Raw genomic sequence first — 70,644 nt, 5'->3', positions numbered from 1 at the left:
TGTGGTCGTGTTGAACCTTACAACATGGTTCCACTTTTCAGATGAGAAAACTGAGTGTCTGAGATATGTGGCATGCCTGTCACCAGCTGTTTGATGACAAGGCTCTGGTTCTACTCAGGCCTGCCCAGCTCCTGATGGTCCTTGAGCCTCAGTAACCACAGACAGGAAATGACCAGCAGCTACTAGCCCCATTAGACAGAACGGTGGGACGGGGACAGGACTGAGAATGGAGGAACTGGGGCTCAGGCCATGACATTGCCCTCCTGAGGTGTGTGGCCTGTCAGCCCCTGCTTACTTATCTTTATGTGAAGAATGCCACTCCTCCTACCAGGCAATATGAGAGTTCAGATGACACCTGTGTGCCTGCATATCACCATCCAGCGACAGATGAGTCTGGGATGAGGCTGACCAAGCCGGGCCTCCCACTGTGACACCTGCCTACTTGGAATCTCTTGGCTCCTGGTTCTTTCGTGTATCGTTCCCTCCCTCTACCCATCTCTGCCTTTACCCCTTCATTCATCCCTCCATTTACCCCTCCATCCCTTCCCCATCCACCCTTCCCCATCATTTCCTCCTCCCTTCAGTCCCTCCATCCCTCCCCAGACCTTCAGTCTCCCCCTCCTTCCTTCCATGCCTCCCATCCCTCATTCCATCCATTCCTCCATCCATCCACCCATCCATCCAGTCTGTCACCGACATAGTCCTTGTAAACCCAGAACTGCTCCGTGCCCAGCACTGAGCAGAGCACAGCCAGGAAGACGGTTCTGCCGCTGACCAAAGGCCTTTCCAGCACAGCCAGAGCAGCTGCAGGCAGGGGGATGACTGAAGATGGAGACCTTCACAGCTGTCACCCTCTCTCTTCCCCCTTCTGGTGGAGTCCTGAGAAGGCGCCAGGAGAGAGCAGGCCCTAGGTAGACTGAGAGAACAGCCGTGGTTGCCGCTAAGTCCACAGACTGAGGGGCGGCCATCAGAATGGAGGCCAGTATGCTGAATGGGGATGCAGACTTTGGGCTTGTCTGAGGATGAGCAAACTGCCCAGTATGTTTAGACAGTTTCAGGATCTCTCCTTGTCCTGAGGTCCCCTCACTATCCTTCCTAGGAGGTGACTTCATTTCCTAGTATGCAGACAGAATCATCAAAACAAGCCACTACCCAAAACTCCAGACACTCCCAGATTTCTCCATATCACAGCCGCAGCCGCACACCACATCCCCTTAAACATGCTTCTCTATACAGGGACACTGACGGAGGCCCCGGTTATCACATGAGTCAGAATTCCTGGCTGCCCACCTCCAAGGACCCTCCTGCCCATTCTACAGCTCACTCACTCTTCGCTGCACTAAGACTGAGATCCAGGTTCACGGGGACCTCCAAACCCACCCGTCACTCTAAGTCAACACTCACATGGTAGCCAAGAGACCTTTAGCACAAACCTAGTTCATGTCCCTCCTTAGCTCACACCCTGCACAGTCCACGCAACTTTCAATTCTCCAGCACTTCCATCACAATGCAGATCCAGGGACCACAGTTTTGATCTTCCAGCCACGAAGCCACAGTGAGGCTGAACCATCCCCACTCTCTTCCACTTCTTCATTTCTGGACTACTCCTGGTCCTGCAGGCCCTGGTCCAGGTGTCTCTTCTCCCGGGCAGACTTTTATGCTCCCCACCCACAGCCTCAGCACACTTTACAGGACATATGCACAACACGAGCTTCTCTGCACCACCAAAGCACCACAAAGCCACCAACTGTAGGTTATATTGCTCAGCTCGTGCCTGGCACACAGCAAGAAGCTTGGTGAAGGATAGAAGATGAAGGACAGATGGATGGATATGATGGAATGACAGTGTATGAAGAGGTGATTGGGGAGAGAGCTAGTAGGTGTTAAACGGATAGTGGATGGATGGAGAGAGAGAGAGAGAGAGAGAGAGAGGTAGAGAGATAGACAGACAGATAGATAGATAGATAGATAGATAGATAGATAGATAGATAGATAGACAGACAGACAGACAGACAGATAGATAGATAGATAGATAGATAGATAGATAGATAGATAGATAGATGCTGTGGGATGTTCTGTATGGCAAATGTGTTGCTCTGATTGGTCAATAAATAAAACACTGATTGGCCATTGGCTAGGCAGGAAGTATAGGCGGGACAAGGGGGGAGGAGGAGAATAAAGCTGGGAAGTGGAAGAGAGACACTGCCAGCCACCACGATGACAAACAGCATGTGAAGATGCCGGTAAGCCACAAGCCATGTGGCAAGGTATAGATTAATGGAAATGGATTAATTTAAGCTGTAAGAACAGCTAGCAAGAAGCCTGCCACGGCCATACAGTTTGTAACCTATATAAGTCTCTGTGTTTACTTGGTCGGGTCTGAGCGGCTGTGGGACTGGCAGGTGAGAGAGATTTGCCCTGACCGTGGGCCAGGCAGGAAAACTCTAGCTATAGATAGATAGATAGATAGATAGATAGATAGATAGATAGATAGATAGATAGATAGATAGATAGATGGTGGGTGGATATGTGGATGAAGGATGGACAGATGAACGGTGGATAGATGATAAGTGGGTGGAGGAACGGAACAGAATAGATGATGGATGGATCATGGGTAGGTGGTAGATGAGTGGATAGATAGTGAGTAGGTGGTGAATAGTGGGTGGATGGGTGGATAAATTATGGGTGGATGTATGCGTGAGTGAATTATGGATGGTTGGATGACAGGTAGATTGTAGATGGATGGATGGTAGATGGTGAATGAGTGGGTGGGTGGATAGAATGTGGATGAATGGATGGATGGATAGATGGATGGATAAATGGATGGATAGATGGTAGGTGGATGGTGGGGACTCAGAGCTGGTTCACAGACCCAGAGATATCCATCACAGCCACACCCACAAACCAACAAATCTTCACAAGAAGACAAGCTCCTCCCACCGGCCAAAGGCCGCCTGCGTTCTACAGAGCTGATCTACCCTTTCTGATTGCTCCTCACGGTCCTGTCCCTGTGTAGTGAGCCTTGTGGCCTCAGCCTACTGTGTCACCACCCAGTAGATGACAAGTGGATCCTGCACCCAGCGTATGAGGTACAAAGAGGCCTCTGCTGAGGACGGCTCTTTAATGCTCTGCAGAGGATGAGTGTGGAGCTCCACATCCCTTCCTCAAAGGAAGCCATGGGTCACCTCACCAGAGCAGGCCAATAAGCTACTGCTGCCACCTCAGGTCAAGCTCCATGAGCACTCCCCCTTCACACGTGACCCCTGCCACATCCACAAGCTGCTACTGCTCATGTGACAGAGGGGGGAAACTGAGGCTCACAGGGACCTGGCCATGGCCCCCAGTCATGGACAGAACCAGGCTGAATTCAAGGTATTTGTCTTGAGAACACACAGACATCTCCAGCAGGATTCCCCCAAGCTCTCTTGATCTGCCCCACCCCCACCCCCACTGTATACATCACTTCCTGTTCCCTTTAAGCAGACCAGAAATGGGCTCATTTTCCAATTGGCCTCACCCTGAGCAATAATGTCCGTGAAATAAAGCCTTGATGTGCTAATTGCTTATGGGGTTTTTCTCTGATGCCCATTAAAATAAATACGTGACTAGTAAAATAGGAAGTAGGAAATGTTTGCCTATGCCCGACCCAGAGTCCCTCTCCTATCCCCAGTGAGCAGCTTAGGAGGCTCTGGAGGAGGGAGAAAGTGTAGAGAGGGAGAAGAAATTGGGAGGAGTAGGGGAGGGAGAGGAGCTGGGAAGGAGGAATGGAGATGAGGAGGGAGAGGATGGGGGATGGTGACGAGGGAGGCGGGAGCCCATGGCAGGTAGGCAGGCCTAGCCTCTCCTACCCAGCACACCCCAGGGCGGCCAGGTGCCTCTTTCTCCTGGGAGGGCTCCACCTCGGCTGCTGCTCCTGGCTTGTGCCAGCTGAGCACAGGCCACATGAATTAAGGCCTGATGGGTAGGGAGTAAGGATGACCACGGTGGCACGTGATAATGGGATACAAGGACCTCAACACTTCCGGTTCCTGAAAGTCAGAGCCCCTGTTCACATCACCCACAGGACAGAGATGTGGGGAGCGCTGCTCTCCCTAGAATCCTGTCTGGAATGAACACAGGAAACCACGTGGAGTAATCTAATACTAAAGAACAAGAAAATCCTCCAGGAGGCCGGGCTGTGGTCCCAGCACTCAGGAGACAGAGCCAGGCGGATCTCTGTGAGTTCGAGGCCAGCCTGGTCTACAGAGTGAGTTCCAGGACAGGCACCAAAACTACACAGAGAAACCCTGTCTCAAGAAAAAAGAAAAGAAAATCCTCCGGGGGTGGCCACCGGCCTCTCTTCCAGATATGGTGCCAGCATATCGGGAGAAGGAGGCAGTCAGGGAGGCCAGAGGAAGGGGTGAGGCTGTGAACAGCAAGGGGCCTGTTCTGGTCATGGCCAAGCTGGAGCAGGCCCGGGAGCAGAGCCAACACGGGTAGGGCAACAAAACAGGAAAGCTGAAAGGCACGGGTTCAAATCCCAGCACCTCTACTTTGTTCCTTCCACCCCCCCCCCGAACCCCACTCACCCTCCTGTGAGACAGGGACACCCCACTCAGAGGGTCTCAGGAACCAATGAGATCAGTGTTTCCTAGAGAAACATTCAGCGAGCAGGAAGTATGAACAGCTATTCGTCAGTTTACACTCACTAATTACTATTTATGGAAATGCAGCCTGGGCTGGCTGTTCTGTAACACTGAACATTATATTTATTTCTGTTTTATATTTGTCTGTGTGTTTCTGCTACATTTATACTGTGTATGACTGCATCTGGCTATATAAATACAGTATAGCTTTTACTATATAGTGGGTTTTATAATCTACTACCAATTGCCATTCACAAACCACTTCCTGTTACCACTACTGAAGGGCCAGGAAACAGAGTGGGCCGGCTCCTCTGTCTGTCGGTCACACCAGGACTTAGGACTGAGGTCAGTGATCCTCCGTGCCACCTAATGTGGGGTCCCTCAGACATCTCTGTTCGCCTCAGCATGAAGGTACCCTGGAGACACAACCATTGGCCCGAGGAACAAGGGAAGACAGAAGATGTGAGGTACACCTTTGGGGTGCTGTTTCTTGGACTCACGTCACCACAGCATTTGGGGATAAGCCATTAAACTTGCAGTGGTGTGGGGAAGACCCAGGGACATAGAGATACCAGATGGGGTACCAGATACCCGTGCTTCAGGGCCCTCTGAGATCAGGAGAGAGATGTAGAGGGCTGGATGGAGACCCACAGCCACCATACCTTGAGAAATGGCACTGTCCCCAGGAGTCTTTGCAGGAGTAAAGGGTTAGATGAGATGTTACAGGTGCCTATCTGCCTCCCTGTGTCAGGACAGAGCTCAACTCAAAGACCACACTGAAGGTGCCTCCCAATGCTGGGTGACAGCCTCATTCCTGAGCTGATGGTGCCACCTGGTGGCCAGATCCTCGATAGCTGCTCCAGAGTCAGCAATTTTAAGATCACATCTCGGTGGCTTCTTGCTGTGCCATTTGGAGGCTATTACTTGACCTCTCTGAGCCTGGGGTCGGAGGAACCTCAGTGAGAGAGAGCAACAATGCCCACCACACCCTGCAGGCTGATTTACTCCCTTCTCTGCTTCGTGGGTCGAGTTCCACCCACAGCCTCAAAGTTGCTATGTAGCCAAGGATGACCTTGAACTCCAAATCCTCCTGCCTCCGCCTCCCAACTACTAGAATTGCACACACTTGTCATCACACTCGGATTGTATTCGGTGCTAGAGATGAACCCAGGGCTTGGTGTGCAGCTAGGAAAGCCATCCACCAACTGCACTCTGTCTGACCCAAGGCTCCTATTTTGTGTGTGTGTTAATCTCACGAGCATCTGAAACAGATGTGGGACTGGGACCCTGCACCCACTCCTTTCATTTCAAAAGTTGTTGGTCCAGGAGGAAACCATGTAATTAAAAAGAGGAGACACACAAAAGAGTCCTCCTCCCTGCCAAATCCTGGGACCAGTTGTATTTGTGAAAACAAGACTCCTCGCCGAACCCCGGTGTGTCACGTGCTCCAGGGCCAGGAGATCCCACTGTAGCTAGAACCCAAGGAGAGAAAGAGTTTTTTTTAAAAAAAAAAAATGCTGATTAGTTTAGTCCTGTGTGTCTATGTGAAATTCAGGAAAACAGAATTAGAGGGAATGTGCTTCCCTTAGATAAAGCCTGCAAGTCGCTTTGGGGTCTGTATTTCTGAGGTTTGTGTATAGCCTTAGATTAATCAAATGTAGATTGAAGAGAGACAAGGAAAAGGTGGGTGTTATGGACATATGGCAGACTTGGGGAGAAGGGAGATGAGTCAGTGCCGGGCTTTAGAGAACGAAAGCCCCAAAAAGCTGCCCCTCTACTCCTCAGAACCTGAGGTGGGAAGATGGGTGCTAGAAAAGCCACACAGGGTCCCCGTCCCCATCCCCACCCAGCAGGGACATCCGTGGTTTCTGCCCTCCAAGTCCCCAGCCTTGGCAAGTGGTGACGGCCCTCTTTCTGGTGGAACCACTGCCTAGCTCCTCAGTCCTGAGGTGACCTTGTGCCCCTGACCTCCAACTTCTTCTCCCCACTCTGTGGATGAACAGAGTCCCAAGCCTGGTTGGCTTGTCAGAGCATGGAGTTCCCGGCCACAGCGATAGGTCAAGGACAGGCCGAGTGCCCAGTCAGAGCCAATGAAGCCAAAGCCTGTGAACTTGGAGCTTGAAGGACGTGAGCTGCAGAACCTGTCTGCATCTTGGGGAGAGGCCTGCCCGTGCAGGAGGTGGCCAGTCAGGGTGGAGACCAGAGCCAAGGACAGAGAGAAATGGGGCCCAATAACATCACCGAACATAGGGCCTTCGGGCATGGACACACACACCTCCCAGGTACTTCCTTAGCTGAAGTCCTTGTCACCAGCAATCCAGGGCCTTGGTTATCTGTTCAATCCTCTAGTGCCTGAGGCTGTCTCCTGAGAAACTAGCCAGCTGCTTCCCCCATCTGCATCCCATACTCTCCTGATGCAGAACTGTTCCTCCTGGAGCAGCCCATTACCAGTACACACACACACACACACACACACACACACACACACACACACACACACACACACGCAGGTATGCATGCACTCACACACACTCCGTTTGCTGTGTCTGTAACAAGGGCTGACTGGGTGGGGGCAGCTGAAGCCTCCTCACACCAGGGGAAGCCCCTTCCTCATGCCTCTACTGCCCCTGCTCTGTGGTCACTCCCTGGCACTGGGCCTTGTCAGTTTCCCTGAGTGTGTCTTCTTCTCTACCCCGCAGCCTGCTTGGTGGGGTCCTCACCCACTGCCAGCACCCTGGCCCTCAGGCATGGGACCCTGCTCCTCAAAGGACTGCCTAGCCCGGCTGTGAGCCTGCTGGCTTCCAGAATGATGATGGGTGAACAGTGGCCCCTAAGTCTGCTAAGCGCATCCTGTGTGCCGCGGGGTGATGTCATTGGGGGGGGCAGTGGGGCAAAGCCGATTCCTATGTTGGCATCGGGTAAACCAGCAGGATTTCCAACTGCTGCACTTACCCATGTGTCCCAGAGTGAGAACACAAACACTGCCTCCTGGGGTCGAGGGAAGACCTGTGAGCAGCTTCCCAGAAAGCAAAGGTCCAAACCCAGCCCAAAGGTCTCAATGCCTTCTGCCAACAATCTGCCTGGGATCCAGCAGGGCCAGCTTCAAAGTCACTGCCCTTCCCTGGAGATGTGACATGGATGCTGGTCCCTTCCACCTCCAACCCCATCTAGTGTTTGGGGGAGACATACCAACTCATACTTGTACAAGGGGGACCTGGAGGTGTCTCCCCTTCACCTAAAAGTCTTCAAGGCTTCCCACTGCCCTCTAGATTAAGCCCAAAGTTCAAGACCAGTTCATGGACCCTACACAATCTCTCATGCTTCTTCCCTGGCCCTAGCTACTCCCTGGAGCTGTGGCATTTACTCAGGGCTTCTTCCCAGCCCCTGGCTACTCCCTGGTACTGTGGTGTTTACTCAGGGCTTCTTCCCTGTCCCTGACTACTCCCTGGTACTGTGGCGTTTACTCAGGACTTCTTCCCAGTCCCTGGCTACTCCCTGGTACTGTGGCATTTACTCGGGGCTTCTTCCCAGCCCCTAGCTACTCCCTGGTACTGTGGTGTTTACTGCAGGCCTGCCTTCCCACCCCAGGACTCCCCACATGCCTCTCTCTGCCCCTCAGCATCTTCTTCCCACGTCCCCTGCCCCTCTATGTCCATGCTGAGCCCGGCCTTTGCCAGGATGCCTTCCCCAGCCCCAGGTTTCACCAGCCACTGGAGCCACTGACCCCTACCACAGCCGGCTCCCCCGCTCTACAGTGCTGGCTGGAATCTCCACGTGGTCCTTTCTGCTGCCTGTGGTCATTCCCTGCACAGTAAGTGCAGACTAGCAGAGGCCATGGGGCATTTTCCATTTTATCCCCAGTACCTGGTGTGCACTCTGCCTTCTTTAATGCGAAATGAACTCAGGCGTGCATGAATGAGCCGAGCACTAAAGAATAGACTATTGAACCTGACTACTCAGCTCTCCTTCCCCCAAAGCCCTGTACCCCTGCTGACCTCTACCCTTCCCCTCGTGTGCCTCATATCCTGTGTCCTCAAAGGTCTCTGCCTGGCCTCCAAGGCTTTCTCACCCAATCCCTATAAACCCACGTGTGCCCAGCAGATCCTGCCCCATGTTTACCCAGCCCTTGACTCTCTGGAAGCCCTGGACATAGGCCTCTTGTGAGATGGCATGGGACCTCAGTGGACAGTCAAGGATGCTAGAGTCTCTTTGAGCCAGGGACCTGGGAGGGAGGGCAGTGGTTCACACCCTGGGACCCTAAACTCTCCATCCTCACCTCCCTGGAAGACAGCTCGTGGACACTTGGAGCCTGGTAGCCACTCCGTGCCAGGCACAGGCAGTGTTCATGTGAGAGGGCACAGGGCTCTGTCAGAACGACCCCAGTGGACTGAGTTCCTTATGAAGAACAGACATGGGGCAAGCCAATAGTCCAGGCTGGTGTAGGTTCCTGGCTCATACCAGAGGCCCAGGTAGCCCAGCCTGTGCAGACCAGTGAGCCACAGAAGCAAGCTCAGCAGTGTTGCTGAGCCTGGAGAATGTCCCCCCACATTGTCGGGAGGCCAGGCTACAGGGCTCAGATTTCCTTTCCACGGCTGGAGACTCAAAGCAGTGATGGGTCTTATTGAGTCACCGGGGAGCTGAGTGGTACGGGAGCCAGGAACCGGGGTCTAAAGGAGGAACCCTCCAGGTCAGAGAGGAGAGGACTGAGCTCAGAGTGCAGCTGGCAGAGCTCAGGAGGGGCCGACAGGAAGCACAAAGGATCGGGAGTGGTTGTCTGTTCAGGGGCTGCTGCTGTCATTGCAGAGCAGTGGGGACACACAAGAAGATGGAGCTTCCAAAGCAGCAGAAAACATAAAGGGGCCCAGGCCAACCCAGGCTCAGTGGACCTCCCCATCTCCCCACTCAAATGGACCCAACCCAGGGTTCCCAGATACCCCGGAGAGACACAAACCCTGGCACCACCTAAAGCCACACTCTTCTCCAGGTAGGGCCAAGGTGATGGGAAGACTCTGCCTCACTGAGTCCCTCTCAAGGCCACCCTCTCCCTCCCGCCTGACGTGGAGGCTGTGTACACACTTGATACCTGAAAAATGAATGCCTGAACAGATGATTCCTAACTGGTACCACTTCCCACCCCTGTGGCACCGTGTTCTTTTGCTGTCTTGCGGTCCTGATCCAAGAACCGGCCCACAGACAAAAATCTCATCATCACTCAGCCTTCCCCTCCATTAAGGGGGAACCAGCCTTCTCTGGCTGGTTGCTGGGGGTATAGACTGAGACCACGGGGAGGATTGTGAAGATGAGCAGGCAGGGCATGAGCTGATCTGGTCTTGGTGTGCTCACTGTCAGCTTCACCAGCACCGTGCCACTGTCCCCACAACCGCCTCACCCCAGCAACCTCAGCACGTGCACCTGCATCATCCTCCCTCCTGGTCCCCAGTCACCACCTCTAATCCCATCCAGGGTATACAGTGAACCACATTGAATTGTTTCTCCTCAAGGAACAGAAAAATCACTCAGAGTCAAGAAAGGCTAAAGAAGTAACTGGAGGAAAAACAGGAATATATTAAGCTTTTGGTTGGGAAAAAATGCACACACAGTCTCGCACACACCCATTCTCTACATTTTCACCTGTGCACACACGTCCCTGCTCCCAGGCACACACATACTCACAGACATCGTCATGCACTCCCAGCAGGTACAAGCATGTGTCCCCTCCTGCTCCCAGCCCCAGGACACCAGAGGCTGGGGAGACCTACAGCCATTCTCCCCAGGCTACCTCACTAAGGCATTAAAGCCAGACTAACTCCAGCTACAGAGGACATTCCCAGGATTGTGAGCCATGTGATGGGTGGGAGGTGGCAAGACCACAGGAGCTGTTAGATGATTCTGTTCTCCAGGACAGCCAGGCGCTTGCTCACTGCTTCCAGTGGACTTGGAGTTAAGGGCAGGCGCAGGGAGTCGGAGCTGGGAGTAATGACCTAACCCCTCTTCTGGCTTCCCCCAGGAGCTACATCCAGGACTTTCTCTCCCTCCCTCCCTCTCCACCAAAGCCCAGGAGTACTCAGCTGTGATGACTTTCAGGCTTAGTCCTGGGGAATTCCTACCATGCACTGGTTGAGACTGGCCAGCTGTCGGGGCTGGCTCTGCCTCTGAGTAAAGGCTGGGGTTTACCATGTCACCAGGTACCTGAGATGTGAGCCCATGAGCTCCATATTTGAGGAGTAGGTCCAGAATTCTGTGTCCCATCCCTAGAACTTGGCTTCTGCCTCAGTTTCCCTGCCATACGGGAGCCTCTGAGTTTGACAAGGCCCATTACCAGGCAGGTGCCAACCTTTCTAGCCAGAATCCAGGCCTTAGCAGGAGGAGGCTGCCCCAAGCCTCTATCTAGAACCAGACTGTCTGTGGTCATGCCCCCAGCATCCTGGCCCTCTATGCTTCTCCGGCCCTCCCCACCCCTGCCCTCCACAGCCTGAGCAAGGATATGCTTCCTGGTCAGCGCCTGCAGCAGATCCTCCACCTTGGCCTCAAATCTCACTATGGACTCACAAGCACATGGGTCTTCCTCTGCAGCGGAAAGAAGAGGGAGGGTGAACACTGCTGAGTGGTGGGAGGGAGAGCGGCCAGTCACTGCTGGGGCTGACACATGGGAGACTTGGGGGTGTGAGGGGGGCCAGAATAGCAGGAGGACATCGGGGTCCCTAGATGGTACCCCCAAGAGTGATGAAGAGTGAGCTGTAGTTGTCCTCAGAGCCCTGATAGGGGACTGGGTTGAGTACCTGCTATGTGGGGATAATCAAGTCATCTTAACTGAAGGCACATCTGGGTCTGACATCTGGAGAGTGTGTGTGTGTGTGTGTGTGTGTGTGTGTGTGTGTGTGTGTGTGTGTTCCTATGTGCATGCATGTACATATGTCAGGTATTACCATCTGTCTAATTTTTTGAGACCAAGTCTTACTCTGGTTTGAAGCTCACCACAAAGGTTAGGCTGGCTAGCCAGCAAGTCCCAGGGACCTGCCTGGCTCTGTCTCCTTAGATGTGGATTACAAGCATGCCATACCCAGCTTTTTTAATGTATTCTTTGTGTATGTGGGTGCTTTGCCTGCATGTATGTGTATGTACTACATCCATGTGATGTCCTCCGAGGCCAGAAGAAGGCATCAGATCCCCTGGAACTGTAGTTACAGACAGTTGTGAGCCACCGTGTGGGTGCTGGGAGTCCAAGCCAGGTCCACTGGAAAGAGCAGCCAGTGCTCTTAACCACTCCAGCCTTCTGGCTGTTTTGTTTTGGTTTTGTTTGATTTTTAGGTGGGTTTTGGGGATAGAAATCAGGTCCTCATGCTTGCAAACATCACCAGCTAGGTTTTCTCCATTGCCCAGGAGCCCAGACTTCTCACCGCAAGGATCAGACCGTGGGCCAAGACATCAAGAGAGGCAGGAAGATTCAGTCCTAGCTCCAGCAATCAACAGCGGCCCCACCCCTCCGGCCTTAGCTTTCCTGGCTACAAAACAGGACCGTGATCTTCCCACCAAATGTGGCAAAGGACAGATGTGCAGAGCACTGAGACGGCACTGGCCAAAGACGGGGACCAGTATGACCATGTCTCGGCCAGCAGCGAGCTAGCCAGCCCACTGCTGATGCTGCCACCCGTGTGCCACTCTGCCTTACCCACGCCACACTCAGATCCAGGGTGGCTCATTTCCCCGCAGAGCCTCTCCCTTGAATGGCCCCTGGCCTCACTTACCCACACAGATTTTCTTCTGCAACTTCTTGCCGATCTGGTTGATGGTCTTGAAGTCAGCTGTGTAGAAGTAGTGGTCTGCCACGGGCTCAGAGGCAATCTCCCTCAGCTCATCCTCCACAGCATTGCCCACGCCCACCGCAAACATCTTAAAGCCTGTCAGAGGAACCAAACACAGAAGGCTGGCCTCCAGGGCGGGCAGGCAGATGACTAGGCCTCCTGAGGAATGCCTAGACTGCCTTGCAATGGCACCTCCTGGTGGCAGCTGCTAAAATTGCAGGTGCAATGCCTGTACCGAGAACAAATAAATCTGCTATGTTGTCTGAGCTTCTGCTGTGTGCCCCTGTTCACGTCTGTGCTGCGAGCGCTATCTGGCCCTCAAAACATCTGTCTAGTGGTTCTTACTTTCCTCACTTAATTAAAATGGTATAGCCTGTCTCAAAGTGGAGTTGTTTTCCAACAGTTCCCATTCTTGGGAACCAACATTCTGCTGGGAAAGTTGTTAAGTCTCAGCAACAAAAGGACCATAAGACAAGCCACTCGGTCCTCCAGGGCCTCAGTTCTATCATCGGTATGAGACTTGACCTAACGAACACCTCCCTATTTGAAATGATCTGGGTTTAAAACATTAATCAGAAGTCATTGAGGCAAGCTACAGTAGAGCTGTGCCTATGGGTGTCCCTGGCCATCAGTGGGGTCCAGAAGCCAGGCAGACAGCACATACCAAGGTCCTTGGCCTTCCTGGCAGCGTCATTAATGTAGTCCTGGCTCCGGCCGTCGGTGAAGACAATGCCCACCTTCTGGGCTCCAGGCCTTGCCCCGCTGGACACAGTGAAGGAATTGTCTATGAGATACTTCAGGGCAGCGCCAGTCATGGTACCCTTCTCCATGTAGGACATGTTCCTCACAGCCGCCTTGATGTCCTTCTTGGTGTGGAAGCGGCCAAGCGGGAACTCCTGGCGTATAGAGCTTGAGTACTGAACCAGCCCCACCTGGGCCAGCCTGTCCGACACGTCCAGGGTGTCCACAATCTGATTGATGAACTTCTTCACCAGCTCAAAGTTCTCAGGACGCACACTCTTGGATCCATCAATGAGGAAGACCAGGTCGGTGGCTGAGCCACCACCACCACTGCAGACTGAGGAGAGCACAGGGACAAGGGGATGCAGCTTGGGGACATGTTCATCCATGCCCGTCAGCAGCTGGGCACTCCACCGTGTGCAAGCTCTGGACTCAAGGGTCACCCCTGCTTGTGTCTCAAGATTCCCTCTACAAAGCCAGAGTTCCTGGCCCCATTTTACAGCGTCAGAAACAGCTGGTAGATCCGACAGCTCAAAACTGGTGGCACCAAGATGTCACCTCAGGATCTATGCCTGGTGCGGTGAGAGAGTCAGAAGTCGGGAGAGAACCTCTCATGGTTAACAGGCTCAAGAAAGCATCTGTCTACTTTGTAGACTGGTCCAGAAGCAGAGGGCACGATGCCTCAGATGGGTCTCCTGGGGTGCAGCCAAAGCCCTCTCCCACCTCCCTTCCCAGGGCTTGCCCAGGTCCAACCACTGACCGTTGCACGTCTTGCCGTCACTGTTCAGGGTGAAGCCTTCATGGCAGGCACAGGTGTAGGAGCCTGGAGAACTGATGCACACCTGCTCACAATCGTGGTCCCCTGTGGCACACAGGTCTGACACTACTGGAGGGACAAGGGGAGGCTCAGATATCACACTCACAAATGCTTGCACTTCTCAGCCAAAATGATCCTCCTGAAGACCGGCCCCTGGCACATTCGAGGGAACTGAGACACACGCACCCCAAACTGGATAGAGTCCAGATCCCACACTCTCAACCCAGGGTGGTATTGCTGCAGCCAGAGTAAGATCCCCCCAAGAAGGGGATAACGCTACTAAGAAGAAGTCAAGGCCCCTGCGATGGCAGAGGCCACAGGAGCAGGCCCCCTCGGATGTTCTGTCCACTGCTGTGGCTGTGTATCTACAACTCACACAGCAGTATGCACAACGCACAACTCCCACAATAAAAAAGCCTGTTGCATGCTGGGAGCTAGTGCTGTGCCCTGCATGACCCACTTAGGTCAGGTAAGGAATGCTCTGAGCCCCATTACACACACAGGGAAAAGGGGGGCCCCAGCCTCATCCCTGGTTCAACTCTGCGCCTTCTGACCAGTCACATCCCCCAAGAAATCCATAGACAAAAGCCCACCTCCCCTCCACAAAGGACTCCAAACCTTCCCAGGCCTCTGCACCTTCCTGCATCATGGAAACCTTTGGTGCCAAGATCTACCAGGTAGGTTGGGGTTTTTTGTTGTTGTTGTTGTTTTGTTTTGTTGTTTTGGAGTTTTTTTGTTTTTTTGTTTGTTTGTTTGTTTGGTTTTTTTGGGGTTTTTTTTTTTTGGTTTTTTTTTTTTTTTTTTTTTTTTTTTTTTGGTTTTTCAAACCAAACAGGTGGTTGTGAGTTGCCATGGTGTGCTGGGAATCAAACTCAGGTTCTCTGCAAGAGTAGTGAGTTAACTGGTGAGCTGTTTCTCTAGTCCAATTACACACACACACACACACACACACACACACACACATATATGTATATTTATTGGTTTTTCGAGACAGGGTTTCTCTGTGTAGTTTTGGTGCCTGTCCTGGAACTCACTCTGTAGCCCAGGCTGGCCTCGAACTCACAGAGATCTGCCTGGCTCTGCCTCCCGAGTGCTGGGATTAAAGGCATGCGCCACCACCACCCGGCATTGTTTTGCTTTTAAAATGCTCCCCTAATGGGTTCAAGCCCACCTTGGTCCCTGCAAGATCATCCTATAAAAAGGCTCCTGAACTGCAGGCTGGGGACCTTAGAATCTGGAACCCTCTATTATTGGTCCAGCCTGGGTTCATTACCCACCCTTAGCCTATTCTGGATTCCACTCCTAAGTCATAGAGGCCTCACCCCTGATACTGATGCTGAGTCTTTGACAATACCCAGCCAGGCTCTCTGGTCTCACCTTTCCCTAGCCTGTCACCCTGTCCCAGTCCCACCCCTAGGACTAGCCCCTCCCAATGCCCACTCGGCACGTCTACTATGCTCTCCCCCAGACCCGCCCTCCCACGCTTATTCCCTGTCTCCACCCTTCCTTCACCCCAGCTCCACCATCCCAGGCCGGGCTCTGAGACTGGCTCGATCCAGTCCTGTGGTCCCCAGAGTTAGTCAACCCCTGTGCTGACTCTTAACCCTTCTTCAGTCCAACCCCTCGGTCCAGGCCCCGCCCCCAGGCCTGGTCGGCCCCGCCCCTCCCGGCCGCTCACCGCAGAAGGCCTCCTGGAACTTCTTGGCCAGCTTCTCGATGACATTGTAGCTCTCCACGTAATCCACGTGCTCGTCCTGCGGCTCGCTGGCGATCTGTCGCAGCGTGGCCTTGTCCACGCGACCCACACCGATAGCGAACAGCTCGATGCCGCTGGCCCGAGCGCGCGCAGACACGTCCCGAACGCTGTCTTGGGGTCTCCCATCAGTCACCACGATGACAACCTGCACGCGGTGGGGCATGTGAGGACCGGCTCCAGCAAACCCTCAAGACAGAGGAGCCGGGGGTCTGAGAAGCACTGCAATTCGCTCAGGAGCACAGGGCTGGCAGCAGCCAGCACACACACACACACACACACACACACACACACACACACACACACACACACACACAGGAAAGAGGTCCCACTAGCCACGGAGGCTGCAGGCTTCTTCTGACTGTGGGATGAGGGCTGAGGTGTCTCCCTTCTGATTCCAACCTCTGGAGCCTTCTCCATCAGGTAGGAAGCTCTGGGGTCCGGGGGTCCCACCTCCTGAGACTCTGTAAACAGGAACTCTACAAACAGGGCCAGGTGTCTTCCTCACACTCAAGCTTTCTGGGGCCTCCAGCTGCTGAGAACCACGCCCTGGTGACTGTGGCCTCTGATCTCCCTGAGGTCCCCGTGATCAGCGTGGGTGAAATTACCTAAGCAAGGAACTAGCCCCATGCAGTTCCGCATAATGACCACCAGAGGGAAGCCGAGGTTCATGAATGAGGATGGGGTGCCTCCAGAATGTAGCTGGGCTGCTTTCACACACACACACACACACACACACACACACACACACACACACACACACACACACACACACACACACACACACACACACACACACGCCCCAATCCAGAGAAACAACCCACTGAAGGAAATGTCCTTTTGTCCTTCACTACCCAGGATGGCACCTACCCTTCACAGAGAAGCAAAGACTGCCAACTGCTCCCCTCCCACAGGCCTTTGCTCAGTACCCAAGAAAGAGGAGCCCCAGCCTGGCAGTGTCCTGGTGCCTGGCTGTAAAGCAGTTAGGGCAGGCTTGGGCCAGAAGTGGGGCTCCTTCCCTGCAGCCCTCTTTGCTTACCCGGGGTCTCTGCCTCTGCAGAAAGGCATGGGACCGGGGTGAGTGAGATGACTCACCAGCAGTAGCCCCTAAGAGTCAACCACTATTTTAGAACCAGCACATAGTCCCCTGGGAAGTGATGCTGCACATTCCTCCCCTCGGGGACCTGGAGCGGAAACCTAGCTGTGACTCTGAGTTGTCACACCCCACCCAGCCCCCTGTGGTTTTTAGTTGCTGAGCCTCTGCCCAACCTTGAGACTTCTAAAGGTCCCACCAGGTGTCTGCCCCCAGCAGCCTCCCTGGGACCTGCGGGGGGGAGTGTTGTCTGCACCTGCCCACTCCGGCCTCTAGTCTGATCTGGGGGAACCAGTGTACTCTAGAGATGTGCAGGCGGCAAGTGGCACAGGTCATCATCTCTCCCCATCAGCATTGCCTGGAGCTACCCCATCCTATAAGTATGGCCATCGGCCCCCGCCCCGGTACTTGATGCTAAATTATTTGAGCAGCACCACAGATTAGACCAGCAGCCATCTGCTGACACTTCTCTGGGGGCTGGGGATGGTGAGGGTTGTGTGTCCGCCACTGAACACTTCTGACACTGAGAATTTGGACACGTTGCTGGAGCATTCTGTACCCTGTTTTCCCTGTGTGTGAAACGGAATCATCAGCTTCAGGCATTGGTCTACAGCGAGCTAGTAAGTGGGGTACAGAGAGGAGTGAGGAGGGGCTACTCCCTGGGCCAGGGCCCGGGGCAGGGAAATGGTGACTTCTCAGGCCAACAAGAGCTGGGATGGGGACAGACTCAGAGAAAGGGCAATGTGGGTGGAGAGCTGTGTACTGCTCAGCACACTCCTGGACCCTTCGTGATGGGAACCCAGAGGACTGTCTCACCTTCCCAAGCATAGTACACTGGTGCCGTGTGGGGTACACTGGGTACCAGGCACCTTGCTGAGCCAAGCTGCAAGAGAGGTTATCATTACTCAGTTTCATAGGTGGGGAAACTGAGGCACTGTGCTTAAAAACAGCACATTCAGAGTGGCAGTGTTAGTATGGGACGGCGAGACTGCAGAGTCCTTGCCTTCTCCAGAGCATAAGTACCTGGCCTGCTTTTCTCTCCTTCAAGGAATATCCCAACCCTAGCTCTGCCGTTTCCACAGGATGATGCTTGTGATAACCTTCCATCTCTAAAACAGCTGACCGACGGGGAGACACCAGACGATGCTCCGAACAGAAAGGCCTGGAGAACTCTATGGCATCAGCCCCGACTCCTACTCCCATCATCTAGGGCTCCATACCTTGCTGATGTCAGGAGATCTGGTACGTCCACCCTCAGCATCACTCAAGGCCTTGGTGATGGCGAATTGCAGGGCCAGGCCAGTCATGGTACCCGTGGACAGTGGCTGGATGCGGCGCACAGCTTGCAACAGCGAGGCCTTGGAGCCGTGGGCCCGAAGTGGGAACTCAGGCTTGACAGTGCTGGCGTAGTTGACCAAGCCCACCCGCGTGGCATTGGGTCCCACGTCCAGTGACTCGATGACCTGAGACAGGAACACCTTCACCTTCTCAAACTCCACGGGTCTCACGCTGCGAGAACTATCAACGACAAACACCAGGTCCGTGGGTCGTGTCCTGCAGAGGTGCCCTGGGAGGGGCAGGGAGACGAAAGCAGAGAGAAGGAGATGTCAGAGGAGCGGCCTCAGGCTCCAGGGAGTCCAGGGTGGGCTTCAGTGGTCCTGCTAGCTTCTCAGCTCAGTGTATGTCTCAGGCACGCCCCTCAGCCTGTTTGGGGGAAGATGGAGACCCCTCCGGTCCTCAGCCACACATCCCTCTTGAGCCTTCCTCATCTGAGCAGCATGCTGAATGGCACCTCTTCACAGGATCCTCCAAGAACAAGCAAAGGTGTGTGGAGGCCAGCGGGACTTGCTGGCAGAAGGTTAGGAAGGAGGACACTGAGGGACCTCCTGGGTGGGCACGACTTAAGAGCCAACATGGTACCCATCTGCACAGCCTCTTGTCATCAGCAAATTCGGAGTCACTTTCCTCCCGGGACAGGGAATTCCTGGCGCCACCTTGTCACCCTGGCCAGGTGGGCCCCAAGGCTCCCCCTGGAACAATGTCTCTTAGTCCCCAAGGCAGCACCAGTGACTGGGAGGTGCCAGCGGTGGAGGGAGGTGGCCTGGGTTCAGCCACTGGCTCAGCTACTCTGTGACCCCAGGGCAGGGGCAGCACTTTTTAAATCCCATTTCCCATCTGCGCAGAGGGAGACGAAGCTGAGGACCAGATGTCCTGGTCCTGCAGCTGAGATGGACTCTGTGACCTCTACCTGCCCTGCCCTGCCCCAACACACAGAAACAAGCCCATTCTCTGTGGACACAAAAAAACAGAAAATGAAAGATGTGCCATGGGTTCTCTGCACCTGACAAACTGCCCCCTGCCAGCTCAGCCTCCAAATGGGTGAACTGGGGTCCAGAGACAGAGCTGGCCATATCCCAGGACCTGACCCCTAGTGGTTCTGGGGCTATCTCACGGCACAAGCTGAGGCAGGTCCTCATCCTACGGCCTCGGTTCCCCATCTGTACTGGAGTGACTGAGCATCTGAGGGCTGCCAGAGCACAGCCCCTGAGAGCCCAGCCCCAGAAAGGCTGTAGAAGCTAAACAGATACCTGGTCTCCAGATCTGCACTCACGGAGCCCTGGGCCTGGTACCGCTCCAGGCTCTGGCTGGCTCTTTGGAGGTTCCTGGTCCCTGCAGCATGTATAACCAACCCTAAGGGTCACTTGCTCCAGCCCTCACTAACACCATTATCTCCACTGCCCTTCCTGCACCGACACCCCCAAACCCTGATTCCCACTTGGCCTCCATCTGTCTCTGTCTCCTGCCATTTGTCAAGGGTCACGGATCCAGTGTCCCCATCATCCATGGTCCCCTTACCTCTGGACTGAGGGACGAGGCCAAGGCTATCAGGGACCTGTAGCAGCAGCAGCAGAAGCAGCAGGCTACAGAGTGCAAAGACTGGGCCAGGGGTGACTTTCATGGTTGCGGCAACAGGGACAGCAGTGGCGCACCAGAGGGGCCAGAGGGAGCCGTCTTATCAACCCACTGGGCAGGGGACAGCACCCCTGCCCCAACCCGGGGGGCGGGGCCAGGCTGAATGGAGGTGTGTGTGCCTGGAGAGGGAGGGTGGGAGCCGTTGGCCACAAGAGCCCCTTTGCCTGCAGAAGCAACTCAAGCCACAGCTGGAATTCAGGAAATCTCAGGTGGGTGGGGGAGGCTGCTTTGGCCAGAGCCAGTGCTGACTTGGACCTACCACCCAGGGACACTTGAGTGTGTTGGACTCAGGCCCTAGCCCAGCACTGTCCCCTCATTCCACACCTAAGTCCTCCCCACCCACAATCCTAAGCCCGGTTTCCTCACTAAACGTGCTTCCTAGTCACCTCTCCATACACACACCTTCTTCTCCTGCTGTGCCAAGTCTCTCCAAAGGCCGCTGGGCTGAGTAGCGCCACTGCCCAGCACTGTCTTCTCACTAACTCCACCCCAGCACAATTCTCCCAGATTAATTGCAACTAGCATGGGCATGCTTAGCATGTGCAAGGCAGTGGGGCGGGGCGGGCCGGGGGATAGTAGCTAGTGGCAGATATAGGAGCCAGATCATCCGCTGTGTGACCTCGGGCAGCTTGCTGTACCAGTCTGTGCCTCATCCCTCTTCTGGGGGGTAGGGACAGTGCCAGTGCTGTCTAGCAGAGCTAGCTGGAGAGGCTGAGGGATTAGCTGAACTATCTTTAGTAACCCTCACAACAAAGCCAGCCGTGTGTGGGATCACATGAGGAGGCAATGAGAAGACAGCGGAGGAAGATGAGGCAGGGGATTGCCACTGTTACACTTCACTGTGCACTGTGCCCTTCACTCTGGACGGGAAAGGGTACAGACTGGTTTAGAAGATGCCCAGGCATAGCTGACCTAGTCCACAGTTACATCTTCAGCAACCATGGTGTCATCCCTCACACTGGTAGTGATCACACCTGTCACTCTCCTGTGTGTGCCCACACACCTGTCAGGCACTCTATCAGCCCACTTTCCATACGCCAAAGCTGAGGCCCAGAGAGGTTCAATGACTAGCCTGAAGCCACCCAGCCGGTTCAAGGGCAGAGTCAAGACATCTTCCCCCGGGTGTCTATGTTAAAGAAAATCGCCCCCTTTACCTTCTCCCATTTGGTTTCATCTGTCCCTAGTTCTCAGTCCTCTGCAAACCCAGAGGTCTCTGGGTGGCTGACACCTCCCTTCCACTGCTGGGGGGCTCCTCTCTTCTCCAGAGAGGCTGCACAGTCCCCAGAAACTGCAGCAAATACCCTTTCTCCTAAACTGTGCTGTGTGGCTGTCTTTGCCACCCCGGCATGGGGATCCTTTCTGTCTCAGTCCCCTTCCCATCCCCAAGACCCAGGGACCGTGACAAGAAAATGAAGAAGTTGGTTAACTTCCTCCTAGATAGAAATGGGGTCCCATCTAGGGCACATGAGGGGCAGCAATGGCGGCCGTGATGGTGGCCTCATTGAGAGGTGCATGCTCTGGCTCCTGGCAGGGTGCACAGGGAGAGTTTGAGCCAGCACCATCCTGTGGCTCAGGGGACAGAGCGTGTTGCTGGGCCCAGCTGGGCGCATGAAGCCGGCCTTTCAGCTCCCTTCTGAATGGCCGGTCTGTGCCCCCGGGAGCAGCACAGGCGCCTTCTCTGTGCTGCTCCTCTAGTGAACAAGAGTCCCAAAATACGCCACAGGTAGGCTTTCAGGAACGATGCGGCCGCCCAGAGAAGGGAGACTTTCACATTCCACCATGGGGCCGACAGCGGGGGGCACCTGGAAGTTCAGCGTATACATTGAGGGCAGAAAAAGAAATATTTGTGTTTTAAAAATGTGAAACATTTTCCCTGGCCTCAAAAATCAGGAACTGTGTGAGCTCCATTTCCACACCCCCACGGCCTCCCAGAAATCTAAGATGCCTCATGTGGCTCGGGGAGAGAGTGCTTGCCGCTGCCCGAGCCAGGCCTCAGGACTCCCTCTCCGGTGCCCTAAAGACTTCCTCCAACAGTCAACTGCCTCCTGTCTCAGACCAGGAAGCCTGGCCCCTTCTGCAGCACCCACTGCCCATCACTGACTGTGTTGCTCAACCCCAAAACAAACCTTCATTACTTCTTTCTAATTTTTCTGAGACAGAGTCTCACCCTATAGTGCAGGATGGCCTCCAACTCACAGCAATCCCCCTGCCTCAGCTTTCCAAGTGCTGAGCTCACAGGTGTGAGCCACCACCTTCGGAGTTACCTAATCTGTGCGTGCGTGTGTGTGTGTGTGTGTGTGTGTGTGTGTGTGTGTGTGTGTGTTATGGAAGATCGAATTCAGCATCAGGTGTCCTTCCTCTATCACGGTCCACCTTAGATTTTGAGACTGGGTGTGGTGGTTTGAATAAGAATGGCTGCCATAGGTTCATCTATTTGAATGCTTAGTCACCAGGGAGGGAGTGAAACTGTTTGAAAGGATTAGAAGGATTAGGAGGTGTGGTCTTGTTGGAGGAAATGTGTCCCTGGGGGGGTGTGGGGTTGAAGTTTCAAAAGCCTACAACAAGCCCCAGTCCCCCCCCCCTCTCTCTCTCTCTCTCTTTCTCTCTCTCTTTCTCTCTCTCTCCCTCTCTCTCTCTCTCTCTTCCTCTCTGTAACTCTCAACTGCTTCATCTTGTGTGCCTGTGTGACGTCATGCTCCCCACCATGATAATGGACTAAAACTGAAACTGTAAGCAAGCCCCCAATTAAATGTTTTCTTTATACGAGTTGCCTTGGTCATGGAGTCTCTTCACAGCAATAGAACAGTGACTAAGACATGAGGATCTCTCTCAGTGAACCTGGAGCTCACCAATCCATCTAGACTGGCTTGGACAGCAAGCCGCAGGGAACCCACCTGTCTCTGCAACTCACTCCCAGTCCTGGGGTTACGGGTTACACGCACACACCACTATGCCCCCACTTCTATATGGGTGCTGGGGATTTGAACTCAGGTCCTCATGCTCGCATGTCAAGCACTTTACCCACCGAGCCGCCTCCCAGCATATATAACCTCTTTAGCTCTAAACCAACTCGTAGTTTAGAACTCCCTCCTCCTAATAAAATAATAGCCGTGAAATAGCTGGTTTGAGGCGCGGTTTGTATGTTGACTCCATTCATATAAATTCAGACTAATTAAATCTAGCTTCCTCATTTGCATATCACCCAGAACCATCTTGCCGTGTGCCCTGGCCTGGCAGGCCAGGCTTGCAGGGATCCTGACTAGCAGGTAACACTTGAGAATTGCACAGAGCTGGGCTTGATGCCCTGTCCCGTTTGCATACCCGCTGTGGTGACTTCCAGAGACTCCATGTCCCCTGGCCCTCTGTGAAGCTGAGGTCTTCAAGTTCCTGTCACAGACTGAGAAGGAAGAGCAGTGAGGTCTGCGTGGATGCTTCTTATTCGATACCTTCTTGTGTCGGCCAGCGGAGATGAGGAGGCAGTGACGAGCTCGCCCAGGGTCACCATGGCTTGGCACAGGCTTTGTCCCTGCAATGGCCTGCCCCACCACTGCTCATTGTGGTGGCCTGCTAAGTCCAAGTTCTGTCCCCAGACACCGGGCGTATGTCTCAGACAAGGAGCACATGTCACCTGACTTCCTGGTGCCCCAGAGTATAGCATGGACACATGAGGGGTGGCAACAGGCTCAGCCACTCTCTGACACAACTAACATTGATTGTCAGCTGTGTGAGGGGAATCTAGGGTCACCTGGGAGACAGGCCTCGGGGCACACCTGTGAGGGATCCTTTAGGTTAGGTTAGCTCAGAGCGTGCCTTGAGGGTTTATCTTGATTAGGTTAATTGAGGTGCCGAGACTCACCCTAAACGTGGGCAGTCGCATGGGCTGGGGTCCAGGACTGAGTAAAACAGAGAAATGGGGCTGAGAACTAGCATTTTATCACTGTTTCCTGACTGCTGACACAATACAACCAGCCACCTGGAACTCCTGCCACCACGGCTTCGTGCCTCCAGCTATGAGCCAAACATCCCATCTCCTCCTTATGTGGCCTTTTTCAGGGTATTTTGTCACAACAATTGGAAAAATAACCAATCCATTCTTCTGGGTGAAAAGGTATCTGGGGGCCCAGGTCACGCTCAGATCAGAATCCAAATGGCCAGAAGCACTAGCAGTCACGTGTAGTCGTGGCCTTGGAAAAAGAGGCTTGCTTGAACAGAGTTTGATACAAGCCTGGGCAAGCAAGTGAGACTGTGTCTTAAAAAAAATGAAAAAAAAAAATCAGGCTTCCTGGTCAGCTAAGTGATGTAATACCTCACACCTTGGGCTCTGAAGAAACCCAAAGGTCGTCTAGACCAGGACATCCAAGAGTAGATGCACAACCCATCCTGCTGGAGAGGTAGCACGTGGACCAGAGGATGCTGGGGATGACTGCTCTGCTGGACCATCTGGGCCCCTGGAGTGGCCACTGCCCTATCCCACAGACAGGCTGGGTGTTCGTTGGTGTCCAGCTGTGGCTCCCTGGTGCTGGCCACTCTTGCCTGTCCCTAGGCAGACATCCTCCAGGATCCTGCAGGCAACCAGGGATGCACATGTGCCTGTGGCTGCAGAGACCTACCCAGCTGCTGGTTCCCACTCCACAGAGGTTCTGCTGTCACCAAAGGCCCATGGCGAGCACCAGGCCAAGCTCTCAGCCTGCTCTTCTGATGTTTAAAATTGTTCTGTCACCTGTGGTCGGTGTCTGGACTGGGTGTTTCCAGGTTCTTGGCATCTTTCAAGGAACAGAAATAAAGGCTCACAGCGATTGCAAAGCAGCAAGGAAACTTTATCCAAGAGCAAAGAGACAGGACAGGTAGGTTTGCTGCAAATGAGCTGCAGGCTGCCCCAGTGAGAGAATACTGAAGGGCCCTGGTTATTGGTTAGGGCTGCCCTTTCTGGGCTTCAAGGGAAAGATGAGCTGGTTGCTAGGGGGCTTAGCAAGAGTGATTCTCCATGTTGATTGACGGGTTTGGGTTCTGTAACATTTTCCCACCATTCTTGTCTCTCCCCCGTGGTGCATTTGATTTTAATCATATGCATGCCCAATTACACTCAGTATAAGATGGCAAATAAGGTCTTTTACCAGAGGATGCAGTTTGTCTTATTGAGCATGCACCCGAAACCAGTTGTGTCCGCATCAGTCCAGTGTCAGATATATCTGGGAACATATTTGGATGGAAACTATCCACAAAAGGAAGTATTTTTCTGTGGGTGTTTTTTGGTGGTAGTGGTGGCGGCGGTGGCGGCGGCGATGTGTGTGTGTGTGTGTGTATGTGTGTGTGTGTGTGTGTGTGTGTGTGTGTGTGTGTGTGTGTAGGTCAGAGAGCAACTTTCAGAAGTCAGTTTTCTCCTTCTACCATGTAGGTCCTGGGATCAAACTCAGGTTGTCAGCTTCCGTGGCAAACATCTCTACCCGCTAAGCCATCTCGCTGGGACATAAAATGGGGAGTTATTGATGACTGTTTGGAAGGAAATATATTCTGTCTTTTGGAGTTGGGTGAATGTGCAGCTCAATGCAGGTATGTGTGGTGATATATTGTTTATAATCTAGGAAATAAAGCTTGCCTGAAGATCAGAGGACAGAGCCAGCCACAGAGTTAGCCATAGAGGCCAGGCAGTGATGGCACACACCTTTAATTCCAGCACTTGGGACACACACCTTTAATCTCAGCACTAGGAAGGTTGAGACAGGAAGTGATATGGCAGGGCAGAGGAAGGAGTATAAGGCAGGAGGAGACAGTGATTCACATTCTTGCAGGCTCTGTCAGGCTGAGGAGTTGGTGAGGTAAGAGGTAGTGGCTGTGACTTGCTCTGTTTCTCTGATCTTTCAGCTTTCACTCTGATATCTGGTTCCGGATTATTATTATAAGACCATTTAGGCCAGGTGGTGGTGGCGCACGCCTTTAATCCCAGTGCTTGGGAGGCAGAGCCAGGCAGATCTCTCTGAGTTCGAGGCCAGCCTGGTCTACAGAGCAAGATCCAGGACAGGCACCAAAACTACACAGAGGACTCGTGCAACAGGTGTGGTCTTAGATTACCAAGTACATGTTTGAGAAGAGGGTCAGGTGCATAGTCCAAACCAAGTGGAGTCCCGGGTGGCAAGCTTATTCCCTATGCTTGCCAGCCTCACTTCTATTACAAATTGGAATTGCTGTCAAAAGCAGTCCTATTGAATGAAATCCATAGTCACCCCAAAGTCAAGCAGAGGCCACAAAAAGGGACAGCTAGTCTACTGTCACAGGCCATAGCCATAGCAGAGCTATTTGACATCCAGGACCTACAAAAAATGTGATGGATACCCTGCCATGCCAGCAGCTAGTACACTGCCTCTGTGGGATGAAGAGCCAAATGTGATGTCACATGGTCTTGGGCCCCAGCTGGAAGCCAAGTGCTAGATGAGGCGGGAGGTATGCAGGGAGGCCAGCAGCTAGTACTATGTTCCACTAATATATGGTATCTCCATCTACCTGGGTGACACTCTCACCTAACACTCCACCCACATACCTACAGAGGACATACACTTCTCCACCCCCTGGATTTACGTAGTAGATGCTGGGCAATAGTCACCCTGGAGGTCCAGGGTAGAGTGGGCACCAGCCTGAAGTCACCTGTGGATCATGGGCAAGGCTTGCCTGTGTCTCGTCCTCCGTATGGAGGTGGAACACGGAAGGACCCAGGCAATCAGTCTACCACTGTCATAGTCTCCAAGAAACCTCTGCTCTCCTGCTCCATGGCCCGGCATGATCCCGAGCACTCCAGCAGCTACCATCTTGCCCGCCCTGCAACAGCCCCTCTCTCAACTGGCTTCCTCCTGGCCTCCCACTCAGGCAGCCCCCGGGGGTCCCCATTCCCCATCAAAGAGCCCCTGTCTGAGCCTCAAGTAGAGCATTGAGAGGCCCCTACACAGGCTGCCCAGGCGACCACAGCTTGCTTGACTTGGCTGGCCACATGGACTTCCCCAAACCCAGCTATTTCCTGTCCCTAGGCTGCCCCCTCCCCACTGCCTGACCACAGGGCACAATCCCACCACACAGCTCAGCACCAGGACTCCTGGCCAGCACTGGGAGCAGGGAGTGGGGAGGCAGAAGTACACCCAGACACCTCCTGGTCTTTGGGATCCAGTTTGACCCACTGGACCCGTGATGATAGGATTCAAAGTGACCTCTGATCGTGCCCCATCCTCTACTTGCTGGGGAAACTTGGGGTCATGGTAAGGGGGGTCTTCACATGGATCTTTACAAGACACAAGCTCACACAGGCTGAGGCCCCGGCCCATCCCAACAACCCTCACTTGGGACTGAAAATAAAAGGTCTCCATCTAACCCGAGTGCTGTGAGGCCTTAGGAAACTTCCTTGGTGTCTCTGGACCTCTCTGAAGCTCCTTTTACATCGAGGCACACATTATCTGTTGCATGGGGATTCTGATAAAAAGCAAATAGAAAACACAATGAAATCTTCCATCTCCAGGGAGCCCGACAGCTTCTAAGGCTAGGGTCTTTAGCCTTTGATTTTGTTTTTATGTGGTGCTGGGGATTGAACCCAGAACCTTGTGCATGCTTGGGAAGCACTCTCTTACTGAGTTATACCCCCAGCATTTGGTTTTTTGAGACAGGGTATCACTATGCAGCTCAGGCTGGCGTAAATAACTTGAGATCCTCTTGCCTCGGTCTTCAAGTATGCCACCAGGCCAGGCATTTGGTCTCTCTTGGTGACAGATTCCCGACTCAAACTACCCTGGCATCTCCTGAAGTCCCTTCACTATTCAGCAGCCCCAGCAGGGAAAGCAGGAGATACTGAAAGAGAAAGAATCAATCAGTCTTGGATCCAGCCATACCTGAAACCCAAATTCCCTGGACTTTTCCCTCTGTGGTGAGACCTAAGAACCATTAGGGCCACATTTGGGAACACTGGGTAAAATGAGTTCACTGAAGCTTCACATCCATCTTCATCCATGGTTGCTCTTCAGGAGGAGATTGGCCAAAGTGAGCAAGCAAAGGGTCCTGCCATGTGAGGGGCCATGTTTGCCTCCTCTCCTCTCAGCTGGTAGAACACTGAGCCCAGCCCTCCCCACACCGTGGTGGCCCTGCACATTCTGCAACTGTGGCCTGGACCAGCCTTTACTTAGCACAACCTGTTCTTCACTCCCTTTGGTGAAACGGCCCCTAAGAAGCTTCATCCTCAGGACTCTGAGGTCACGGACTTTCCCCCATGGCACTGGGTAATGACCACAGTTTATGGATCCATCTCCCAGCCCTAGCCTGTGAGTTCCCAGCCTCCAGAACAGGCCCTGACTGGAGGCCATCTCTCTCCTTGTGAACAGAGTTGCCCCTGGACCAGGGAGATGTGAGGATGTTCACACAGTGACCTGTGGTCAGAAACAGCTTCAGGCAGGGAGTGATACTGACAAGCTGGGCAGGGCCCAGGGGATGGGCAGAAGTGCTGTGTACGCATGTGCTGGGATAGTGCAGGCTGGAGGCCAGAGGTGCTCTGTTCCTACACCATCTGTCAAGAACCACAGGAGCCAGAGCAAAGCTTGCAGCTGCTTTATTGGCCCCTATTCCAAGTCACACACAAGCAATAACACAGGTGCAGTGGGAACCTCTCTCAGCCCTCTCTCAGCCCTGCAGCACCACAGACAAGGGGTAGATCCCTAACAATAGGATTAATCTTCAGCACAAACCCCTAGCGATGGGAAAGCCAGCAGAGGGGCATGGACCTACCCTCCCCGCTGCCATCAAGGAACACAAGCCTCTTAGCTGGCTTTTCACCCGCTGTGGGCTAGCCTGCCCCAACTGGGCAGCCGTGTTGATAGACTGCTACCCACAGAGCGGCTGACTCCAGGCCTGCCATCGCCCGAGCAGAGCCTCGGTCAAAACAGGCTGGATCAATCTAGCTGTTGGGATGGTATGATAATCAGATTCTAACCCTGCCTGTGGCTAAGGTGACCCTTGCAGGGACCTCACCACTGTGTGGCCATGGGGCACAGAGCCAGCAGTTGACTGAAGGTGAGGACAGATTGCCGTCAGTGTGGTGGCTCATGGGAAGGGACTGTTTAGAGCAGAAGCAACCGTTATTTCCCACGCCCAGCAGAACGGACAGGGCAGCTGCTGGATTGTTGTTGGATTCCCCAGCCTCCAGCTGCTTGGGGAAACTCAAGCAGAGGCTGGGTGCCCGCCCACAGGGTGCACTGAAGGGAATGTGGGAGGAACTCCATTTCTTTTTCTTTTTCTTCTGTTTGAATCCAGTTTTTTATTGGATTTTATCATAAATCCTAGTGACAACAGTTGGCTGAATTGCTATCTGTTTAAACAACCTGTCTGAAGGAATTGTTTTATACGCATACTTTGGGGGTATGGGGTTGGCAAATGGGCACCACGATCATGAAGTTCCCTGTAACCTGAGAGCTGCATGTAAATGGATACCTGGAACTGTTGCCTGCTCAAATTCTTTTCCTGCTGCCCCTGCAGTGTTGACTGCCTGGCTAAAAAGATCAAGCTGGTAGCTGTTAACCAAACTCACCCTACCAAATTTGCCACGACTGTGCTCTGAACAAGAGTCATTGCTGATGGGGACAAGATGAGCTGCTAGGCTGAGTGTACTGAGACTCAAAGGGTCATTTAGCCCAGGGGTGACGCTGTCGTGAGTGAGGGGTCCCCAGGAGGAGAGGACAGTAAGAGGGGTGCACAAGCAGATTGTTCTGTAGTAGGTCACAGCAGCCACCAAAGTGAAGAAGCAGGAGAAGGAAGCTCCACCTCTCCCAGCCCAAGGGCTGAGGCCTGGTGGGGTCACACTTCTGAGTATGGCGGTGGTGCATGGTCTCCCTCTGGATTCTTAGTGGGTAGAGACAAGGCTTCCTCATAGGACGGCAGAGCCACCTGGGAGAGACAGAGGAGATAGCTGAGCACCGTCAAGTCTAACCTGGGGTGCAGGGACCCTCCCCTGCTGACACACACATCCATCAAAATGATGATGACAGGGGCTTGCATGCCTGTGAGACCTGGGTATGCTTCCTATTCCCACAGGGGATGCACCTGCCTCGGCCCGTTTGGCCTCCATACCCCAGGGGTTTGATGAACATTCTCCATTCAAATGCTCTCAAAAGAACGAGCTCCCATCCAGGAGGTAGACATGTCACCTGGGATGAGTCACTCAAAGACTATCCCCCTGTCTACAGTCCTCTGACTCGGGAAAGTCAAGTGACCCAAGCTGGTCCAGTCAGATATACTGCTCTTGCTGCTGGGGTGACTAAAAGGGTAGGACTTTTAAGTGCTACAGGCTACTAAATCTCTTTTGGGACTTAAATCAACAGGATTTATGTCTCTGCTACCTGCAACCAAAAATGTATTAACTAAAGCAGTTTCCATTGTTCAAAGAAAGTGAGCTCCCAACACTTAGCACAGCTGCAATTTTCCATCACTTCATAGTCAGCTGATTCTAGGCACTCTCCTGTCCCCCTACCAGAGGTCACCTCCTCCAGGAAGCATTCTCTAATGCACTGGTATGCCAGCTCAATGTTCAAGGTCCCTGTGTTTCATACCAAGGTGTAAACACATCTCAGCAACTGGGATCACTCCAGACTGTGCACACCCCCTAAGACAGAGGTGGTATTTCAATGTCCTCTACCCTCTAGGATTGGGTACAAGACCAAAGGGACAAGAGGCAGTAAAGGAAGGAGGAAGGATAGAAGGATGGTAGGTGGATAAAAATGGATGCTAGTTATTTGGGTGGATGGTGAGTGGTGAGTGAATGGGTAGATGGGTGGGTGGGTGGATGGGTGAGTTGGTGGTGGGTAGATGAATGATTGATGGTTAGATGGGTGGTTGGATGGATGAGTAGATATATGGCATGGATGATGGTTTGATGGATGGGTAGATGGATAAGTGTGTGGGTATGTAGAAAGATGAATGGATGGATGGATGGATGGATAGATGGATGAATTGTAGAATGAGTAAATGTATGGATACAATGGTTGGATGATGGGTGATGGATGGGTAGGGGGGTAGATGGATGGATGGATGATGGATAGACAATGGTTGGATGGATGGATGGATGGATGGATGGATGGATGGATGAATAAACATATGATGTATAATGGTTGGATGGCTGGATGATGGATTGGTAGGTGGGTAGATGGATGGATGATGAATAGATGGATAGACAATGGTTGGATGAATGTATGGGTAAATACAATGTATAATGGTTGGATGGATGAATTATGAATGAGTAGGTAGATAGATAGATGAATTAATAGATGGATGAGTGGGTGGATAGGTGGGTAGATGGCTGGATGATGGATTGGTAGGTAGGTGGGTGGATGGATGGAAGCTTGGACCATCAGACTGATGCTGTTTTCATTTGTTCTGGTCCAACAATCTTCTTACAAGTACTGAGGCCCAGAGAGGGAAAGGAACTGGCCCCAAGTGGCACAGCAAGAGAGTGGTAACCCTGATATCTGACCCTCCACCAGGCTCACCTTGAGGAACATCTTGGAGCTGCTATTCTCTGTGGCCGAATTCATGTACTTTATGAATCTGTAGCATCTCAACACACACTTGAACATGTAGACCTGGAAAAGAGCCTGTTTAGACTGTGCTCTGCCCACCCTCCTGCTCTTGCCTGGGAGGCTCTGGATAGATGTTCAATGGCCCCAGGGAGCTACCACTCCCTCACCCCACAAGACCCAAACAGTTGCTCAGACTCCCCTCCCATTCTGGCTTTGGGTTTTCTCACATGCCAGCTTGGCATGCCCCAGAGACTGCCCATCCTGATGCCCACCACCACTATGCAGCAAGGATTTCCAGGCTTCTGATCTGCCCTGCAGGCTGCCTAGACACAGCCAGGCACACCCTACTCAGCCATTTCAGTGATGGAGAAATCACTATCCAAAGGGTTCCACCCATCTTGAAACAGCACAGTGATGGGGAAATCCTCTTCAAAACTGCCTCTGAGCTAAGAATGAGGGCACATGCCAGTCATCTCAGCACTTGGAAAGTGGAGGCAGGAGGATTAGGAGTTCAAAGTCAGCCTGGGCTACATGGTAAGTAAGTTTGAGGCCACCCTGGACCCTGTCTCAAAAACAAAACAAAAGTCTCTGATACGCTGTTTTTTTAAGAGCACAGGACAATGTGTGTAGCCTCAGCCTATAGGGCTGAGGTCTAACCTGGGACAGCACACTGGGCCAGTGTCATGAAGAGCTACATGTTAGGCCCAGGTAGCTGAGTGCACGTGGCTTCACAGACCCACAGCCTCTGAGCAGAATGTCCCCAAGGATTCCAAGCCAAGACAGAGGAGCTGAGGTAGGAGGGCTAGGGAGAAGGAGGAGGGGACCACCACATGCACACCTCATCCTGCTTCCTCACAGTCCATTATGGGGGAACCTGAGCCACTGCACAGCCTTAACCATGCTCACAGAATCGGGGGCGGGGAGGCACTCACCTTCAGGATGAGCACAGTGACAAAGGCCACTGAAAAGATGATCATCATGTTGACGAACTGGCTGTGGGGCATGCCCTCCTGGCTCGGGAGATAATTCTGCAACGATATAGAGCCTTATCAAGACCTCAGCCCTCAGGACTGTAGTCCCCCCCCCCCAACCAGTCAGGGTCACAGGTACACACACACACACACACACACACACACTCCACCTTGGCAGCTCCCAACTGGGAGCCCCTGGGAAAATGACTGTAGCTGGTGCTTCCCAGGCTGGGAACCACCTCATAGCCTCATCAGATGGCTTTAGCTGCTAGGAGCCATCTAGTCCTCTGACACCTGGCAGGTGTCACACCCACCACCACCAGGGTAGCTCCAGCTGGGACCAACTTGCTTTACACCAGGTATGAGAGGCACCACCTCTGAGGAAGGAGCAGATATGCCCACACATCCTGTCTGCCTGTCTTGTTTGTTGAAACATATAGCCCAGGCTGGTCTCAGACTCACAGCAATCCTCCTGCCTCAGCCTCCCAAGTGCTGGGATTACAGGCAAACACCGCTACACCTGGCTCCCCACACGTTCTTTGATACTCCTTCTTCTAAACTAAGGAACACTGGCCTCTTCCTTGGAGGGGGGCTAGACTCAGTTGGGAGCAGACGTGAGCTTTCAGGAGTAGCCAGCCTGATACCAGAACGAAGAGATCCCTATTGATGCCTCCCTTTCTCCTTCTTGATCCCTCCACTGAGGAGCCAGCAGCCATCCCTGAGGATGCTCAGGCTGCCCTACTTAAGGTCTGCACTGTGAGGAACCTGTAAGGCATCAGTGCTGATGCAAGAACCCCTGGGGAGCAGATCCCTTGACTCCAGCCCAGTACCATGCTAGCTGCCACCAACGGAACCACCTAGCCAGCCACCGCAAAGTTCCTGGTCCTCAGAACCGTGACATAACGTGTTATTTTAGGCCACCGTGCTTAGGGACAGTGAGTTAGACAGCAGTGGACACTTGTGGTCATTCCTATAATGCAGCTGCCAAGGCAGGAGGCTATATGACTCACAGTGGCCAGGCCTCTTTTCACCCTAGAAGTTTCTGTCTGACACTTGCTTCCCCAATATGCCATTCACACCTGAGTCGTCCCCCCAGGAAACTCAATCTCCGACTATGACCCCTCCCGGGAGACGGGGGGACACCTTGCCCAGGCTGCACAGCCAGGATGTGGCCTGGTCTTCCACCGAGACTCACCATGTGGTTCATGGACTTGAAGTTAAGGTAGGTGGGCACCTCCATGTAGGTGCTGCACAGGGTCAGAATGCTCAGGCAGAAGTCGAGCAGCTGCAGGGTCATCAAGGGGACCTTCGAGGGACCCTTAGGAGGACCAAGAGGAAGCATGAGGCCCCAGGAGCAGGGCACAGAGTGGCCCTCCCTTGGGAGACTACCCACCAGCCATAATTGTGCTTAGAGAAAGAGATGTGCGATGCTCACATCAGGGTGTGTGCAGAGCTGGGATCACAATGGGGGTTTTCTGACTCCTCCGCCCTCCCACCTTCCAGCATCCCAGCCCTTCAGGGACCAGAGTTGGGGGGTTGTGAAAGGCAAGAACAACAGAGCTGTGTGTGTTGTGGCCGGCTAGGGCCATCACAGTTTTCCTCCATTCCTTCATTCCTTGGTCTTAACCATCCATCCACCTCGTTTGATTCCCAAAGAGGAATTAGACTAAGGCTGAATCCTGAAAGGGCGCCACCCCCTTTTCTCCGGGGTAACCCCACACATGACCAGTGTAAACAGCCATCCCACCAGGCTCTAAGGCCTGGAGACGTATTACTCTCATCTGAGGCTGGGGCTGTTGCCCTGTGGTAGCACTATACACCAGGTTCCAACCCCACGTCGCCCTCATTTGGTCCTAAGGCACGAGGTACAGCCTGCAAAGGAAGGTGCCTGGGGGTGGTGTGCAGGATTAGGGGCCTTGTTAAAGGATATCAAGGAGGAAAAGGACCCTGCCTCGGCCAGCCTGCCCAGGGGAGGTCATGCGCACAGGTACTCACGGGCCGGGGCCGGGTGGCGAGCTTCAGGTAGGCTGGCAACTCGATGTAGGAACCCAGCAGTGTGAGCAGGCACAGCAGGAAGTCCATGATTTGAAGGGACAGGAAGGGTATCAGGTACTTCTCCCGGTTCTAGAAGGCAGGCGCATCCCGTCAGGTGCCCCTGACATGCCAACACTCCACAGTGCTGCCCCTGTCCCCATGCCTCCTGTTCTGTCCCTTGGCTATCACTGATGCTACCAGACCTGTGACGAGGCCTTGTTCACACACCTTCCTGTGAGTCACACTCTGGGGACTGGGAGAGGGGCATCTTGGTGTCTCAGAGGACACCAGCGAACCAGCTCCATATACAGGGGCTCTGTTATAGGTTTTTGTTTGTCTGTCTTTTGGTTTTTTTAAGACATGATCTCATATATTCTAGGCTGGCCTCAAACTCCCTTTGTATCCAGGGAACTCCAAAGACCTTGAACTCCTAAGTCTCCTGCCTCCACCTCCAGAGTGCTGAGACTGCAGGTATGCACCATCATGCCCTGTCTGTGCAGTGCTGAGGACTGAACCCAGGGCCTTGTGCATTCTGCGCAAGCCCTCTACCAACTGAGCTCAGCAAAGGGGTCATGAGATGATAGCATGGGGAAATGGTGGGAACTAGGGGGTGTGGCCTGATTAGAGGTTGAAGGTCACTGTGGTGTGCTCTGGACTCACCCATGACCCCTCTTCTCCCCTCCCTCCTTCCTGGTCACCACGAAGTGAGCAGCTTTGCCAGCCATATGGCCCTTCCTCCCCACTGTGATGTTCTGCCTCATCTCACACCCAGAGAAAGAGAGCCAGCACACCGTGGGCTGGGAACACGAGCCGAAACGAACCCTCCTTCTACATGCTTCTCTCGGGTATTTTCACCCCAGCAGTGGAAGCTGATGACAGACTCCGAAAGCAGAACCTGACTCATCATTTCTTCCTCAAGGAGCCACAAGGGGTCCGGTCTACAGAGAAGGGAACCAGACAGGACATCCTGGAAGGAGATACCGGCTAGATCCAGAATTTGTTAGATGAAGGAACGGAGCGCAGGGCCAGACGCAGAGGCATCAGCAGGTAAAGGCCCAGGGGGAGGAGCCTACGGGGGGAGGGGCCTGCAGGGGGAGGGGCCTGTCCTTTGTGGTAGCCATCTTCCTCCGGGTGGTCAAGGCCACATGTGACAGGCCATGAAAAGAGGCCCCAAGAGGTCAGTATCTCTCTCCACTGGTGGGAACCCAGCACCCATGCATATATGCCCCGTTGGGGGGCAAAGTAACAGAAAAGGTGGTATCCTGGGGGATCTCATGGTTGTCTCACCCACACAGAGGTGACAGAGGAACCCTGTTTGAGTCTTCAGGGACCCCTGCTCTGCGTTTTTAGCTGGACAGTGTGGGTTTCTGCACCATCCCCTGGAGGCACACCACACCGTGAGGTCACTCCTGGGAGATGAGGTTTTCAGACACAGCAGGGGTGGCCAGGGAGTGAGTCACTCCAGCCCAGCATTAGGCCACCACCTCTGCCTAACCAGCATCCCCACCATCTACAAGGCAGGACTCTCTCCAGGTGGCCAAGTGACAAGGTCAGCTTCCTACCTCCCTGAGAGCCATGGTGCAGATGGCTGGTCTTTTTTTTTTTTTAAATTATTTATTTACATTTATTTTATGTGCATTGGTGTGAAGGTGTCAGATCCCCTGGCACTGGAATTACAGACAGTTGTGAACTGCCATGTGGATGCTGAGAATTGAACCCAGGTCCTCTGGAAGAGCAGCCACTGCTCTTAACTGCTGAGCCATCTCTCCAGCCCCACATGTCTCCTCTTTTGCAGAAAGTGAAGCCACACCCTGACTCAATCAGCGTCAGGTTCCCCCATGTCACCCCAACTCTCTCTCTCTCTGGGTCTGTCTGCCTTCCCTAGTGCAACCACACATTCCCAGGATTTCATGAGCAAGTGTCCTTCATGAGCAAGTGTGGGAGCAGGGCGGGGGCGGGGGAGGGTGGACTCTTGTCCCTAAGGACAAGCCCAGTTTCAGTCTCCCTATACCCACACTATTGTCCCTTTCCTCTTTCATCTCAAAGCTCCCAATCCTACTCACATTCTCCAGAACGCAGGTCCCCTGTGAGTACCCCGCCACCCCGAAGCGCCCCCCCCCCATAGCCCAGTCAGGTCACATCCTGAAAGGGACTGGAGCTGACAGATTATGGAGTCCCATGGGGAGCAGCATCTCCCCCACAAGAGCATGTGAAGATCTTGGGGTACTCAGGACAGCAGGCCTTACCTTGACCACTCCGAACAGCAGGCTGATGCTGATGGCAAAGAGCACCCCAATGAGCAGGAAGCTGGAGAGCAGGTCGGCTGCAAGGCAGGGCAGAGGCTGAGGCAAAGTCTGGATGGGTTCCAGGGACCAGAACCCGGGAACTGCTAGTGTGGGGCCACGAGTGTGAGCAGTGAAGCCCGGGACCAGACCAGGGTAGGAGGCTGGTTCTCCTCACCCAGATGAGGGCTATGAATGGCAGAGAGAGAGATTGGTGGGCAGGACACATGTGCAGTGGCCAATATGGTCTGAGCCTCAGAGCCTGAGAAAGCCCTTAGCATAAACAGGGGAGAGCCTCATTCACAGATGAAATACTCCAGGCTCCTAAGGGTCAGGGGTGCACAGGAGTCCAGCAAAGATGGCAGGACTACAGACCCCAGTCCATGTGCCCTAACCATGCACTGCCCACAGGTCCCCTTCCAACCACCGCTGTCCCCAGACATACCGATCCTCAGGTATGGCATCTTGGAGAACCTGCAGGAGACCTTCCCGCGGGCCACCTCCACCACATGCTCAATGAACAGCAAGATACTCATGACCTGGGAGAGAGCAGAGCACCAGTCAGCCAGGCCTGCCATCCAAGCAGGTGCTTTCATGGGGCTGGAGTGACAGCTTCCCTAGTCTGTGAGCATCCCGGGTAAATATATGGAGTTACAGTGTCTCATCCCGGCCCTTCCTCTTCCTTGCTGTGTGACTATGGACAGGTGACCTAACCTCTCTGTGCCTGTTTCCTCATCTGTAAGTAGAATTAATACCTTAGGTAGCCCCTGTGAGGAGATACAGGGCAGACTCAGAGGGAACATCCTGCTTCCCCTCATAGGCTGAAGATCAGGTACCTCAACTGCACCCCTTCCCTGCATCCCCTTTCCAGAACAGGCTCTGACTGACATGGGACCTTGGTCATTACACCCAAGCATCATGGAGCTTCATTCAAGTCTATGGGCCGACAGCAGAGGCCTAAGACTCACTGTGGAGCGCCAGGCCCTGGGTGAGCGGTTGCCAGTCACCATAACTCCAGGGTCCCTGCTTTCCCAGCTACAAAGGAGCTGGTAACACCTGCCTCTTAGAGCTGTGGGGAGACAGACAGGATGACTGACAGGTAGAAAGCTCAGTCTGCACAACCAGGAGCAGGTACGGCCTGGGCTGCCGGCTCCAGCAGGGAGGCCTGGGTCTCCTGTTTGTTTGCTGATATGGCTGTTGCCTTTAGAGGATGGATGGATGGATGGACGGACGGATGGACGGATGGACGGACGGATGGATGGACGGACGGACGGACGGACGGATGGATGGATGGACGGACAGACGGATAGATGGATGGATGGATGGAGCCTGTCCCTTGGGGATCCTTACCATGTGGGACCAAGAGAAGGGGTGATTCTGACAGGCCTAAGTATTGGGTGTCCCAGTTGCCAAAGCTGCAGTGTGAAAGGATGCCAGGGGTCACGTTTTTTGTCTACACAGCAGCCATCTAGCAGAAGAGAGCCCTACGCCAAGCAACCGCAGGGACCTCACACCCTTCCGCGTGTCTGTGTCTCTCCAGGAGTTCCGTGCCCCTTCCCTACTACAACACACTCGGTTAGTTCTCCAGGAACAGTCCCCCCACACTGAGATCAGGACTCCTCCTTCCCTTGTGTGGTGCCCTATCTCTATCAATACAGCCTAGGTTCGCGTTGGCTTCCTAAGTGGCAGGTCACACTGAGCGGACAGGCAGCCAGACACGCTCCATCTGTTTCCCCTTGTTAACTCCAGGGGGTGCGTGGGGGGGTTGGTTGGTTGGTCCGTTGGTTTGGGGGCGGGGGTTGTGCTACAAGCCGCAAAAATATACAAAGTAGGATTTCAGCTGATTATGACAAAGCTAATACCTGGAAGAAGCCAAGGGCCTTCCAGAGGTCAAGCTGAGACTCAAGGAGCCTTGGTGATATTTGGCTTTTGATTATCAGCCGTTTCCTGCTGTGAGTTTCTTGTGTGCTATTATAGCTTTTCCATCATGTATTGGGCACCATTTCCCCTCTACTAAAGGAATATTTAGGTAACCTGTGCTGACAGCTATGCACAGCCAGAACCCCAGTTCAAGCCTCCCTGTAATTATCATCATTGACAGCATCCGGCCAGGTCCATATCCAGATAGAGAAAAGTACCTTATCAGAGATACCTCTGTACTCTCAAAGAACAGACTTAAGCATCCAGACTACCCGTTTGAGAAGGTCTGGTGGATGTGCCAATTCAGCTTAACTTCCTCCTTTCCCAACCTTACCTCTGGTTCCAGATCTCCCTTTAACTATCACCAGAGGCATCTAGCTGTACACAGGTTGCCTAGCGACTGAGCATGCTTTCCCCCACCCTACAGAAAAAACGGCAGATAGCTTGGACAGATAGGAGCCACAGGAAAAAAGAAGGCAGTTTTATTTTCTCCCATTGACCTAGCAACGTATAGATTCTTAACATTTTCTCCCAATCATGTTTAAGATTATAGTTGAGCACATAAGATCCCTCTTCTTAGATATTACCCGAATTTACCCTTAGTTAATTCATTTCCCCATTGGTCACTTCCCTTTTGGGTTGCAAATGATAATTAACAATTACTGCCCCTCTATGTGATTCTTATCACCCCTCTGTTTGACCCTGGAAGCCTGGCTTTGCAATGCTAAGGGAATACTGCTTGTAAGTGTGTATATACCAGACTCCCAGGGCACGGGAGGACGGAGAAGAGAAAAGAGATGGAAGAACTAGATGGATAAGAACTGGAGAGGAACAAACTGAGATGAGGAAGAACTGGATTGAAGGGCTGGAAGAGAGGACTAGAGGAATGAGATGGGAGATGAGGAAGAGCCAGATGGGGAAGAACAAGATGAGAGAGAAGGAGATGGGAGAGGAGCTGGTATGGGAAAGAACTAGATGGATGAGAACCTAGAAGGGGCAGAACTAGATGAAGGAATTAAGATAGAACTTAGAGGGGACAGCAGATAAATGTAGAGAGAAATCAGGCAAGAAAGGAGCTAAAATGAGAGCAGAATAGAAGCTTGTAGAGAGAGAACCATCACAGAATAATAAAGTGTATGAACTAAGGAGTTTCGTGTACATAGATTCATTTCTTTTCATCAAAGATTATCAGCTGGTTGTAGATTCTTCCCGGACCCTGGGAGGGGACTATTGAGAGGCTGGACCCCCATAGTCTCCGATAGGGTTGGACTTTAGCACAGATACTAGTCTCAGTCTGTCGTTCTGAACCTCCAGTTCCGGAACTCAGAAAGGACAGCATAGGAAATGGATGGCGAGATGACTCCAGGATTTGGGCCCAGATTGCTGTGTGTCCTTGAGAAAGTCACTTTACCTCTCTGAATTTGCCCATCTATAAAAAGGCAGTCACAGGATGCCGGAGGCACAGACTGTATGGCATTAGAAAAGCCCTAGGGAGTACCTGGCAGGGGCAGAAGCCAGAGCCTGCCTTGGGCTGGGCAACTTCACTGACAGCCTCCTTCTACCTGCTCCTCTGCCTGACATGGAGGGATCCAAAGGCTCTGCTTCATCCAAAAGGCTGCCAGCTGCCCTGAGAGGCTGCAGGGTCAACAGGGGTGGGGGGTGCTGAGAAAGGGCTGCAGCTTCCCCCCAGACCTGAGCCCACGAACTTTGCCAGGTAACTCAAAATGAAACGATCCCAACTTCCCACTGCCAGATGAGCCCTGGGTCTACTCGTATTATAAGGTCTCTCTGTTCATTTCCTAAGTTCAGAGAGACTAGGAGGCTTGCCTGAGGCCACACAGCAAGGCAAGAGCAGGGTGGAGATAAACATCCAAGTTTTCAATGCTGTCCCGACACCCGGTCACCTCCAAACACCCTGAGCCAGGTCTGCTGGCCCAGACCCCAGAGGGAGTAGTCACCATGGCCACATACCAACATCCGGGAAACTTTTGGAATATGTCTACGTTCCTATGCTCTGTGCAGGGTTCTTGTAAATTGTAGATGTACGCCAAGACCTTCTAGAGATTAATACAGGAGGCAGTACAAACCTCAGAAACCCTCACGTTGGGGCTGGGGTACAGCGGACAGTGCTTGTCCAGCATGCAGGACACTCTGGATTGATCTCTAACACCCCACAAATCCAGTGTGGTACAGCACTTTGTGACCCCACATCCTAAGAGGTGAAGGCAGGAGGGTCAGGGTCATCCACACTAAGTTATATAGTCATTGTGAGACCAAAATGAGCCATCTTAGAAATAAGACCAAAATGCTTTCACCCTAAAATTAAGGCCTAAGATTTCTCCTTTTGGGAATAGGCCATTAGTTACTGAAACCAGTCAGTTCAGATTCCAGAAACCAGGAAGTGTAAAAGTACAGAGTCACAAGGTAGTCACGAGGTAATGCCTGCCGGACTATGGAATGTCCTCTCCCTGGTTTCCAGGGTAACTGACCATAAAAATGCCCCCACCTGAGGGCAGCCAATGAGAAATGGTGGCGGGCAACCACTCCCTTAGAAGTAAGATTAAGCCATGATTTCTAGAAAGCCCCTAGAAGCGAGCCAATCAGAATTGTACCCGTACTAGCACCCCTAAACGATGTAACCTTGTGATTTTTCCCTTTAAAAACTGAGCTTGCAGACAGGCGGGCGCTTCCTCCAGCCTCCACTGCGTTGGATATATTGGACGAAGTCCCTGCCTAGGCTTGTATTGCTTTCGGATATCCAGAATTAAACCTTGCTTTTGCATTCCGGCATGCTCGTCTTTGGTGGTCTCTCTGGGGGTCGCGATCTGGGCACAACAGTCATTCCAGCCTGGGCTACATGAGACCCTGACTCACAATGAATAAAGAAGTACCCTAACACTGCATCTAGGAGCCCCGAGGACCACCTTAAATGTTACCCCACTTCAGAGAACATGGCTCCTCATAATCCTTACCCCCACGGACTCCTCAGTCTGGGCCTGTACTCTGAGGGACACTGTCACTCATGTCCCAGCAACAACCCTTGGGAGTAGCCAGTGACCCAGGAAGTGGCCAGAAAGGGCCATGACAGGGTCAGTTTTCATACGCTGCTCCTTCCACAGACCAGTCTCAGAGGCTGTGGAGCTTGCCCAAGGCCTCCCAGCAACCTGTTCTCCAGAAACGTACACCAGCCTGCTGGTCTTCACCCCTTGGCTCCCTGTGTCTTTGGCCTCCTGGCCCTGCTGAGGCTTGCCCTGCACCCTGCCTTATGGAATCCTCAAAAAGGTTGGCCAGGGGCCCTCCCTGACATCAGCAGCAGGGGTGTTTATTAGGCCCAGAGTGTTTCCCTACGGCCAAATAAATAAATAAATAAATACTTTCTGTTGAGCTCTCTGTCACCTCGGAGCTCCACTCAATACGTTGCTGAGGGGGAGGGGTGAGTTGTCCTCACTTGCCATTTGAGAGTCTGGGGCTCAGAGAGGGCAGATACCAGTCCAAGGTCACACAGCGAGGCAACGGAGGAGTCAGTTCAGCAGGAGGGAGGCACCCTCAGGGCCCACCATCCTGTGCTCCCCAAGAGAGGGAATGGTGGCTCCTTACATTACTGGCCCCACTGTGTGCTCAGACCTGAACACAAGTTTGGCCCACAACTGCCCATAGCCCGATAAACACAATGAGCCTGTTTTACAGCCCAGGCAATGAGGACTGAGAGGAGGGGGGTGTTCTGCTCTGCAGGCCACATTGGATGGAGCCTTGTGCCTCTGCTCCCAACCCCAGGACTCTTCTCAGGGCTGGTGGACCTCTTCACTGCCTCCTCCCCGGGAACTATCCAGGGCCCCTGGCTACAGAATCTGGTGTTCCACAGATTCCTTTACCATCTGTCACCTGTGACGCTCGCCTCTCCCTAGCCCCTCCCATGCCTAGTTTTCACCGTGGGAAGGGTCTCTTCCATGGCCACCTGAAGAATATGGGAGGGCCACAGTGATAGATTCACAACACGCCCCCACGGTTGGGCATGTCCGGCAGACCTAGACACTTCCTCCTAGCCAGTTCCGGGTCAAAATAGCCATTTCTGGGTCAAAACGTCTGGTGTGACCAGGACCCCGTGGCTTTGCAGCTGCGTAAAAACTCTCAACGCGACCATGTGATCTATGCACATGTGTGGAGTAGCCACATGAACCTGTGTACGCGTGCGCGACCCAGTCTTTATAAGCCGGCGCCATATTCCCGGCTTCCTTCTTTATGCACGTGTCCTTCCGCAGGCCTGAGCACACCTGTCTGTCTCTCTTATCTTAATAAAACTCTTGTTAGTGGATTCTGTCGTGTTTCGTGACATTTCCTCGCAGGGTAAGAGCGCCGCCAAATAACTAACACACAGAGCAAGGTCCCATATCAGTGGCCTTCCACTCACAAAGCCTCCAGCTGTACCACACTGTTCAGCCACCACACGCCTCAGTGAGCATCAAGCTCCGGGGAAGCAATCAGCATTTTCGGGGCAGCCATGGGAGGACAGAGGACAGAAAGGGGGATTTCCAGGCCTAACCTCCCCTCTCACTGATCCTGGACTCCACCTGGCTGCAGGAGGCTGGCTGGTAGTGTTCCGGGAACCTATGCTGTCCTCTCTCCACAGTGGAGATGTGTCATGAGCTTCAGGAATGTAGTAAGAACTCAGCTGTACATGATAGAGCTATACCTTGAAGGGTCAAGGAATCGTTCTGGAGGAGAAGTCAAATATCAAGGAATATTTGATGTTATCCAGCTTGTAATATATCAGCTGTTTCCTACTATTAATTTCTTGTGTGCCCATAACTCCTAGGCCATAACAGCAGACAGTATAAGCTTCTCAGACCTGCTGCTGAGCTGAACTAAGGTAACACCCTTACAGAGACAACCTGTCTCCTAGGCTTAGGAGTCAGGCGATGTGTAGATGCATAACTTTATTTCATGTGCAAATGAAGCTCAGACCCTCCTTTCTCTCTCAGTCCAAATGGCATTCCAGAGAAATTGACTCAGAACCAAAGGGTTTTTTGCACACCAGGGGCAAAGTAGCTTTGAAACAGGTTTCTTAGCTCCTGGTAAAGTTACCCTGCCCTGCCAGTATATATGGTGGCACAGGAAAATAGAGACATACCGTTTTATTTTAATGACCTATAAATAGACTTATTTACCTAACAACGTGTAAGATTGTAGTTTGTGCACATTTATGATAGACTCACCTAACCACTTACAAGAAAATATTCTGAGCACATAAATTCCCTTTCTGACTTATTCCAGGCCTTATCTGACCCCACCTCCTCTAGTCACTCCCCTTTGGGGTTGCACATGAAGCTGGTTTTCACAGCTCTTGTAGGGTCCTTGGAAGTTTTTGCATAGTATGGTAGGAGTCAGGGTGCAGAGAAGACAGAGGCCAGTTCCAGGAGAGGAACGGGAAGGACCAAGACGGAGAGAAATGGAGACGAAGATGAGGACGAGGCAAAAGGAGCTTCGTTAGAGCTAGGAGAGGACAGGAGGGGAGGGGACAGAGAGGAGCTAAGCCTGAGAGCAGAAAAGAAGCTGTGGAGACAGAATTGAATCTCAGAGGAATACGGTGAATGGACCAAAGAACCCAGTGTACTTAGGTTATTTTTCCACAGATTACTCCCTCCCGCCATTAGGAGCATCTCTTCTGGGCCCCTGGGAAGGAAATTAAAGAGGCTGGACCCCAATGATTTCCGAAAGAGATGGATGTCACTGGGCCTGCTGTCCCCACCCCAGCCTCCACTCACCACACAGGTGACCTTTTGCGGCTATGAGCTCTGCACCCTGAGTTAACCACTGACCCCGCTGGGCTTTGAAATGAGGACAAACACCCTCCAAGGTTGCTGCAGGGTCACAGGGCATGTGGGCACAGAGCTGGTATACAGCTTGAGCAGGGCTGAACACCCACATGGGAGGGGTGTGAGGGGCAGGCCAGTGGCTGGGGGGCGGGCATAGTGATGTGAGAAGGAGGTGTCAGCCATGCTGATGAGGAGGGGCGGCACCATTTTCCCGGAGTCAGCCTGGCACAGGTGATGGTGATGGAGGACACACCAGTGGGCATGCTGGGAGGCATGTAAGTGACGGCCGTGGTGGCTGTGACAAAAATACCGCCGCTGACACTGATGATATGGATGGGAAATGACAGGGCAATGTTCAGATGCAATGATGATGAGCGTGATCATAGTGGGCGGGGCTGCTGACATCAGACCTCTCACTCTGGGTTCAAACAAGGCAGGACAGAAAGGGGAAGGTATGGGGACATAGGAAGAACAGAAGCCCCTCACATCAGAGTCTGCTTGAAGCCTTTCACCGGCTGAGGATCTAAGATTCCCAAATAGTGGGACTGGAAAGATGGCTTCACCTCCCCAGAAGACAGTTCCCGGCATCCACATAGCCGCTCACAACCATGTGTAACTCCAGTTCCGGGGGTCTGATGCCCTCTTCTGATCTCTGAAGACATGCGAACAAAATGTCTGTACACAGGGTAGGGGGGAGGATTAATAAAAAATACTTCCAAAACAATTAAGAACAGTTGCTTAAGGCCACTCTCCCTTTCCAGCTGTAAACCTACAGTTTTCTGGGCCTCTCCCAGGATCCTAATTTACAGACAAAGCCGTGTCCTAAGACCCTGGTGCAGCCTGGTGCCTCTTGGTTCTGCCTTAGCGGATGGTAATCCCACCCGATGTACCTCAAGAGCCACCCTATCAACGACTCATCAAAAGGAGAAAAGGGAAGTGGGGGAAGTTTCCTAGCAACCCTTCATGATGAACTGGAGAGTCATGCCCAGGCCTGTCCTCACCCTTCACCAACAGTGGGTCCCTGGTGCCAGCCACACCCTTCCGCCATTGACCCACAGACAGATCAGCTCTGCCCTGTGTCCTGCTGGTTGGCCTGGGACCTTGAGAAGCTACAGAACACTAGGACTTTATGATAGGTACTTAACCCACCCTGAGGAACCCAGGTCAAGTCATCTGTGAGGACATGGAAGTGACAGAGGGGTCAGCAGCCAGAGGAAGCTCCCTGCCCCTCCTTCCTGTCACAGCTTATCAAGGTGGCCGGGGAGGGTCACTCCCCCAAAACACTATCTCCTCTGCACATCCTCAGCCTCCAGATGCCATTGCAACACCCTCACCCTGCTTGCACACTCCACTGAGCCCAGCTGGCTCCCTCACCGTCCAGAATCACCAGAGCTGGCTCCCCTCCCCCAGGCCTGATGGTCCTCCCCACCCCTGCCCCAGTATGATTAACTACCCCTCCCCACTGCCTGGACTCTCTCTAGGGGCTCAGAGGCCCCGGATGTGGTGGTGCGCTCCCAGCACCTGGGAGGTGCAAGCAGGAGGATCAGGAGTTCTAGGTTATCCTTGGGAACCTAGAGAATTCAAGGACAGCCTGGTCTACATGAGACCTTGTCTCTAAGAAAGAAGGAAGGGAAGGGAAGGAGGGGAGGAGGGAGGGAGGGAGAAAGAAAGAAAAGGAAAGGAAGGGGGAAAACATAAGAGAACTCCAGTATAGTCACAAGTGTCCCGTGTGGCCCTCACCAGTCCATTTCAACGTCTCTGTACCTCAGTTTCCCCAATATAGAGGAAAGAGCAGAATCCTTCCACCTCAGAGAGTCATTGTGAGGAGAAAATGAGGAGACACCTATCTACTACAAAAGTTGGTGACCCCAAAAGATGGGCTGATCCTCACAGAGCAAGAAACACAAGCTACCAGTAGCTGCAGCTAGAAGCCTCGAACCTGAAGTCACAAGCACTGTCTTCCCTTATAGGGAAGCAGACAGATAAATACACCCAGGAGGATCCCACTATGAGACTCTACGCAACAAAGGGGGATAAGGCTAAGGGTGATGCTCAGGAGTCTGAGGCCGTGAAGATACTGCCCTTGGAGAGCTCCAAGCAATGAGGCACAGTCAAGGCAGTCACAGGGCCGGGCAGTGACCAGAGGGACATCTCAGGGGACAACATCCTCAGGGGAGAGGTGGTCACAATTTGGGATTGAGATGTCTGTAGGTTTCTAGGGCAAAGTTCCGAGTTATTGGTTTATAAAAATCGAAGCCACTAGGGATCGGTTGCCACCTGCTGCATGCCGGCCCTCAGCACTTATCAAAGATGATTCAGGCCGAGTCAACCTTTGCACCAGCCCGAGAGGCAGAGCACAGAGACATAACGTGCAGGATCTGAGGACACGATGCGGGGCTCAGAGAAGAATTCTTAGAGGAAGAGAATATCTCTGGGAAGGGGCTCAGTCATAGCAGATGGTAAGGGAGCCCCCACCCAGGAAACTGAGGCATCCCGCTTAGTCAACAGGGTTGGAAGTCATCCAATCACACAGTGAGATCCCCCACCCCGTTAATGACAGCAGGTATGTGGCTGAGGAAGGTGTGGGACAGGCTGAGAACACAGTGATGGGCATGGCTGACGACTGCCCTCCAGGAGAAGTCAGCGCACACACAGAGAGAGGCCAGAGAGCAGCAGAGCTGAGAGGTGTTGATGACGATTGACACGGTTCACCACCGTGGCTCGGAACATGCTCTTCCCAGAGCACTGGCAGCTCGTTCAAGCTATCTGGAGATCCCTTCCCCAGCAAGGCTGCCCACCGGAAGAGAAGACAGGAGGGGGTCTGCCCAAAGACACAGGAGCCAGGAATGGAAGGCCAGGTCGAGGAGTGGACAGGATGACAGCGATGTCCTGGAGGGGGATGGGGAGAGGCTCCACCTGACTAATCTCCCTTCATGGGCGGCCATGTGAAGCTGCTCTCCAGGCTCAGCCCATGGCCTGATCATACATCTTCAACTTCCTGTATATCCACCCCAAGCAATTCCTCATGTCACCACCACTTCCTATTTATCTTGTTCACTGAACTTACCAAAAAAAAAAAAAAGCACCTCCTCAAAACACTAGACAACACATGAAGGCACAAGGCTGGTCGATTAGATACGACGATTGTGGAGAGTTGGAATGTTACAGATCTGGAGTCAGCTTATAGAGGCCCTCTTTAGGGCCATTTATTTCCCATCTCAGTGTTTAACCTAAGTCTTTGCGACTGTTGGGTAAATCCTTTCAAAATGTGCTAACAGGCCCCAAGCCTCCACCAACACAAAGGCTAAAAGTGTCCCAGATAAGCATCTGAGGCCCATGGCAGAGACTTCCCTGCTTGGCTGTAAAGAAGTGTTTCCACCAATGCATTTGAAAGTCTGGTGATTTATGACTTTCTTTGTTCTTGTTCTATAAATAAAAAATGTCACCAACCTGTTACTGCATTAAGACACGATACCTGAGTAACCCGATACCTGAGTAACCCGAATGTGTGTCCCCGTTTTCAGGACCAAGACCCCCAATAACAGCAGTGACTGTTCTGACAGCTGCAATTATTAGGCACCTACTGCATGGCCAGGTCCTCTCCCTGAATGCTGACATGCCCTCTCTTACATCCTCCCCTAGGCCCTCCAAGGCAGGCTCTGTCAGGATCCCCACTTTCCCCAAGGTGCAGGAAATGATGAAATGGGGTCTTGACATGTGGGCTCCATGTCTAAGAACACGGCTAGCCGGGCGGTGGTGGCACACGCCTTTAATCCCAGCACTTGGGAGGCAGATGCAGGCGGATCTCTGTGAGTTCAGGGCCAGCCTGGTTTACAAAGTGAGTTCCAAGACAGCCAGGGCTACACAGGGAAACCTTGTCTCAAACAAACAAACAAACAAAAAAAGAATATGGCTGCTGGGTGCAACAGCCCGTGGCTACCACTGTGTCCTCCGCCTCCAACTGGATCAGGAACCGAGGTCTTTCGTTCTTTATCCAGTTGGCCTGTCCCCTCGGCAGCCCTTTTTGGCTTCCCCGTGCCTCAGTTTCCTCTTCTCAAGAACTGAGGGTAGATGTGGAGACAGCTGCTGCTCACACTGAGGGCACTGACTTCCCCAGGCAACTGGGGGAGCCTGAGGCTCTGTCCTGAGGTTCCCCAGGGTAGGATCGGAGCCATGTATCACTGGCTGCTTTCTCGAGACCCTTCTAAGGCAGATGGGTTTCCTGAGAGACTTGAGCTCAGAACTATCCCTTATTCTGGGCCACTGCTCTAGGCTGAGAAGAAAAGCCTGGCTTCTTGGGTCACTGATGCCAGGTGACGGCAGAGGAGCCGTGTCCTGCCAGCAACCAACCCTAACTCAGCGCAGCTCCCTCCCCGCAGCGGAGAGGTTCTCCGGCGCCTCCCTAGCCATGCCCCTCTCACGACAGGAGGACCCTCAAGAAAGATGCCCAAAATGATGCCCAGGAGGGCCCAGGACCCTGGCCTAACGCTGCTGGCCTCTCCACTGCAGGAAGGGCACACAGAGGTGGCTGGATCTTGCCTCTGTCTAGCACAGGGCATCCGGTAAGAAGGTGCCAGGCCTTCAGACCTTGGTTGAGACTTTACCCCACTGAGACATCAGGATTTTTAGATCTCTGTTGAGCACCTGTGCTTTTAAAAGGGGAATGACCTCTGTGGTTGGTTCCCATTGCCAGCCACAGACAGTCACTCACATGCCAATCCCGTGTCACCCAGGACCACCAAGCTGAAGACCTCGAAAGAACCACCCTTGGCACAGAGACCATCAGCCTATTAACAGCTGGAAAAACTGAGGCCCAGATGGCAAAGACAGGCACCTGCCTGCTCGGTCATGTCTGCAGTGAGTGATACGTATCGACTCACTACCCACAACATGACGTTCAGGAAGGAAGCCTGGAGTTCTGAGGCAGGCAAGCCACTTGGGCTTCCTGGAAGAGGAAGCCACCTGGAAGATCACAAGAGAGAAAAATGAATCCCAGAAGACTGAGGGAGGAGAGGGGCCTCCCAGACAGGCCAACTACCCCAGTCCCGGTGTCCCTTTCCTGCTTGTCTACATGCTGCACGCTGCGGAGGATGTACCACGTGGTTTTCTGTGTACAAAGCAGTGCTCTAGCGACATGTTAAAGCTGTGCCCGGCTTGTTAACCCGACACATATGTATCTGTGAGTCCCTGTCCAGTACACCAGTAGGCCACTTACATGGCATGGCACATGGGAATAGACGGCTGTCCCACGAGGAAGCCCCAGTTCTTTGTGTGTCTAAAAAGAAAACTCTGGAGAGAAGATGCCCGCCAAGGGGTTGATGCCGCCGTCCGTGGTGATGAGAGAGGTGGGCAGTGCAACCCCTCTGCCCAGTGCCTTAGGCATACCGATGGTCCTCCCCCGGTGCACAGGAGCCTGGGCTCGTTGTGACAGGCCACCAGGCAACTCCCAGTGAGGCATCGGCCACTAAATACCCAACAGAACAGTCATCAAATCTGGGAGACTTCAGGAACCCTGAGAGCCTGCTGCTGCCCAGAGGAACCCATGAAGGATATGTCCCAGAGGGACTCTGAAACAGAAAAAGGATGAGGACAGAAAGAGAAAGCACAGTGAGTGGGTACTGACGGGCAGTTGTCACAGGTGTGTCCCACTAACGTGAGACACAGGCAGCATGGACACAGGAGAGGGACGCTCAGGAGCTCTCAGCGCTGAATCTGCCGTTTCCTCTAAGTCAGAAACTGTCTTAAAAACAAAATGCTTGCTTTAAAAAGTATTCTATGTGCTGGGTCCAGTGGCACAAGCCTGTAATCCAGATGTTCTGAGGGCTGAGAGAGGAAGTGCGCAAGTCCCCGGCCAGCCTGAGCAACGTGCAAGACACGGAGTCAAAATAAAAAGAGGGGCTGGGGATGGATCCCTGCCGGTGGGTGAGGCGCTGGTTCCCATCCCTTCCTGGTGCCACAAGAAAAGAAACAGGAGAGAAAGGGGGAAAAATAACTCGTGAACAGGGTATGGTGGAACCCGTCTGTCAACACAGCTCTGGGGAGGCTGAAGCAGGAGAGGGAGTTCTGGGCCAGCTTGGCTTCATAGCAAGACCTTGTCTCAAAGAAGTAAAAATAAAATAAAGCAAATGCAGTCCACACGCTAATGGCCGCCCAGTCATTACATCAGCCCACTTGCTCCATGTTTTAACTCGTTCCTTTCTCAGCCACCAACCTCCCCCCCACCCCCAGCTCCCCGACACTAGTATCAGGAACAGACCCCAGGAATACAGCAGAGGAGAGCCCAGGGATTTCTCCACCAAAAGGTCTGCTGGGATCCCCTCCTCCCTCTCTCCTTGTTTCCTGCCACCAACTTAGGACACAAGGCAGGACTCCAGAGGCCAGAGGGAGGGGGAGGGGGCACTCTCACTTCCCCCTGTGCAAGCCTGGGAGCCTGGAGCATCTGGGCCCCAAACCATGTTGGCCAGGTAGGATCTTCCCGTAATTGCACCCCTACAGTTCCACGAAGCGTGGCCTATCTCAAGCATCAGTGGCCCAATTTAACCCTCCCCACAGGGGCCAAGTCCGCAAATAGCTAGCAACGTACAGAGATGTCACCCATGGCTGGCTCCAGATGACACCAGCATGAGTGACTGGTACATCTGGCAGTGGCTTCTCGTTTTCTATCCAGATGTTTGAGGTCCTGTAGGCACACCTGCCACCTATCTGCTACACCAAAGGAAAGCCCCCTAGCCCTTTTCTTCTGGGAAGAAACAGGGGTCTCTGGCCAAGGGGGCAGTAAGATAAGCTGTGTACCCTAACCCAGTCCCTGGGATGGGTATCGGTCTTCCAGGCTCCTCCTCTGCTCTTCTGCCCCTTGTGGCTCTAGAACATTCCACAGCTCTGCATGATTCACATACCAAGCAGTGGTCCTGCAGCCTGCACAATCGTGGCCCACATTTAGGGACTTGGATGGTGGCTCGGGGGTGACTACCGGCATACAATGCAAAGACTTACCAAGCCCCAAACAGCAGCGGAGAACCGGAGGAAAGACTCAAAGGCTCAACTGCACATAAAGCCCTGTCACTTCCTCCGCCCCAACCTCCCTGGCAGTCTCAGTGGGGTCCCTGCAGCAGACACACCTCACCTTTGCACCCCAGCTTCTCATCCACACCTCCCCACCCATACTACAGCCAAACTCTGCCCTCCCACCTTCCTGGATCACTTGGCCCAGAGTCTCCGGGTCTCTATGGAAACAGGACATCATCATTCACCCATCCGTAGCCGAGGAGCTTAGATGGGCATGAACAAGAAGAAACCTCAATGGTCACACAGTACAGCCTACTGGGGTATTTTTGGTTTTTTGTTTTTTGTTTCTTTTTAAAAAATGTTTAATATATTCTGAGATATTCAGACGATCAGACAGAATATGCTTCTCTGAAAGGCAGGAGCACAGTCACCGGAGCAGATGGAGCAGGGGTCCCAGCTACCGGAAACCCCTCCACCCCACCGAAGCCACTTAGTGACCCCTCAGAGCACTGCCAACATCTGAGTTAGAAACCCCCAGCCCACAGCCCCCCGTCCCCACTTTAGAAAGGGAAGCAGGCCCCAAGTTAGGTTTTCCCAGAAGGTCGAACAGCTGGCTAGAGCAGAGCTGGAGTAAGACCCTTGCCACATCCTCCTCAGAACACTGTACCATCTCAGAAACTGGAAGACTTCATGCGGAGACAGAGTGCCACCAGCCCCTGTGCTGGCTGAGGCTGTGTGGGACATCCTCTGAGTGCCCCCTGATGCCAGTCTCCAGATCAGTTGTTCTCAACCTGTGGGTCATGACCCCTTTGGCAAACACCAGCTCCAAAAAAAATACTAACATTATAACTCATGCTAGTAGCAAAATTACAGTTATGAAGTAGCAACAAAAATAATTTTATAGTTTGGGGGTCACCATGACACGAGGACTATATGTATTAAAGGGTCACAACATTAGGAAGGTTGAGAACCGCTGCTCTAGATGGACAGGTCAGGGCACACTCAGAAAAAGGCAGTGGATTGTGTTACGCAGCATCGCTCACGCTTTATAGATACCAGCTTCACCCACACAGCACCCTATCACATGGCTCTTATCACCCTTTTCTTCATTTTTTGATCTAAGGAAACAGGCTCAGAGAGGTTAAACAAGTCACCCAAGGTTGCACAGCAAAGGCTGGGAACCGGGGGCAGGGAGGCATACACAAGAGCCTAGGGACAGAGCAGGTTCTTACCACTGCCCGGCCACCCTGCCTGTGGCCGGAAGCAGATGTCACCAGGCTCAGCAGCCTACGGATTTAGGTTGATTTTGAGGAAGCACTTTCCAGGCCCAGGAGAGCTGTTAGTTAGCCACAGGCTCTGTCTGAGTCAGCGAAGCAGGAAGATGCCTGGGTCTCTGGGAGCTGAGTGTGGCCAGGGGCTGGGGGCAGGGATGTAGATCCAAGCAGAATAAAACAGAGACCCTCGACCTTGGGCCACTCCAAAGGGAAAGACTTATCCCTGGGGACTGTGACTTGCCCAGGGTCACGCTATGGCATGACAGGAGCCACTACGTCATGTTGGCTGCACTGGGCAGTTCCCCAAAGCACAGCACTTGAGCTGTCCTTGAAGGGGGAGGCAGTGGCTTGACTGAGCTGTGAGCTGAGAGGAAGAGGGTCCCCTGGATCCCACTGGAAGCCCAAAGGTGTGACCCCAGGTCCCAGCCCTAGGACAGGGCCCAGAAAGCACTGCGCCCAGGCCTTCGTGGGACCTGGCACCCGGGAGCAATTCCAGCCTGCCCTTCCCTTTGCATACCTACAACCTTAGGGACACTATTCTGCTCCCATTCAACAGGAGGCTCCTGAGGCCCAGGGCAGCACAGGGCTTGTCCAGAGTCCCACAGACAAGTGAGAGGTAGAAATCCACCTGTTGGGAGGTCTCGGTGGGTCATCACGCACTCACACACGCACATACATACAACGAACTCCCCAACCACCCCGGTACTCACTATGTGGTAGATGGCCAGGGCAGTGGTGGCCACTCGGACATGGAAGCAGCAGCATGTCTGCCGGACGGGCGCTGCACGGGAGGCCATGGCGCAGGGTCCCCTGTTCCGAGGCTCTGAGTGACAAGGAGTCCTGGGCTCACAGCAGAGCAAAAAAAGAGGAAGCAGCCGGCTCCCCGCCTCACTTCCGCCTTGCCCTCAGACGGCAAGGGGCCAGGTCTGTATGTCTGGGGTGAGACAGCTGCAGTGGAGAGCGGGGAGGGTCACATCCGACCTCAGAGAGCCTGCCTGGGGCATCTGCCACCCCCAGGGGCACCAGTGCTCTGCAGGGCTGGGCCAAGCACTTACACACACCGCTTCCTGGGTGCAAACGCCACCCTTAGAAGCCCATTTCTAGAAAAAAGAGTCTGACGTCCAGAAAGGTCAAGACTTTGTCCCAAATCAAACAGTAGTTCTAATAGCGGGATTCAAACCCAGACCTGCCTGGTTGCAAAAACAGCAACTGTCAGTCAACAGCCCCTTCCTGGCCCCATGTGGCTGAGCCCCTTTGCTCCTCACCTGGGCCATTCCAGGGAGGTGCTAGTCTTATCCCCATTCTATGGATGGAAAAACTGAGGCACAGGATGGGACCGTTACTCGCTTGCTGCGGCCCAGCTAGTCTGAAAAGGAATGGGGATTGGAACGGAGGCCAGCTGATTCTAGAAGCCATCCCCAGAGCTGAGGTCCTCGCTCATCTCCACCTCTCCCTCATCCTGGGCTCTGAAGGAGGGAATTGTCACCAAGCAAAGCCGTGGCATGAGCATGGGCCAGGCCCTGCAATAGGCTCTTCCTCTTGCAATCTGTAACCTCTGGAGGTGATTTGGGAGACCTCAGGCCGAATGTGCTTTGTGGGGTCCCCTAAAACAAAAAACTGGGATTGCATACTCTTCCTCACTCCCAGGGAAATGCTGGAATTAATAAGCTTGGGGTTCTTTCCTGATTTCTCAGAGGATAAAGGACCCTCGCTGCAATAAAGGAAGGGACATAAAGTCCCAAACAGAGAGCAGGGTAGGAGCCACTGGGAAGCCCCGCCTCCAGTGACATTGTAGAGTTTGGATTGGATACCACAGCAGCTCATCATTTTTCTTTTCCCCAGAAGAAATTATAAAAGACTCTTCAGCATCCACCCCACCCCCCATCTTGAACAGGGTTGCCCCACCAAGGCAACAAAATCCGGCAGGGTGAGGACTGGAAAGACCGCTTAATTGATAAACTGTTTCACTGAGTTCCTGAGTTCAGATCCCCAGCACACAGGTAAAAAGCTTGGCAAGGTGGCCCCAACCGGTACTTCAGTAGGTGAGCTCTGAGTTCAGTGAGAGAACCCGCCTCCAAAAATAAGGTAGAGTGCCGTTGAGAAAGACACCCAGCGTCAACGTCTGTCCTACACACACACACACACACACACACACACACACACATACACACACACGCACACATACACACACACACACACACACACACACATACACACACACACACACACACACACACACACACACACACACACACACACACACGAGCTCCTGGGAGACCTGCCAATCAATTCCTTTGCTACCTCATTTGAAAATGTTTCTTCTGCTTCAAAAGCCTGGCTGAGCCCTGACATCAAAATGATACAGGAATTGAGGACTCACGGCCAGGGTTCGAATCCCAACAACTTCTGGCTAGGTGGCCAGAGCCGCAGAGGAGCCAAGGTGGAGGGCCTGGAGTAGAACCGGGCAATGCTGGGAGACCCCAGAGGCCCCTGGGGACCCACATGTGATGGCTGGAAAGGTGGGGGAGGGGGCACAGATCATGACAGGGGACAGCTGGTAATACTATGCTCTGGAGAAACAGGTGCAGAGACGATTCCCAGGAGAGGAATAAGGTGTACCTACTCTGTGTGACATCACTTTATATAAAGCTGTGGACAGACGTTTTTGCTTTTATAGTGATAAAATTATTTTAATGTGCCTTATAAAAATATATATAACCAGCCCATGAAGTCTCTGATTCCCCACTTATGGGAGCTTATAAAGCTTCATTTTAAAACAGACACATTAAACTAAAAGGCGGTCAGTGAATTTAAAGGACACAGGAAGGAGGTCTTGCCTGCATGATGACGTGGCAGCCGTGGCCTGGCTTGAAATCCCAAGGCCTGGGAAAGCCTGGCGCCTCTCAGTTGCTGTGCTATCTCAAGAACAGAACTTGGCCTCTCTGAGCTGCTGTCTCCACCCCGCAGAGGTGTCAGATGAAATAAATGAGGTCACCGGAAGGAAGCATCTGCTGGCTTCCTCCATGGCAGCCCTGCCCACTACCTCCATCTACACCCTGCCAGAGGGCTGGGAGGAGGCACAGATGGGATTTGAACCCTGGTCTGCCGGATCCCAAATCTTGGGCTGGGTTGCAAGTACTGCCAAAAATACACATACTCTATACACTGTCTACCTGCTGGGCCCTGGAGTCCCAGGGAGTCCCTTGCTCCTGCCTGGGTCACCAGTCTCCAGAGGCTAGTGACTCTCTAGTGGAGACCACAGTCCCCTCTTGAATGGTCTGACCTCCCAACAGCTGTCCTGAGGAGTGGGTGACCATTATCTTCAAAATCAGACTCTACCCGAGGCCACCATTGTTGGCGGGACAGAGCACCTCCCAGCACCCACCTGGTTACCCCAAAACCTGCACTTGCAATTATTTTTCATGGCAAAGAGACTTCCAGAGAGGGACGGGTTACAGACCCAGAAATCAGGAGATGGTCTTAGATGACTCACACAGGCCCTGTGCGTGATACAGGAAGACACCACAGGGCTAAGAGGATGGCTCCGTAAGCCAAGGAGCACAGGCTTCTTTTAGGAGCTGGAAGAGGGGATCAGCACCTGGGGGCTCTTGTTCTTGGAGCTTAGCTGTGAGGAACCCACTCTGGGCTCCCAGCCTCCAGACTATAGGACAACAAACTCCTGTTATTCATGGTGACTTGCTCTTTAGTAATAGATGCTAACACCCTGTGCACCCTCCTTGGAGGCCACCCTCCCTATTCATATGCACGGAACCCTCAACTCCTGGCTGTGACTGTGGTTGGGCCTCGATGGTCTAATGAGAAGGTTTCTTCATGCACAGAGCGGTGACCAGGACAACCCCACTTCCCAGGGGACAATTTAGGACGTGCAGAGGACAGCAGCGCAGACTTCTGCTAGGCACCCTCCAGGCCACCACTATAGTTGGCGGAAACTTTGCTCCCTGCTGGCCAATGGAGCCCTGGGTGGCTCAGACCCCCTGCAGTCACCTAGATTAGAAGGAATGGAGGGCAGGCTCCAATCTGCTCCCCAAACTGTCCTTGCACCAGATCTGGCAGAGCAGATCTATGATCCCAGCTGCCCAGGAGGTTGAGGCAGGAGAATCAAAGGTTCAAGATCTGTCTGGGCTCTCCAGTGAGTTCAGGGCTAGCCTGGGCAACTTAGGGAGACATTTTCTCAAAAAGAGAGGCCTGGGGGCTCATCTCAGTGACAGGGTGCTTGGGTAGCATGTGAGGCCCCGGGTTCCAACCCTAGTGCTGAAAAAGATGAGAAATCAGTCATGTCAAACTGTCTTTGCAGACATGCTACCTGGTGAGACGTCTGAGAGCCTCACACACCATCTCTCCTGAGGAGACCGAGTTCCTGCTGGGGGTCCTTCTCTGTCACCTGCCACAGCCTACTCCAGTCTAAACAGACCTTTGCCTCCGTGGAGGAGGAGTGCCAGCCACTTTCTCTGTGGGGCCAGCACCGGCTCAGAACACCCCTCTCCACCCACATGCTGGGAGGTAAAAATAACCCTCATAGATCCACCAGGTTTCACATTTCAACAATGAGTGTGGGAGGCTGGGTCCTTTCAGCCAACCCCGTGCGGCTGGGTTGCTATCGAATCTCCGCGTGGGACCTTCTGACCGCCACCTGTTCAGTCCTTGATGGAGCCCTGCCATGAAAGTCACCCCCAGCTCCAGCTGGGAAAGGAAGGCCAGAGGGGTGCTGGTGTACTCGTAGCTGACCTGGGCCTGAGGCAGGATACACAACAGCCCAGCAGCAGAACCTTCTAGGAGACAGGTCCTCCTCCGGGACAACGTGGGCGGCTTTGGGAGGCTCTGGGGGCCTCTTCTAACCCAAGGGTGGCTGGCCACTCTGGGGCCTTCTGCCTGCTCAGAAGTATGATGTTGATGGTGCTCTGTGACCTCATCCCCCTCTGCCTTTGGGGCTTGGAACTGAGACCTGTAGGCCCCAGGGTAGAGTCACAGGAAATATGAGAAGCCAGAGAGCACCCGATCTCTCTCAGCCCCACCCAGTGTGCTGGCCCAGGCCTGCCTGCGTCCCTGTGCTGCTGGAGAGACACAGCCCTCTGAGAGTCACCCTGGCAAACACAGCCTCAGACCTGGCCCAAGTCTCCAGGGAGTTCCAGGCTTTCAGAGGACCCTGCTCTGAGGCTATGTGTTGAACCCTCCATCCCCCAGGCTCCTCAGCAGGCAGTACAGAGGCCACAGCTACCCGGGAGGCAAAATTACACACACCCACATGTTGAGACCTCCATGGGGCCCTGCAGACAGGAGGCCTTAGGGTCGCTATCCCATGGTTGTCAGGGACTCCGTTGCAAATCATCTAAACAACCCAGCTGGTGCCCTTGGTTGAAGATTGGCTCTGAGCACCCACCAGGACCCAACATGGGGGGTGTGGGTCTGACCAGTGCTATGGGAGGGAAGCAGAGCCCTGGACCTGGAGGTAAAGGCCCTGTTTTCTCCCAGCTCTGACCTAGGGAGTGAGATTGTCCCACTGCATCCCAACACACACACACACACACACACACACACACACACACACACACACACACTGCTACCCCACCCCCCTAGGAGATGACTAAGGTTGCACCTGTAACTCACCCTATAGTAAGAATTACCTCATAGGGCATTTCCCCCACAAAGGGGATTTTCATTTAATCCAATAAAACAACAACGGCCACTAAACAAAAATAATAGGCCCTGCCCCTGAAAGAAGCTAAAAATAAAAATGCAAGGCAGAGGGCTATTTATGTTTTAAACAACCTGCTGTTGGGGCCCTTCTAGGAAACCTACAGTTTTTCTGATTTAAAAAGCACAGCTTCCATGAGCAGGGGTCCTCTAACCAGTGTCTGAACTCCCTTCTCCCCAGAAAGGCAACTGGTGTGATTGGAGGGACAGCAGCCCCTTTGGAATCGGAGGACAAAAACTACATCACACCTGGAAGGAAGAGACAGAGCCCAGGTCCCTGGTGGCAGCAAAAAGCCGGTCTCAGGCCTGGACATTTTATACTGTGAAAAAAGAAACTGTCCACGTATTCTGACTTCCTGCAGGGGTTCAACAGCCAGCTTGTTTTAGGGCCAGTGAGACGGCTCAATGGGTAAAGGTGTTTGCTGCCAAACCGGACGGACCTGAGTTCAATCTCAGGGACCCACACGATGGAAGGAGAGAACTGACTCCAGCACGTGCACCACGGCCTGCTTTAGCTGCTCGCATGAGAGCCGTCAACATGACACACAGGGGGTGTGGTTAGTCTAGTTAGCGTGACAGAATCTAGAACCGACCAGGAGATAAGACGCTGGCATTTGTGTGAGAGATTAGCTAGGTTAGGCTAACAGAGGCGGGGTGTGTACTGGAGTCCTGGACCAAACAGTAAGGAGGAAGCAAGCTGAGCGTTGGGTTCTCTCTGCTTCCTGATGGCAGATGACCAACCTGCCTCCACAGCCCTGCCTCCACATCTTCCCTGCCACGATGGACCACACTCTCAAGCCATGAGCCCAGATGAACTCTTCTCCCCTTGGGTTCCTTTGTCAGGTGCTTGACTTTGTCTAAGCCGCGAGAAAAGTAATTCCCAAGGTCACCGCTCTCAGGGAGACAGTCCACAAAGATGTCCATCTACGTGGCTATTTCAGCAGTATGAATTCATTGCCCCCAAGCCTGGCTTCTGATCGTGACTGGAGCCCGGAAGTGATGTGTGACTTTGGGATAGTCACTTCTCTGCTTCCCCATCTGTAATGTCAGGGAGGGTCAAGCACCCCCAAATCTATATTCTCTGAGGTCCTCCTGCTTGGCAGGACCCATCCCTCTGCACATCTGTGCCCAACAGCTGGCTGCCCTCCAGCAGGATGGAACTGATGCTGCTCTCTGATTTCTTGGCTCTGGGTAAACAGCCAGGAGGCCCTGCTGCCTGCCAGACCTCTGGCCGGCAGCTCTCTGGAGACGCCAATAAATCTCGTCAGGTGATGAAAAACCTGGTTCCTGCCAGCAAGCCATGGGCTGAAGAGCCCCATTGTGACTGGGCCTCCCTCTGGCAGGGCCTTGCTCAGCCCCTGGGCAGGTTGCAGGTCCAGGCTTTGAGGAAGCCAGCTCTACAGTCTGGGTATTCAGTTATAGCTAGCCCCTGCTAGGCCATTGCTGGGCCTCCACCTCCCTGCAGGATGTACACACACACACACACACACACACACACACACACACACACGTATGCACACATATACATAGCCCTGCAAACGCAGCACACTTGATACACCTCAAACTCACCCTTCTAGGGATGGATGCTTTTTGCTTCCATTGCTGGCCCTCAGCCTCCTCTGTCTTCACCTCCAACTTTCTCTCTCCATTCACCCAAGCTCTGTGGTTTCTGAGTCCCTCTCACATGCCACCATCAGGGTCCAGCCACATCAACTGTCCCTGTACCTCAATGTGCAGCGAGGCTGAGGGTTGACGGAGAGTAGACCTCACCCTGGGCAGCCTCCTGGCCACCACATTCAGCTGTCTAGACAAGGAAGGAGCTAGGCCCAGGGAGTTGAGGAGTTGCGATCTCTTATTAGACCCTGGCCAAGGACTTCAGTGTCTAGAGAGCAAGTAGCTAGGCCACCATGCCACAACCATACACATGATCAATTAGGAACTTTTGACAAATAAACCAACAAGAGCCTGTGTCCCACCTAAGGGCTACACTATCCCCAGATCAACTCAGCCCCATCCACAGGCATGTATCAAGATCCTGGCTGGATACGGGCCACCTCATTGTTGAGGGAATTGGTCTTGCCCTCACCCAGGATGGCATCGTGAATGTGCTCTTCTGGCCTGTGTTGTCATCACTAGGTGACTGGGTGCTCACTCAGTCTTTACTGAGTACCTACTGTGTGCCCGGGGCTGGGCTCTAGATACACAGCAGTGACCCACACAAGGTTCCACCTGCAGGCTGCCCAAAGGTCCCAGCCCCACCAACAGAGGTCAAGCAGGGCTTTGGCAGGGCCCAGGTGGCATCCGTCAGGACCCAGCAGAAACCCTGCAGGGACAAGTGGGGACCACAGTCTCAGCTTTAGTAATGGCTCCCAAGACGGGTACCAAGGCCTCCACTTAGTAAAAGGTACAACCAAAATGACACCAGCCCGCTAAAAATACCTCCCTGGAGAAGATTCAGGTGCAGCTCCTGGGGAGGGCACAGCCTGCCTTCCTATCCTACCTCTACCGGGGCAAGCTGGGTGATGAAGTCTGGTGTCTGTCGGCACCTCCCTGGGGCCCCGTTTTCTCGGTGGTAAGAAGGAGGTGACAATAACCCTGTCCTGCTTACGGAATTACTGTGATGACTAAGAAAAACACTGGGGAAATTGGACTGGGCAGGTGGCCTGTGAGGACCCAGTCCTCCCCCAACCTGTCACCGTCCCCTCAGCCAGTTGCGCTCCCGAAAGCTGGTTCTGAACAAGCCCTGTCTGGCTCAAGAGCTCTCAATGGCTCCCTATGGTCTGCAGGCTCCACTTGGCACCATCGAGAGCAAGTATTTTCTGGTGTCAGGCCTCCTGGTGAATCTCTCACAGGCACAGGCCTCTGCCTAGGCACAGTCTCCACCTCCAGGGCATCATGTCCAAGAGGACCTGGGGTACAGGCCAAAAATGACATTAGTACCCCTGCCCCCCCAAGCCTCCTCACACTGGAGGGAAACGCGGGGGTGGTTGTGGTTGGAGAGGCATGCCATTTCCCAGACAGCCTATCTGAGGCTGTCATTTTCCACCCACCCTAGCTGTCTATGGCATCTGTGGCCTGGCATTCTGCCCAGGAAGGGGGCACCGGCCCTGCTCTACACAGTGTCTCCATACAGAGGGAGACATGTTGTCCAGGGATGGGGAGGGACCACATCGAAGAGACCCTGGGACAGTGGGCCTTTCACACTTATCATCTCCCATTCCCCTGGGAGATGATGGTTGTCCCTGTGTCACAGTGGCAGACAGCGTCACAGAGGGAATGCGAGAACAGGGGTTCAGGCATGGGATCCTAGACATCCCCACTACACCACTCGCCTGCCTCACGCTGCTGAATACGGAAGCATTCTGAGGCCTGTGTGGGGTGCAGTTTTCCTCGGCCTCCCTGCCTCCCCACGAGCCCCAGGTGACATCTGGACGCCCATCTCCCACACACAGTTGCACCTCAGCTCTTTGGTCCACATGGATTTCTGAATCAATTACAGATGCACACGGTACCAGACGGAAACACAAACTCAGAGGTACCACAAAGATAATGTACCACTGGGTGACGGTGTCGTTCCCTGGGACAACACTCTTGAGTGGATTCTTCTGCCACTTTCTAGAGATGTCTATGAACAGACAAGGACGTTCTTGTTGACACCACGATCACACGTGGGAGGGTACTTCATACATACAACTTTGCTTAGTAGATTAACATATTGCTCCGTTTAACTACATTGAGAGTAGGGCTGAGCCAGACCTGGTGATCCAGGCCCTCAGGAAGCTGGGGCAGGAGGCTAGCCTGGGCTATAGAGTGAGTTCAAGTTCAGCCTGGGCAACTTAGTGAGACCTTATCTTAAAAAAGAATAAAAGGTCTGGGGCTGTAGATCCAACAGTAGAGCTCTATGCTGGCTAGTTTTACGTGAACTTGACATAAGCCAGAGTCGTTTTGGAAGAGGGAACCTCAGCTAGGCAAATGCCCCTTCCAGAATGGCCTGTGGGATATGGAAGGCCCTGGTCCCTGTGGGAAGTGTCACTCCTGGGCTGGTGGTCCTGAGTGCTATAAGGAAGCAGGTGAGCAAGGCACAAGGAGCAAGCCAGTAAGCGTCACTCCTCCACATTCTGCCTGTTTCTGCCTCCAGGTTCCTGCCCTGACTTCCCTCAGTGATAGACTGTGATGTGGAAGAGTAAGCTGAAATAAACCCTTTCCTCCCCAGGTTGCTTTTGGTCATGGTGTTTTATCATAGCAATAGAAAAGAAAGCAAGCATTTATCTAGCATATTTCTGGCCCAGAGCATGGGGTGAGGGGCAGTGTCTTTGAGCCTGAGAGATAACTCAGCAGGTAAAGGCCCTTGTCGCCAAACCTTGTGGTGATATACTGTGTACCCTAATAAAATTTGCCTGAAGATCAGAGAACAGAACAAGCCACTAGGTTAAACACAGAGGCCAGGCAGTGGTGGCACACACCTTTAATCTGGATCTCTGTGAGTTCAAAGCTACCCTGGACTACATGAGATTGACTCAGTCTAGGAGAGAAAACAGAGCCATACAGTGATGGCACACTCCTTTAATCCCAGCACTGGGAAGCCTTTAATCCCAGGACGTGATGGCTGGGTGGAGAAAGGTCTATAAGGCGTGAGGAGACAGGAACTAAAGGCTTTTGGGCAGAAGCATCCCTTTCAGCTGGAGGCTTTTCAGGCTGAGGAGTCCTAGAGGTGAGGGTGACAGTGGCTTGTCCCTTTGTCTCTCTGATCTTTCAGCATTTACCCCAATGTTCTGGCTCTGGGTTTTTTTTATTAAAAGACCTTTAGAAATTCATGTCACAAAACCTGACAACCTAAATTCAATCCCCAGTTTCATATCATGATAGAAGACAACTGACTCCTACAGATTGTCCTCTTATCTCCACATACACACTGTGGCATGCATGTGCGTGTGTGTGTGCACACACACATGAGCGCTCGTACACACGCACACACATACATATTAAATAAATAAGTACTTCAAATGTAAGGGAAAATGTTAAGTATCTTTCACGGTTTGGACTTAAATGTCCCACAAAGGCCCTGTGCTGAGGTGGCTGTGGGAAGGGGCTCTTCCTCATCAGTGGTTCATCCAGGGCTGCATTCTAAATTTGCTGGGCTCCTGAGACGTGTGGGATTCAGGAAGGGTCTCACTGAAGGGAGCAGGGCTTTGTGGGGTCCCTCGGGTACTGTGGACCCTAGCCCTCGTCCCATCCCCTTCCTCCCTGCTGCTCTCCGCTTGGACTTTGTCCTAGAAGGTGACTCCCTCGCATATTTTGTCAGCAGTGATGAGAAGGGACAGAGCCACCCTTTGTTCTGGCTGCCAAATGCTCTTTCAAGCCACGATGTCACGGGTAGACACCCCTGAGCCAGTGAACTTGCCCATCTTCTGTTGTTGTAAGGGAAGGAGGGAGGCTGGAGAAAGATGGTACAGAGGATCGTTCTATCATGACCAATCCACATGAGTCTATTAAATGGGTAACAGAATTTAAGATATAAATTGAGGAAATACACTCACGAATACAGAACAGAGTAGACAGCTGAAGTCGTCCTCTGATCTGACCAGGAGCGAATCCACCTCACGGGCAGGAGCAGGGAGAAGGGGCATGTGACCCTTCTCCCTCTCCTTATAAGAGGTCATGTACAAAAAAAAAAAAAAAAGAGGTCATGTACAATGGCAAGAAGCACCGCCTCCTTTGAGCCATACAGGCTATCCCGTGAGGAAGACAAGCCATTAGCTGGAGTCTTTTTACAAAGCCACTAACTGTACCATGGGGCTCCAACCCTCCAAGAGCCCCCACTTCTAAATACCATTAGCACAGACTTTGGGTGTTAATTTTCCAACATTTGGGGGACACATTCAAACCATAGCAGGAATGCGATTACTTCCTATCTTTTGCACTTAAAATACTAAAGCAAAAAGCATCTCTGCACATGCATTTTTCCCCCTGCCAGTTCGAGTGTCTGTCAAGTTAGTTTGTCAACTTGACAGAGTGCGTAATCACTCTTCTGTGCAGGCCTGTGGGGATTATCTCATTCAGGTGGGAAGACCCACCCACTCTGGGCGGCACCATTCCCTAGCTGGGATCCTGGACTGTGTGTGGAGACAGGGAGCCGAGAGCTACAGAAGTTCATCTCTCGCTGCTTCCTGACTGGGAATGTAATGTGGCCAGTTGCTTCAGCTCCACTGCCTCCTCAACTTCCCTGCCATGACAGGCTGTACCCTTTAACTGTGAGCTGAAACCAACCCCTTTTCCCCTTAAAGTGGGAAGTAGAAGCTGGGTTACAGGGTGGGGGTGGGGACAGGGATGAGGCAGGAGTTGGTGGCAAGGGGTATGCAGAAGGTAGACACAATCTCAGAAGGGAAACAAGAAAGTCAGACCCAGCACCATGTGCCACACAGGCCTCCTGTCCACCAGCGACAGGTGTGGGAGCCGTGTATGGCAGGAGGGTACAGCAGGCCAACAGGGCCTTCGGGGCTGTGCTTCCCATACCCACACACAGCACTTTAATCTCAACCCAGTCTAACTATGAAAACCGCTGACATTCCCTGTTGTCTCATACCTGACCAACCACATGCCCATACCCAAACTCTAAAGAGTTTTGATTTTGTACCAATTGTGGTAGTGCATACCTGTAATCTTAGTACTTGGAGGCACAATCAGGCTCACTGCAAGTTCAAGGTGAACCTAAGTCTGGATAGAAAGTTCCAGGCCAGCGAGGGCTACATAGTGAGACCCTGACTCAAAGAACTATTACAAAAACTTAGAGCCTGTGGCCCTGACTTAGCCAGAGCAGGTTCACAGAAAGTCAAAGCGGGCAGCTTGCAGGGGTCTTTGCAATAAAAGGCCCCCCAGGGGGTGTCCATAACCTCTCAGAGTCCCAGAGCAGAACCAGAGAGATAAAAGATCCATGCTGGGTTCCCTGCCTCACCACAGCTGCCCCCAGAATCAGGGGGGCGGGGCAGGGTGGGAGAAGAAATGCCCCAAAGAAGGAGTGGAGAAAATGAAAGTGTGTGTGTGTGTGTGTGTGTGTGTGTGTGTGTGTGTGTGGAGAGAGAGAGAGAGAGAGAGAGAGAGAGAGAGAGAGAGAGAGAGAGAGAGAGAGAGAGCGCCTCTGAGCTGTGATCAAGAAGTCAGGTCCCCTATCCACTCTATTCAAGAGGAGCATCTGAACTCCCTCCCTCCAGAGACCTAGGATGAGCCTCAGCTCCTGGAACACAACAGTGACTGCTGTTTGCTCCATGGGTCCCCAGCCTGTGCTTTCTGGGCTGTGTGGCCAAAGTGGGCAACAGAGTCAGGACAGACAGTGCCTCATAGGTTGGGGGAGGGGAGAGATCCACAGAGGGCGACTGCACAGTCCTGTGCCACCACCACTCTGAGAGCATCTGGTTTATTTTCAAACAGAAAGAACTACCAACCACATTCATAAAACTTCCGGTTTTGTCTTTTTTTTTTTTTTCCATTTTCCTTTACTGCTGCATTTCATAAGTCAACTCTTGTAACTCACACCCAGCATGCATGTATGGGCTGCACGGCAGGGCTCATTTGGAAATCAAATCAGCCCAAGCCTTGAGAGGCAAAGGCAGGTGGAGCTCTGTGAGTTTGAGGCCAGCCTGGTCTACAAAGCGTGTTCCAGGACAGCCAGAGCTGTTACACAGAGAAAGCATGTAAAAACAAGTCTAGGATATAGTTCAGTGGCAAAGCATTTGCTTAGCATTCATGAGACCCTGAGTTCAAATTGAAACCCCCCCAAAAAGAAACAGAAAATAACAAGCCTGCCCTGCCACAGCAGAGATCTGGATGCTAACATAACCAGCCATCAAGGTCCCCCATCCTCTGCAGAGCCAGGGTTCCAGGGATGCCAGAGAAGGTTGCAAGGAGCTAGGAGAGACCCCCAGATTGGAGGTCTTAAGCCCCTTAGAGCAGACAGTCCTCCTGTCTGGCTCTGGGGACCCCAAGGCAGAGAGAGCAAGTGTGGGTTCCTTCCCAGATCGGCTGGCACGGCCCTTCCTGCTTCCGGGAGACCCACAGCAGCGGTATGGTCATCCTAAAAGTTCAGGCCCTTCTGGGCTTGGATGTGTCATACTGCCGCCGCCCTCGTAACATAGAAAGGTGAGTTCAGGGCTGAGCACAGAGTGCCATCCCCCTACCCTCACCCCCACCCCCACCCAATGCCTAAGTTTGAAAGTGGAGTTCTCACTGGTTACACTTCAAAAGGGATACAGGCAAAAGCAGCAGCCCCCTGGGCGGTACCCACGAACTGTGCAAGCAGAATTTGCATGCCTGCATCTTCCTGACACAGGCACTCTTTCTGCTGCTGGGGTGTGTGTGTGTGTGTGTGTGTGTGTGTGTGTGTGTGTGTGTATGTGTGTGTATGTGTGTGTGTGTGTGTTGGGGGTGTCTTTTACCCTGTATGTCATTAGAGCCACTCTGTCTCTCTGTCTCCACCTCTGTCTCTCCGTCTCTGTCTCTGTCTCTGTCTCTGTCTCTCTGTCTCTCTCTCTCTCACACACACACACACACACCCCTACACTCTGAGAAAACCTTATCAGGAGGGAGCTTTACTCTCAGGCCATGTCCACTGAGGAGGCCTCCCAGAAGACAAGAACACCAGGCCATGGGCAGGTGGACTTGAGTCTGGGGCGGGGTGGGGTACACAAAGCAGTAGAGAATTGGGCGAGTGCTCAGGAACCTGGACCCTGGCCCCCCGCTGCCAACCCTACAACCCAACCCTACAGGGGCTGAAGCGTGGCTCAGTGGAAAATTCAGAGCTGTTTTGCCGGGTCACAAGGGCTGTGTGTGTGTGTGTGCAGCTGACAGGAAAGTGCTTCTCTTCCTGGTCTCAGGCTGTGTCACAGGTCCTGTGGAGCACTGCTCTGGAGGCCTTGCAAGTGGGACCTGGGCTGTCTGTGCTGACTACAAATGCCCTGCTCAGCCCAGAGACCACAGAGCCAAGAGCCAGCTGGGTCACCTGTGCCCCACACGTAGGGCCCAGGGAATACAGGCAGCATGCTGAGCCCGGACCCCTGCCAGCCATAGGGGCCATAAGGAGAAGGGGGCTCTAAGACTACTTGTTGAGGTTGGTTTATTTAGTGGAGGGCACAGTGCCCTAGCCAGGGTGTCCTAAAATAACTCAGAGACCAGAGCTGACAGCAGTCCTCCGTGGAAAATTTAAATTAATTCTTCCTGAGTATGGGATCCAATCCCAAAGCCATCTCTGATGTGACCAGAAGCCCAAGGGAGCCATGCCCCTGTCTCTGAGATCCCACATGCAGTCAGATGTTATAATAAGCGAGAAGAGGAAACACACCAAGCCTCAGGCCTCAGGCTTTGGTTCAGCAATGCTGTAAGGGCCGGTACAGTTCTGAAGAATGACACTGTTCCCTCAGCCTTCCTGAGCTCCTCACAGCCCGACATCTTTATCATTTTCCTCCTGATATGTCTGCCAAGGGAGGAGGCTCAGTGGTCTTTTCCTGTGAAAAGACACAAACCAACAGCAGCTGCCACCCCAGTGGCCACCTGAATGGCCTCTGACTGGGCAAGGCTGCAAATTAGTGATGAAGAGGGCAGAAGATTGGGGGGTGCTCAGGGGATGAGGGAGGGAAAGTGCTCCAGGGGATGAGGGAGAGTGCTCCAGGGGATGAGGAAGAGAGAGTGTTCCAGGGAGGGAGGGAGGGAGGGAGAGTGCTCAGGGGATGAGGGAGAGTGTTCCAGGGAGTGAGGGAGGGAGGGAGAGTGTTCCAGGGGATAAGGAAGGGAGAGTGCTCCAGGTGGTGAAGGAGGAAAGTGCTCCAGGGGATGAGGGAGGGAGAGTGCCCCAGGGTATGAGGAAGGGATAAGTGCTCCAGGGGTGAGGGAGGGAGAGTGCTCCAGGGGATGAGGAAGGGAGAAGTGCTCCAGGGAGTGAAGAAGGGAGAAGTGCTCCAGGGAGTGAGGAAGGGAGAAGTGCTCCAGGGAGTGAAGGAGAGAACAGTGCTCCAGGATTTAGGAAAGAGTGAATGTTCCAAGGGATGATGGAGAGAGAATGATCTAGGAGATGAGGGAGAGTGCTCCAGGGGATGAGGGAGGAACATGATCCAGGAGATGAGGGAGACCAGAGGGAGAGTGCTGTAGGAGGTGAGGAGTAGGGGGACCAGTAAACCAGTTCCTGAATGAATGAGCACAAGCAGCTGAGGCAGGTCAAGGAGTGGCCTAGGCAATTAGTAAACTGCTCTGGCCTGGGCCCCAGGACTTTACACATGCAGAGTGGGCCAGAGGGAGAGGCTGAGAGAAGCCCCTTCTGGTAGCCGAGCCCACCCAGACAAACTGAGGAAGCAGGAACCAGAGCGCCATCATCCACCATGCAGAGTGTGCCACACACACATACACACAACACACACCATCCATACACACACGCAACACACACACTCACAGCAGGAAAGCCATCCCAGGACCCCTGGATGGAAGGGGAAGAGCTGGCCAAGCTAGCCCGCAGAGGGGAAGGCCTGGAGAATCCCATCAGGTTGGAAGGAGCCAGAGAAGGAGTGTTCATCCTGACAGAGTCCAGACTCCAGATGAGCTTCAGGGCTGCTAACAGGCCCCAGCTTCCTCCACAGTGCTCTTTCCCCGCTTGTGACGCATGTGACACGTCCTTCAGGGCCTCAAATCCTGTGGCAGGAAGCAGTCCCCACCTCACTTGAGGAAACTGAGGTACAGTGGTTGAGCCACTTGTCTGGTCCCACAGCAGCTACAACACCATCACAGGAGCTCAGCCCCGGCTACCCGACATGGAAGCTGCCCCTGAGTGTTTCTCTGTCTTTTCTGTGCCCCTGAGGTGGCCACAGTGACCCCTGCCGTAGAAGGGGAGTCTGTGAATTCACACAGGTCCATGACCTGGCTAGGCCATGGTCTCTAGTCCTTGCCCTTTCCTACCAGACAAGAGAGCAGCCCCTCAATCTTCCTCAATATCCAGGCACCAGGGAAGAGCCCCCTACCCTGGCCTCACATGGCAAAGGTTCATGGGAAGCAGACTGCCCTGGAGCCCAGGTAAAGGCCAGCAGAGCCACCTCAGAAACACAGGACCACTTCATCCTCTCTTTACCCAGCTCCATCCTCCCTAGGCCCAGGTACCACTGGGGACTTGGGGTTTTCATGCATCTGATTACCATAAATTAGCAGCTGCAGCAGGAGGCAGGAATGCACCCTCTTGTTTTTGGAAGCCCTTGTACACTGCTAAGGGAAAGCCTTGTTCCCAGCCTCCAGTGTGCCTGGTGTTTGTGTACCCAACCCTGCCCATCTCAGGCCCTGAGATGAACCCCAGAGCCCAACTCCAAGGATAACACCAGGAAGGAGCATGGTGGGATGGGGAGGCTCCACCCCACACCCTTCACAGGACCCCCTCCATCCCACACCCCTCACAGGAGCCCCTTCATCCCCACACCCCTCACAGGGCCCTCTCCACCCCTACACTCCACACAGGGGCCCCCTCCATCCCCTATACCCCTCACAGGGCCCCCTCCATCCCACACCCCTCCCAGAGACCCCTCCACCCCACATCCCTCACAGGGGCCCCTCCATCCCCATACCCCTCACAGGCCACCCTCCACCTCCACATGCCTCATAGGGCCCCCTCCATCCCCATACCCCTCACAGGAGCCCCCTCCACCCCCACACCCCTCACAGGGCCCCCTCCACCCCCACACCCCTCACAGGCCACCCTCCACCTCCACACCCCTCACAGGGCCCCCTCCACCCCCACACCCCTCACAGGCCACCCTCCACCCCCACACCCCTCACAGGCCACCCTACACCCCCAAACCCCTCACAGGAGCCCCCTCCACCCCCACACCCCTCACAGGCCACCCTCCACCTCCACACCCCTCACAGGAGCCCCCTCCACCCCCACACCCCTCACAGGCCACCCTCCACCTCCACACCCCTCACAGGAGCTCCCTCCACCCCCACACCCCTCACAGGACCCCCTCCACCCCCATGCTCCTCAAGGTCCCCTCACACTGAGAGTCTCTATGGGGGGTGGGGTGGAGTACCAGCTTTTCAGCTAGAGTGCACTGGTTATCAGCCACCTTCCATCTGGCAAACCCCTCAGGTTCCTTAGAGACAAAGCCTACTATGTGTAAGACCCAGGCTGGTACTTTCTCTGTAATCAGGGACTGTATGGAATAAGGCGCCAGTTCCAGCTGTGTGCCACAGTCCTTCCCTCCTGCTTCTGAGACTGCCACCTCCCTTCAGGAGACTTGAGAGCCTGGGCTAATGAGGCACCTGGGTGCACACCGAC

General features: G+C 53.4%; 2 protein-coding genes across 2 annotated transcripts; both read right to left on the bottom strand.

Annotated features, from left to right (window-relative positions):
• Nucleotides 1-10,504: 10,504 nt before the first annotated feature.
• On the bottom strand, nt 10,505-19,790 carry Matn1 (matrilin 1). The gene is made up of 8 exons (XM_059256150.1): nt 19,688-19,790; nt 18,052-18,398; nt 15,664-15,886; nt 13,929-14,054; nt 13,092-13,505; nt 12,371-12,523; nt 11,112-11,192; nt 10,505-10,554 (listed from the first exon to the last, which is right to left on the bottom strand). Exons 1-8 carry the CDS (start codon nt 19,788-19,790, stop codon nt 10,505-10,507), a joined length of 1,497 nt encoding a protein of 498 aa, XP_059112133.1.
• Nucleotides 19,791-28,363: 8,573 nt separating this feature from the next.
• Laptm5 (lysosomal protein transmembrane 5) lies at nt 28,364-53,506 on the bottom strand. Its single transcript, XM_059256148.1, has 8 exons — nt 53,348-53,506; nt 37,071-37,164; nt 36,590-36,666; nt 34,305-34,433; nt 33,505-33,627; nt 32,271-32,366; nt 31,309-31,401; nt 28,364-29,710 (listed from the first exon to the last, which is right to left on the bottom strand). The coding sequence occupies exons 1-8, from the start codon at nt 53,432-53,434 to the stop codon at nt 29,621-29,623; spliced, it is 789 nt and encodes a 262-aa protein (XP_059112131.1). The 5' UTR covers nt 53,435-53,506; the 3' UTR covers nt 28,364-29,620.
• Nucleotides 53,507-70,644: the final 17,138 nt, after the last annotated feature.

This window comes from Peromyscus eremicus, chromosome 2 (genome assembly GCF_949786415.1).
Source record: "Peromyscus eremicus chromosome 2, PerEre_H2_v1, whole genome shotgun sequence".
Lineage (NCBI taxonomy): Eukaryota > Metazoa > Chordata > Mammalia > Rodentia > Cricetidae > Peromyscus > Peromyscus eremicus.
Note: the sequence above shows the minus strand (reverse complement) of the source record. Positions and strands in the feature narration are given on the sequence as shown.

Coding starts and splice junctions, on each gene's coding strand:
- Laptm5 (XM_059256148.1), bottom strand. CDS start 53,434: ATGGCCTCCCGTGCAGCGCCCGTCCGGCAGACATGCTGCTGCTTCCAT. Junction 36,667..37,070: donor GATGCCATACCTGAGGATCG/GTATGTCTGGGG, acceptor CCTGCCTTGCAG/CCGACCTGCTCTCCAGCTTC. Junction 29,711..31,308: donor GCTCCAAGATGTTCCTCAAG/GTGAGCCTGGTG, acceptor TGTCTCTCCCAG/GTGGCTCTGCCGTCCTATGA.
- Matn1 (XM_059256150.1), bottom strand. CDS start 19,790: ATGAAAGTCACCCCTGGCCCAGTCTTTGCACTCTGTAGCCTGCTGCTT. Junction 18,399..19,687: donor CCTCGTCCCTCAGTCCAGAG/GTAAGGGGACCA, acceptor TGCCCCTCCCAG/GGCACCTCTGCAGGACACGA. Junction 14,055..15,663: donor GTTCCAGGAGGCCTTCTGCG/GTGAGCGGCCGG, acceptor TTGTCCCTCCAG/TAGTGTCAGACCTGTGTGCC.